Source organism: Vigna umbellata, chromosome 9, assembly GCF_029865625.1.
Source record: "Vigna umbellata cultivar VRB3 chromosome 9, Vumbellata_1.0, whole genome shotgun sequence".
Classification (NCBI taxonomy): Eukaryota; Viridiplantae; Streptophyta; class Magnoliopsida; order Fabales; family Fabaceae; genus Vigna; species Vigna umbellata.
This window is the reverse complement of record NC_142173.1, coordinates 52,439,551-52,511,639: the sequence shown is the minus strand read 5'-3', so window position 1 is coordinate 52,511,639 and position 72,089 is coordinate 52,439,551. Positions and strand designations below refer to the sequence as shown.

Below are 72,089 nucleotides of genomic sequence, written 5' to 3'. Positions count from 1 at the left end.
CATTTGGTTTTCTTTGTTTGTAGTTGTTTTCTCCATTTGTCCATGATGATCATTCGTGGTGTTATTCAGTGAAACTTAGTACATTATAAATATTTTTGATTGACTCATTGGGGAGGGGTATCAGAGACCGGAAAAGGATTAACACAACTATTGTAAGATTGCACAATTTATGTTTAAAAATAAATTGCTTATTGTCATTTAACCGTGTATTGTTTAACTTGTTATTGTATTTCTTATTTGGTAGGCTGAAAATCTTCAACGATTTTTTTGCATCTTGTACAATAGACCGAAAGGGAGTATTGGACCTTTGTCTGTTCAACAAGCAAATATTTCATCCCAACCAAAGTTGTAAGTTGTTATAACCATTATCTTTAAATATTTGGTGTTGTCATTAATGTAGGTTGTGAGAACTGTTATATGTTATGGTTGTATTGTTTCAGACATGATTGTGGAGTTATAATGTTAAAAGCAATGAAAATTTGCGATGGAGAGGACAAATACAACGGAAAAAGCATGCCTCAATATACGAATGTAAGTATCATTATGATTGTTAGAAATATTTGATGATTGTGTTAATTTCTAAAGTGAAAAATGTTGGTTTCAGGAGGAGTTGCTTGGAATTAAAAATAAATATGTATGTGAATGAATCCTCAACAACGAGAAAATTAGAAGAATGGAAGCGCTGGAGGAATATGGAATGTTGTAGGATTGTTTCCATTTGTAGAAATTTTGTTTGTATTTAGAGGAAGATGATTTTTTTCCAATAATATTGTTATATGTACAGATTGTAACAAACAATGTTTATATATGTACATATTGTTATTGCAATAAGATGATAGCTTTCATGATTACTTGATGTGAAATGTATTTTTTTTTACGTTGTGTGTGTTTTGATGACAAAGGAACGCGCAATATTAATAAGTCTTTTAAATTAAGTCAATGGTTTACCAAGTTAAGTGAACTCGTGAAACTTGTGGAGGAAGAAACACAGAAGTAATCGATTACAAGTGCCTGGTAAACGATTACACGAGTAAAATGTGTGTTGTGTACACCCACTTACACTGCAGAAGCCAACTATGGTAACTTGGGTGACCATGATCAAATTTTGTTAATTTCTTACATAAATCCAGTGGTTTTGACTTGATTTTGTTGTTTAAGTGTGAGTAGATGCTAGAAAGTCATGTTTGGGAACCCCATGATGGATGAAAAGAACAATGTTTATGAGATGAGCAACTTAGGTGAAGTTTTGAGACTTGTGCAGGGAAAACACATTGGTAATCGTTTACAACTGGCTGGTAAACGATTACGCAAACAAAATCTTGATTTTGTACAGAATCTTGAACAGCAGTAGCCAGCTGTGGTAACCTAGGTGATCGTTTACCACAGCTGGCTCCTGTAGTTCAAGATTCTATACAAAATCAAGATTATGTTCGCGTAATCGTTTACCAGGAAGTTGTAAACGATTACCAAGGTGCTTTTCCTTTCACAAGTGTGAGGACTTCACCTAAGTTTCTCATCTCACAAACAATGTTCCTTTCCTCCATCAAGGGGTCACCAAACATGACTTCTCAGCCTCTACTCACACTTAAACACCAAAATCAAGTCAAGACCACTGGACTTATGTAACAAAGTTACAAATTTTGACAATGGTCACCCAGGTTATCACAGCTGGCTCCTGCAGTTCAAGATTCCTTACAAAATCAAGATTATGTTCGCGTAATCGTTTACCAGGCAGTTGTAAATGATTACCAGTGTGTTTTCCCTGCACAAGTCTCAGAAATTCATTACAAACGCGAGTTATTGCGGACATGTAAAGTAATATTAATCATTTAAGAAAGTTGATTGAAGAGAAAAATGAAGATAAGGGTCTAGAGTTTGGGGAGGCATCATATTGGAGAAGTGAAGATCGTTGTCAAAGTACGTCGGTTGAACATCAGCAACAAAAAATGAAGGTTGTTGTCTTCCTTGCCTCCCATAACCAACCATCGTAGTCAAATCTCTTAACTCCTTATTCATTTCAATCATTCTCCTTTAGTTGCTTTTATTATCTTCATCAGAAGTTCTTCCCAATCTCATCTGCACCATGTTGTGGTATTGCCCCTTCATCCAAATTAAGGGTTGCACGAATCATTGGGTTCCCACGGTCCTCCTCGCACATAAATCACTCCCAACATATCTATCAACATCCAAATATAATAAGTAATCAATCAAAAACAATAAACAAAAGCATGTCAAACTATTGAAGTAATTGTACACACACGTATGAACTAACTTACATCCTTTTTCGGAAACAACTCTTCTATTTTCTTTGACCTCAACTTAAGCGATGACCAATTTATTATTCTGGGGAACACAATTTCATGTTCAACATCCACTAAACCCAAACGTTCAACGACCCAAAGCTACAAAACACAAATAACCCAAAATAAAGAACAAATAATTATCAATTTCTAAACAAAAAAGTCAAATAAAATATATTTCTTACCTACAACACTGCAACATTGCCACTAATCCCTACAAAGTCCTTTATGTCACGCTCCCTTATCATCATTGAACCCTTTGTTAAACTATTAATCACTTATGTATGCACAACTTTTGCCCAATCATATTGATACAAACTATCAATGTTATCTAATACTCTAAATGGCATGTTACTAACTACCTTTGATTTTCTAGGAAAGTAAAAAACAATAAAACAAAGTAAAATATAAAAATGACATACACAATCCACATCCGACTCATTATTTCATATTAACTATTTTATCCTATTTACAACTTCTTTTGGACTAAATGATTTTGAAGAAAATTGCTCACAAATGACACCATTAACATTATCATCAAAATTCACATCTAATCCCCCAACTCCAAGGCCTAGACCCATGCAAACATCTATAACTGTAAAAGGTACCATTTTTTGTTTCAAAATGAAGCATTTATTGCGGCTAACCCACCGGTCACCATTTCCTATAACAAAGGAGTGCATAAGTCAATCGGCTTGTTCATATAAACACACCACTTGAATGGAGTTTGACCAATACGTGTCTGATCAATTTCTCTTAGTATAGTATTAATCTGGACTATGGCTTTGGTCTCACACCACACCTGCAATCGAAACTACATATTAATTTCAACAAAAACAACCATTAACCAACATTATTTAAACGAACATTTACATTTTCAATAAATCACATTTACTTACATTGGTACGACTTTCTTCAAAACTGCAATCCGTCACTGTAAAACGAAACATCAAGAATACTTAACTCAAAATAACTCAACTATAACCACTAATCCAAAAATTTGAAACTTTGAACCAAAGAAGCCACCCAAAAAAAAAAAGCGACCCAAAATTCACAATTGATGGTTATAAACGAGTGATTCCATTAAGACCAACTAAGCTCTCGTAATGAAACAATGATAAAAGTTTCTCACGGTTGCTGCAATACAAATAAATCAGAATAACAACCATACAACACAATATTCACTAAATGGTACAAAAATTAAAAAACAACTTATACACATCGAACCAAGGGAAATGAGTCACAAAACGAAGGGCACAACGGTGGAACGACAAACGTTTCGGTGGCCTGGGCTCCTTCAAAACGGCAGAATAGCGCCGAAAAGTGCTCCGATGAATAGTGAACAACGACGGCTCAAAAGAACGGTGAACGGTGGCGACTCCGATGAACGGTAAAACACGGGGGGCTCTGATGAACGCTGGAAAGTCACTCAACCTCTTCACGGCACGCTTCTCCTGAGTCCTTCTCTCTAGGGTTTTCTCAATCCTAAATGTAACTTCTGATTTTGAATTCCAAAAGTGAAACCCGCCACTTCAAACCCCTCTAGCACATCATTTACACGTCATTTTTCTTTTCTTTTTTAATTGACAAATCAGTCACAACATGACACGTGGCGGTGTCAAAAGTTTGTCATTTTTGGGTATCAAAGTATCATTATCCTATTTTAAAACCTTGATCAAGTCTTAAATAGCTCTGCCGAAGCAACTAACATGTCAACAATAATTCTTTCACTTTTAGTTTATAGTAACGAGTAAACTCTTACATTCCACCACACAAGGATAATGAATTACACTTGTACCACTCACATACTACATGTTGGCACGTCGTTAAAATGTTACGTGTAATTTATAAAACATTTACTAATTTAAAATATAAATTTTTTTATATTATCACAAAATGTTAAACTTATAATAATTTTATTTAATTATTGTATTGAAATTAAAATCATACTAAACTAACATTATTCTAATTGCACAACTTAAAATATTGTTTGAAAATTATAAACTAAAATAAATTATTGTGTCAAATATAGTTTGAAAATCTTTTTAAGATTTTTCTATGTGCCTCCTCGCTCTAGACATCGTTAACATCATTTGTAATATCATATGCTTCTATATCATAATACAAGTTATACGATTATCACATAAAAACAAACAAATAAGTGAGCTAACCAAAAAACAATACAAAATAATAAACCATAATCATACTCACCTACGCTACTCAAAACATCAATTCCAACCCAAGAAGTCAACCACATTTGCATTACATGAAAACACATTACCATTAGGTAATACCAAGCACTACCTCATTTGCATTACGAGCAAAACATCATTCCCTTCCCCGCTACCTCACACAAGTGAGAAGGTGCAGCACTCGAACCTTTCATTTTCCCCGACTCTCACAGCCTCAAGCAAAAAGCAACATAACAAGGCTTTACAATTATAGAAAGAAAACATAACAATCAAACGTGTCTTCCAGCTTCACACTGAATAGACAATCACCTCACCCCGAAAATAGTTCAACCAACAACAAACAACATAGTCATGGTCAAATAGAACTCATCAATCAATCACACAGCTCGGTAACAAAACAAACAACATGGCCAACATCACATACCACTCAACAAACATCATGAATAGCTCAACCAAGGTAAAAAACCTCAAGGTCGACTTCCAAAACACATAGGCCGAGGGAATGAACATCATAGTTTTAACGCAATAGCATGGCTAAAGGAAAAATTAATGCAATTTTAGTGAAAATAGCACGATTTCCAATGAAAAACAGTATAGTTCGACGAACACAATATAATTAGTTAATTAACAAACTTGGTTCATGAATAGTTACCATGTATCAAACAAATAGAAGCTCGACATATACCTGGACACCTCGTCATAAACCAAAACAAGCCAATTTGGAAGAAAAGAACAACACACTCAACAAACTAGAATAATTAATGTGTAATAGGAAGAAAACAATATACCATACAAAATTCTCAGTCTTGTAAGAACATTTTGACGCCCATCATTGGACCGAGAAGACTTTTAATCCTAATGATGATCATAAGGAACATGATGAGTAATGGAGTAGTAGTTGAAGAAATAGATGAGTAGTTAGATCCCATGGTAGTGGTTCAAGAACTTAGGAGAGAATTGGAAACTTTAAAAACAAAAAGTGTTAAAGATTTGAATGCCCCCAAGGCTAAGAATTCTCAGATGAGGCAACGAGTAAACAACCCAAGGCAGTAATTGCCCAAAATCATACAACAGGGGCCCGACGAAGCCCCGACGATGAAGACAAGAGAGCGAACGACCTAAGAAAGTAGTTGTGGGGCCACTCGAGAATATTTACCTTCTGTGTTGACACTAGCTAACTTGTCTCAGTCTCGACACTTATTAACTAAAGGGATCATGGAAACTCCCCTACCATACAATTGGAGAATGTCGTCTTTTAAAAAATGTGATGAGTCCACTGACATAAATGAGCACATTAGCACCTTTGTACTCTGTACATGACACCATCAAGTATTCCCCACATCCCTCAAAGGAATAACACTTGTTTGGTTCACACAGTTGCTGCCCAAATCAATCAATTGCTTTGTTATGATCATCTCGAAGTTTAGGGCATAATTTGTCACAAGTAGACCCTATCACTTGCCATCCATCACACTTGTTTACATATATCAAGGTAAAGATGAGTCTCTAAGAACATTCATGGATTACTTTAGCAAAGTGCCTTAGAGATCTAAAACCTAAACCTCGAGGTGGCCATGCACTATATGGTAATCGTGTTAAAGCTAAACCTATTTTTAGATAACTTATGCAAAAAGCTGACATTGAACCTTCAAAAACAAGTAAGGTAAGAGGAAGTGACTAACAAAAAGAAAATTGAAAATAGGGGAACATGGAAACTACAATTTGACTCCTGATCGTCCAAGGATCTGACAAGAGGACCTCAGTTCACAAATTACACCTCATTTAACATAATTTGTTTGTGCGTTCTAGATGAAACACTTAGCATTGAACTTCTACCTACCCGTAGTTTTCTGTAGTTTATTATTCTAAGTTGCTTTTATAAAAAAACTAAATTGTTTGATCTTTAATAATAATCTTTGTGTGATTACATAATAAATTGATAAAGTAGTGTTTTTGTTATTATTATGATTTATCTTGATTATAAAATTGATCAAACTTAAAATATAATTGTTAAGTAATATTACTACAAAATTTAGTGTTAGAATTTTAACATGTTAGATTTTATATTTTAGTCCGTTAAAATATTTGATTCAAAAATAATATATTGTTATTTTTAGAGTGCGACAAAAAAAAATTGAAAATCCTAATTATGGATACATTAATAGGAATAAAAATGTTGTATATAATGATATTAATAAAATGTTCAACTAGTTTTTCAACTAGTTTTTTCTTCACTATAGTTCAAAAATCAATTTTCCCAAAACTAAATTCTAAATTAAAAAAATTGATTATAGGTAATTTTTCAATTCATGTATACATTTAAGTGGAAAAAAAACATCAAGTTATAAACTTTACCTTAATAAAAAGTGAAAGAGAATCCCATCAAGAAATCAGTATTATCAGTGAAATATCATTAATCAATTTTATCGATTGTTCAATCCACAATTAATCCAAATAGATGAAACCATACTATTTCATATATTAAGCTGTTGTGTAATGTAATCAAAACGCAGTATTAGATGCAATAAATTTTGTCAATTGCCTCTTTAACACTTAAAAACCATTGTCACAAACTTTAGTAAGGTAGTGGTTATCCAGAATCAAAGTCAAGAAATGAATAAATTAAAATCTGCAATATATCCTGAAACCAATTTCCTGCCCTTACCTTGCATGGTGATCTCAATTTTATCAGTACTTTTGGCCCTCCATCGTTCTTAATTAACAGTAACAGGAGAATAGCACTTTATGATGAAGCAGAAGAACTCTACTAAGCCTCTCCAATTCAAGTTACCAGTTTCACAAGTAGCAGCTATAAGTGAAATGTTTGATTAATTACAATCCAAAGCCGAAAGACGTTTACAATTTAGCCACGAGGCACAAGACTTTTTCTTAAGAAGACGAGGAGAAGGTGTCAATGATGGTTGTGTGAAGTGGGTCACTCAAGTGGGTAGCCCAGTTGTTGAGTGGGCCCTTGCCAGTGGCAGCAGCTTGGACTGCAAAGCCCAAGAAGCCCACCATGGCAAGACGTGCGTGCTTGATCTCTGCCAATTGAAGAGTGGCTTTCTTCTCTGGGTCTGAGGCCAAACCAAGAGGGTCGAAGTAGCTCCCACCTGGGTACAGTCTCTTTTCTGGGTCAAGCTCTGCATTCCTCTGGAACTCTATGTACCCAATTACCAGAACCTCGATCCAAATCAATGTGGTGATTGAGAACGGAAGTGGTTGCCCAAGGTATGATGATCCTTCTACTAGCTCCACCTTAAAACCAAACCATGAAGAACTGTCTTTCATTTTTCTCGTTCAGAAACTAAAAATAACACCAAAACCATGCACAAACATTCCAAATTGTTGAATATCATTCTCTCATCTTACTTTTTATCATCATTCTTTGTAAGCAAGTAAACAAAATTATCATAATGAATTTCTATTACTTCTCTCTTGTCACGAAACATTACATTAATTACAGCAAAACCTCTATCAACACTTTAATGTCAATCGATTTTCAAGAACTCGTTTTCTACTGATCGAAATTCATGCTTAATTCTTAATCTAGAAAATTCACACGAATTACAATGAATAACAAATGTTTTAGATCTAAATATGATAAGGTTCTGTGATTTATGCGACCAACATCATAAGAGTAATGTGCGTAATATCATGCTCCGGATAAACTTGTCTGGATATAGTTTTAAGTAAAATACAAGTCATGTAAATTAAAATTAACTTGGGGAAATCCTTTTATATTTATATATAGATTAATTTTAATTTACAAAGAAATTCAATATACTTCTTAAAAATATTATGAAAACACTTGCCATAACTTTTGCTTCTAAAAATAAGAAATAAAAAATTAAAATGAGTTTTCTCGTAAATTATTTTACTAATTCTGTATTCGTATTTGTATACTTTTATGGTTAATTTTTTATGAATTAATTTTAGCAAGATCATTTAATTTCTCTGTTTCTATTTTTTATTTTCATACTCAAGGTGCTTGTGAAGAATTTTCTAGCAAAGATCCACTAGAAGTGCATAAGGAAATGATTGATACGTGGTGAAGAAGCAACAGCAGAGAATCGTACCTTGCCGGCGTCCTGCCACGTGACACCGGTGAGCCACTCGACGGAGAGGGCTCCGAGCGTGGCGAGCATGGCCCAGCGTCCATGGATGAGCTCGCACTCGCGGAACCTCTGGAGGCCGAAGACCTCGCTGTAGGGCTGGAACGGCGTCGACTTCACGTCCGCTGCTTCTGTCCTGGTTCCGATGATGATCCCGGCCTCGTTCTTGGCCAGGTTCTGGTCCAGCGAGTCCAGTTCAAACTGCAAATACTCCGCGGGCTTCCCGAGCCCGAACGGGTCGAACCCGTAGTCACCGACAAGGCTCCCGTCCAGCCACTCCGGTGCCTTCGCGCCGGGGTACCACAACGGCCTGTCCGTGCCTGGACCCTTCGACACCTTCTTGGGCGCGGCCTTCTTCTTCGACCCGAACCCGAATCGTGCCTGGATCCGCCCTGACCCGGAATGCGCGTCCAGGAGGCGCGTCCCCATGAATGAGGACGTTGCCGCTGCCGTAGCCGTTGCGGTGGCCATGAGTTTGTGCTAACGTGCGCGGTGGTGAGAAGTTGTGGTGCTTGGTAGAGTTAGTGGTTGGTGTGAGAGAGAGGGATGGGAGATATATTTGATGAGAGGTGGGAGATTGGATAATCCGCGAGTGGGGATTTTGAAGCGTTGGATCCTGGAGAGTATCCATCTAACGGAGGAGATTAGGGTTGCACTTATCGTAATGTTTATCTGCAGGTGCTGACGTGGACTCTGTTTGTGGACCCGCTAAGGTTCCTGATTGTGATCGCTGTACGTGGAAATTTGTGGTGCTGGTTCGATGCTGGGTGGCTCCGATTGTGGATTTGGACAAAAAATCTAATGCCTTTTTTCCGTTTTTTCCAGGGTTTATTCTCAGTTAATCTATTTGGTGTTTCGAAAATTAAAGGGTTAAATATGTATTTAGTCCCTAAACTATTGACCGTTTCTGGTTTTCGTCCCTCTTCCAAAGTAAGGTACAATTTAGTCTTCGATCTTTAAAAAACGTTCGTTTTAGTCGAAAAAACGAACGTTTTGAGGACTAAAACGAGACTAAAAACAAAATTTTGAGGACTAAAACGAATGTTTTTCTAAAGAATGAGGACCAAATTGTACCTTACTTTGGAAGAGGGACGAAAACCAGAAACGGCCAATAGTTTAGAGACTAAAAACATATTTAACCCAAAATTAAAAGAAAAAATGTACCTTTACAGTGCTTGATATTTTTTTAACATATGCACAGATCTAATCATTATTTTTAATAATTTTTTAACTTATTATTTTATTGATACGTATACTTTAAATAGATTAATCACAAATTGTTATATAAATAATTATAAAAAAATTGTAAAAAAAATTGTTAAAAAAATATTTTCTCTTGTAAGACTATCTTACAAGATAGCTAGCTGTAGTGTAATATTTTCTCGTAAATGTTCCCCTGAAGTCTCAAAGTGATCACTTGTGAGGTGATTTGGCAATGGTGTTGGTGGAGGCGCAAGGGTGAATGATAATGGTTGTCTCCAAACATACTTTTGGTTCATCTACTTAACCATTATCTTATCTGTTTTCTCAGTTTTTTTCATCAGACTCATTGATCATGTCAACAATAACAAAAGGCTTAATTACCTACTTAGTCTCCATGTTAAGAGGTGAATTGCTGTTTAGTACCCGGTTTTAAAAGTGTAGACATTAGGTCCCAAAGTTGTGAAAATTGTATCAATTGAGTCCCTTCCGTTAAGTGGATAATAACGGAGTTAACTTTCGTCTCACGTGGCAAAGAATCTGCGTTTTTTATTCTCTCTCTTCTGCTTTTTCTGAAATCTCTCCAACTTTTTCTCTCTTCTTCTCTGTCTCTGCATCATGCATCTCTCTCTCTATATTCTTACGTTTAAACTCTTTTTAATAAATTCTACGATATTATTGCAGCATTAATAACTTTAATTCATGCATTTAACCATGCGGGTCTACCTTCATTCATTGAAAACAGCAGAAAACAAAGTAGAAAAAAACAGACCACAGAATCATCTTCATCATTCAACTCTTCCAACAACCTATTTTTCATCATTTAGTTTTCTTCAACAACTCATTTTTCATCATTCAATTAACCTATATAAACATTTTAAAAAAACATCAATTGATAAAAAATAATTACATCAATTTTGATATGAATTTTATATACTAAAAACTATTAATAAATAAACTAGTTTCTATTCATTATTCACCTTAAAATTATTTTTAGTCATCACGAAACAGAAAACCAACCCATATTATCCCTCTTCCACTACGACCCAACACATTGAACATTACAGAGGAGCCACAGAGCAATTATAAACAGGGAGCAAGATAGGGAGAAGAGGGAGTCGCAGTGGTCGCAACGTCGGCGAATGGCGGTGGCATCCCGAGCTGAAGGCGTTGGGGGAAGTAGAAACCCTTGTTCGTTGGCGAAGGGAGATGAATGGCGCAGCTGTTGTGCTGGTGACCAGGCGTGGAGAGAACCCTAGCGTTGGTCTCGTGCATGATTGTGTCGCCAGCGCTGGTTGCAAGCGTGATTAAAGAAGGCACTTGGAGACGATGAAGATGAGGATGGTGCCACACAATTTAACAACGAAGAATGCATGAAATGGTTAAACGGTAAACCAAAAGAATCTGTTGTTTATGTTTGTTTTGGGTCTATGGCAGTACTGGAGGAAGAGCAAATAAAGGAAATAGCTTATGGTTTGAGGGACAGTGAAAGTTACTTTGTGTGGACGATGAGGGCCTCGGTAGAAAATAAGCTGCCAAAAGATTTTGAAAAGAGGTCAGAGAAGGATTTTGAAAAGAGGTCAGAAAAGTTGGAGAGATTTCAGGAAAAGGCAGAAGAGAGAGAATAAAAAACGCATATTCCTTTGCCACGTGAGATGAAAGTTAACTCCGTTATTATCCACTTAACGGAAGGGACTCAATTGATACAATTTTCACAACTTTGGGACCTAATGTCTACACTTTTAAAACCGGGTACTAAACAACAATTCACCTCTTAACATGGGGACTAAGTAGGTAATTAAGCCATAACAAAATTAGACTTGAGTGTGATTTTAATAATAAATTCAAAAAATAAATGTTTTTATTGTTAAATTTAGAGATAAATTAGAATTCAATCATATATCAAACTTTGATATAGTCAAATAGTTGGATCCGATATGACTTGTACTTCAAATAATAATCTAAAATACTGTTTAATATGTAAAATAAAATTATTATAATAATGGTATTTATTCATTTTTAAGATTTGAGAATAAAAATGTTGATATATAAACGAATTTTAATTTTTTTTTTAAGTTTAGATTCTAAAAATATATTTAATAATAAATTTAAACATTTAAGTTTTTATGTAAATTTTACAGTAGATCATAATTTAAATAGATTTTCAAAAAATAACAAATTAACTTCTGGGGAATTTAACAAAAGAAACACGGATATAGAACACAAATAAAGATTAGAAAAATAAAAAATAAAAGATGGATTCACAAATATTCATATAATTTCTTTTATAATAATTTTTAAAAGTTAATATCGAAATTTAAACAATTAAATAGTTCAATTAATTAATTTAATCAAACAAATATTATTTAACTAGAAATGTATAAAAAAATCATCTAAATTTAATTTAATCAAATTATCCAATCAAAATTCATTCTATCCACAATTTAATTTCTAAACTCTGAATGTAATTTAATATCATAAAGTGCAAATTCTAAATTAGAGAAAAGAAATATAAATTTTATAATATTAAGTTATCGGTACAAAACTAATTTAAATTACATTGCCTTAATTTTATAAATTGTTGTTATGATTATTTTATTGGTAGTTTACCTCATACGCGTTTGTGTTTGTGAATGAAATTATCGATAATGATGATCGTATAGTATCTTATACGTGAGCAGATAATGTTATAGATGTTTCAAGCGTGGAGTAGTTGACTCGAGAGAGAGGATGTTGACTCGAGAGAGAAGATATGAAATAACTTTTGGATTCATTTAAAGCTATTTTTGTTTTACAAGTTAAGACAATATAACTAAACTATTTTCTTCCTTATTTTAATACTTGAAATAATGTAATTGGATAAAGTTTTCTTTAAATAGGTTTTCGCACTAGGATAAATCTTGAATTTTACCAACTTATAATAACCCATAATATATCAGAAATCGGGATGTTACAAAACTTAATTTATTACTATTGAAAGGAAATGAATAAAAAAGTGAAAATAAAGAATATGTAAATTGCATTCATTATACAATAAATTTATAAATGTGAGTATAAAATGTGTCATCAATATCCTCTTGGTTGTTGTTGGCTTTCTTCAAACCTTATTTGATATTGAGATTGATTCTTTCTATGGTTGAAAATTAAGAAATAGATGTAGGATCTCTTCGGTCTAAACTTGTATAAATCTTTTGTGTAATTCTTTCTCTTACTGTATCTCTCTAATTATGTTATTTCCATCAATTTAACTACATTTTGGCTTTTAAAATTGAAAGTGTTATAAAAAATTTCAAGAAAGAGATTTTTTTTCAGAAAAGGTTTTAAAACTAATTCACCCCTCTTGATTTAACAAGTGATCTATTTTTTTTCTTTCACACAAGAGCAAGGAAAACACAACCAAAAGGAAACATGGTCTCAATTTTGATCCAACTAGAGAATTTCTTTTATTTGGATTTTGGAGTTTAAATTTTTGCTTAATGAATATTTAAATTCTTGGTGAGTAATACAAGGTAATTAGGTTAAATTTCCATTTAATTTTAGAAGCATTTGAATTAAACATAGATTTAAGTTAGGTGACACTTTTGGCTCTAAAATAACCACTTATTTTTGTTATAATAAACTCTGAATGATATTGAATGAAAGTTTAAATTCTAGAGCATTTTCTAAAGTTTTTTTTTGATAAAAAGAGAGTTTACTTTGCTTGGATCCTATCTTATTTCATATAAAATGATGACTCATTTCAACACTTATCTTATATTCAAGTAAAGAAAAGCCTTAAGCACCTATTGGCTACCTTAGGTTCCCATTAGACATGGTTGAATTTATAACTAGTCAAAGATCAATCATAATCCAACCAATAACCCCAATTTTAGAACTTCTTACACTTGTAGCACGCCCATTGACATTCCCTTTTTAATCTTCTTTAAGCTTTCACCATTTAACATCCAAAAGAGCCATTGTTTGTTCTTTTTCATACTTTCTTGTTTTACATTTAAATTTGTTAAGTCCAAAAATGTCTTGCTCATTAGTCTTTAGATATATTTTCTTATAACCATTCCATTTTCTACTCCAACTTAGAGGAGACACCTAAGGAAGTGTAGGATAATGATAATAAAAGATAGTTGTTTTCAACGTGTTATTTAAAATGTACATTATAGTGTTTGTAATAACTTCGTTAGTTTAATAATAACGTTTATTGCGGAAAGTTCTTGTATGAAGAAATAAAAACACAACTGCAGGTTATATAAGAGAAGCATTTAGACAAGAGAGAAATAACAAATGCACATATATTTTTATATTGGTTCACTCTATCTGAGCTAGGTCCAGTCTTCTCCGAAGAGGGTTTCACTATCATCTTCAACAAGATTACAACTAAGTATTCGCACCACTCTTGGTCTTCTCAATCAGTGAATAACCTCCTGTTATCCTAGACTGGATGAGTATTCTCACCACTTCTAGTTTTCTCAATCAACGAATAACCTCCTATTGTCCTATATTAGACGAGTATTCGCACCACTCTTGACACTAAGCAACCTTGCCTAGATTTTGTTAACCCAACCGAGTTCAACAAGTGTTTTAATTATCTTTAGAATTACAATCAATGATAGCTTACAAGTCGTTCAAACTATTACTCTCGTAGAGAGGATGCCATTACAATACAAAGCAACCTAAACACTCGTAGGTGTTTCTCTCTTTTCTTTTTCTCTTTTTCTTACAATTAGTAAGCAAGTATTACAATGAAGCTCAAGAGTATTGTTTTTCTTCTTTTCTCTTCTTTTCTTTTTCTGCGAAGATATTATCTTTTTCTAAGCTTTTTCTGTGCTTTTCTTTTGAACGCTTCTCAGAGGATGAATATTTTCATTGTATGTTATCCTCTTGATTCTTCATATGAATGATCTTATATTTAAAGGCTATTGGATAAGTGTCCATTAGACTAAGCTTTTGGCCTTGATTCTTGTGTATTCTCTTTCTTTGTGTACAACAGTTGTTGCTTAAAGTCAACTTATCAAACTAGGCATGTTTTTTCAATACTTTGCTTGAGGTAGGTTGTACTTTCTTTTAGACACCACTTCAAGTTAAGAACATTCTGTGAATATCTCTTTTGTTTCTAACGTTCACTTATGATATTTTAATTTGAAGCTTGTGGATGCGTGTAAAATAGGTTATCTACAAATAATAAAGTAGATTGTGCATGCAGCAAATATGTATTTTCTCTTATCACTTTTGTTGTTTTTGAACGTTGAGTATTTAATGTCATTAAATGCTTGCTCAAAACAACAAAGCATTTTTCAATTTTCTACCGTTAAGGTAGCGTTAACAATTTAGCTTTTCTTCTAAAGATACAAAGCTTTGAGTAAAAACTTCATTGTTGGAAGAAGTAATAGTTTAGTTCATGGTATCGTTTAGACTAATGTAAACGCTTTTTGTGATTTTACCTTTTTAGAGCAACAATGTTTAACATTGTTTGTGTTTTCTTTGGTGTTTTAAGTTTTAGTCTTTTAGAGTGTTTTTGTCAACGACATTGTCTTAACATTGTTTTATTTTTCCAAGAGTTAAACTGAATACCCCTTGGCTATAGTAAGATTTACACGTTCAACCTCAACTCTTTTAGATGATTTGACTTAACAGTCGTTTAACATAGCGTTTAGGTGTTTTGACTTAGTTGTTTTTTCGTTTCCTAAAATCCTAAGTGTTTTCTTTTGTTGGGGATTTTGAACTAAAGTCTTATGTTCCTTTCTATGGTATTTTCTAGATTATTATTTCGTTTAATATTATTTGGTTAAATTTCAAAACATGAGAGCGTTTAGACGTATAAACGATTTTGTCTTAACATAATTTTCTTCAAATTTTTATGTAATGTGTTTAGATAAGGTAATTTAATAAAGTAATTCATTTATTTGATGATTTTAAAGTTTTTAAGTGTAAAATAGGTTGTTTAAATGAAGAAATTAAAAGAAATTTGGATTACTTCTTCGAAATAAAAAATTTGAAAATAAGATATTTTAATTAATCAGTCCAATCAAAATATTTAGAAAATGGAGAGAATTCAATTACAGACTATTTAAATATTATGTATTTCAATTTTTTAGAATTGTAGAAAAATTCATAAGATGGTATGCATGCACACAATGTATTAAGTTAACATTGTTAACAAAAAATAATTATAAATTTATATTGAATAGTAGAAAATCTTTCCAATTTTTTTCAAAACCAATTCAAGCATCTCTTGGTTTAGCCAAACCATCAATTATTTTCTAACATACTTAATGTATCTTATATCAAGCATTAACTTTGGCGGTTAGTGCTAATTAGACAAAGCTTTGCAAAAACTTTTAGAAAAGAAAAATTCTAAAATGGAGTTCAATCCCTTTTTTGACTTTGTTTCCTTGAGTGCTAGTGATTAGTCTCTTTATTCTAAGAGTATGACTTAATCTTTAAGTAGTATTGATTTTAATTGATTTCTCTCCTATTAATTTTATTTATGTGAAACATGTAACAATCATTTTACATATTCATAAATTCTTATGATGGAAAGAGATAAATTTAGTTGTTGAATCAATTGAGAAAGAAACTTAGGTTTTAAATTATGAGAGTAATTTAATTCTTCAAGGAATCAATAAATTAACAAAGAACTTAATGAATTTGACTAATCATAACTACTCCAATCCTTAAAATAAATTCAATTAGATAATATTCGAATAAAGAACCATAGTGCTATCTTAGATTAATTTACCTTGAAAGAGAACCTAAAGAACAATTAGATAAAGAGATTAAGTCAATATAAGGTTTTGTGCCAAAACTCAATCTTAAAATTAAAAGTATTGTTATATCGATTTATCCAAATGATATTGTTTCTTATTTTATTTCTTAATTTTTCTTATTAAATTCTTTGTTTCACTATCTATATTAGGAATGACAAGATTGACCAGCTCGACCTGTTTTGACTCATCCTCCTAGTCCACTAAATTTGGCCAATTTGGGCTAACCTGACTTCACAAAACAAGTTGAAAAGTTGAAATTGACAAGTTGGCTCATCAATTTATTTTTTATTATTTTTCATATGTTAAAACTTTGTCTCCAAAACCCCATTACCAAAGCATTGAAGTGAGAAAAAAAGCACAAGAAACTTCCATAATTTGAAATGCAAAACCATAATTCAAAAAACTCTCATTCCCAATTGAATTTAACTACAACTCATTCAAATTGAAATCAAATTTGAAATGTAGAACCATAATTTGACCTAACGACAACTCAATTAGGAATTATTGAAATCAAATGAGACTATTCAATAATCTTCCATAATTCTCAAACTCCCCAATTTCTAACCCTAATTCCTAAATTACAACCAACATAAGAAGGATTTAGTGACAAATTTGTTGAAGACAAAGACAAGATGCTAAGGAGAATTTTCGTTGTGCGCCTCGTCTCCTAATCTCCTTCTTCCTCACGTTGAGTGATGTATGACATTACATGTCTCCTCTCTCGATCTCACGTGGTGTGGTGGTCGCTACTGGTGGCCTTTTTGTGTGGTGGTGGTCATTGCTCACAACGTTTTTGTGCGGTGGTGATGGCTCACGATGTTTCGTACAATGACGGTGTGTTTCATGCGGCGGTTGTGGTAATGTGGTGTGAGTGACTCCATGAGTGTGTGTGTGGTGGTGGTGGGCTTTGTTTTGATTTGTTTTTTCACATATAATAATATGTTTATAATATTGTCTATGAGATGAGATGAGAGAGCACAACACACACTACACACAAAAAAACATCAACATACCTTTTTTTTTTCTTTAAAGTAAGTTGCAGGTAGTCTGTCTTAACTTGTGGGTTAGTCCTCTAGATTGATGAGTTGGGCAGACTAAATTGCTTTTGACTAATGAGTTGAAGTCTTTTCTTCGACTCATCTTTTTTAGCGAACAGGAAGGCTTACTCATCCAGTCTAACACATTTTTCATCCATAATCTATACATTCAATTTAATTTTTATTTTTTTTAATTCATATTAAATTATGATATTAACAAAGTTAAGTTAAACATATGATCTTGTCAATTTGATGACAACAGTGCACTCTCGATTTTCACATATCAAAAGACTTCTTAATCAAGTAGAAACTCATACTAAAATTATATAGATACTAAATTTATACTTATGAGAATCAAATTGAATTTTATCGTAATATTCTCGTACAGAAACTTATTAAATTGGTTTGGACATCCCTCCCATGTTTGCACCATTCAATAAGTTTTAATAAGTTATATCATTCCAAGAATCAAAACTTCTGTCCACTCTCTATGAATTATTCCTCCAAAAACCTTTCAAACCAAAAACTCACTTAAAATATAGGGTTCTATTTTTTCTTTTTATTCTTTTGTTTCTTGAAACTTGAGGGTAATATTCATCCTTCCTTGCAAACCTTAGAAAGCCTCCATCACTTGTGAAAAATCATATCCAAAAACTGATAATAACCAAATAAACTTTAAGATTGTTTTATTTTAAAATAATTGTCCATGACTTCGCTTACATTTAACTTATTAAAATAATATAGCACAAAAAAAAAATTCAACTATCTTGATTATAAATGGATCAATACATGAATCTCTAAATTGTTGAAAAGGTGAAATAATTAAGTAGAGGATCTCAACTGGTACTCTATATAAATTAACATGTCTTGGACACATTGTGAGATTTTTTCATCAAATCAAAAAATGTCTAAGTTGCTTAGAAGTAATCATCTTTTAGTATTGGAAAATGATACTTGAACAACTATTTTTGACAACATTTAGACACGCGCACACGTGTCAAAATCTGAGTGGTCCAGTTGGAAAAATTAAATGAAAATGGACCACTCAGATTTTGACACGTGTGCGCGTGTCTAAATGTTGTCAAAAATGGTTGTTCAAGTGTCATTTTCCTTTAGTATTTTAGTGGTTTGATATCTTTCTCTAATATGACATCAGCATAATATGTGCTTTCTACATATTATGGTTGAATTTCTTGAAAAAGGATATGCCTGATATAACTCATTAGTTATAATTGTAAATTTGTTTGAATAGTGATTTATCTCTATTATATTCTTTGGATATTCAATCACCAATTATTAACTAAAAAACCAGATATTTGGCTTATCCATGACAAACATTTTACTTAATCAAGTAATATAATATGTTAGAAAACATTTTTTTTTAATTTTCAAGTAAATATTCAATTAGGAGTTGCAAAACATTTACTCATATTGTGGTAAAATTACATCTAACTAAGAGAACTTCACATTTATTTAATCTTTTCAATATTTTTATTCTCTAACCTAATCCAAATAATATTATTTCTTACTTATTTTTACTCTCTTTCTCTTTATTTTTTTCATTTCTCATTCTCTCACTTTTCATCTCCTCTCATCCAAACATAGACATAATTAAAATGTCCATACAGAGATACTTACTTACATGCACAAATTTGCATGCATATGTACTATTTCTTTAATTCAAATATCTAAAGAATCATAAATTACTATATCAACACTTAGGAGAAATATAGAATAAGTATAATAGAAATGTTCAATAACAATAATAACAAATAAAATAAAATAGATTATAAATAATAATTAAATAGTTTATAGTGATATTCCTTCTAATACTATTTTTAATTTAATCTATAAATGATTTGAATAAAATTAGTTTGTATTTGTTTAAATTAATTTATAACGATTTAAAACAATTTGAACAATTTATATTTATTGATTGCTGATAATAAAATGGTTGAGAGGCTTGGTTCAAAATATTTTCAACTTTGTAAAAATATTATTACTGATATTTGATTTGTGTTATTTTAAGTGGCTAGTATAATAAATATTAGTTTTTGTTAACTCTGTATTAGCACAATTTCTTCTAATGGTGACATTATTGTAATATTTAAGAAATATTATGAAAATAATATTTTAATTGAATTTTATTTACACATTACTTAACATAAGAATGAAAATTCAAGAACTTCGTCCAAGTAAAACAAAATCAAAAGGCAAAACCTTATAATTGAAATCATGAAGAAATCAGCTATATATACAATATTATACAAAGTAGTGAATTAAATAATATAACTATTTACCCTCCAAAACTTTAAATTGTGTGAAAAACAAACAAAAATTTGGCTGAAGTCTTCCAACACTTCACTATTGTGCTGAAATAAATAATAATTCATGCTATTTCATTTCTAAAAAGCAAAAAATGGAATAAATATATGTTATTTTACATCAAATCAACTTATAAAGTAAATTATTATAAATAAAATAATTTGGCAGCATTTTGAAATAAATTGAATTTATATCATAATGTGAAAAGTCACATTTGTCAGTAATAAAATTTTAAAATAGCCATAAATATGTACATTCTTTTATGATATAATATAAAATATTATGTTTTGATATTATAATATTTCAAAGAATTAAGATGTGATCTAATTTAATGAATTAAAAATGAAAGTAATCTAAATTAAATAGTTTTAGATTAGATAATTTTGGTTTGAAATCAATCTATTAAGTAATATATATATATATATATATATATATATATATATATATATATATATATATATATATATATAAAGTCAATTGAATATTTTTTGGTTCAAACATATTTGGTGTAATCTACATACTATCCCATGAAATATTATGGTTATCCAGCCCAAATTGAACACTTAGTGACTTTTTATAGCAAAATTTTGGTCAATTATGATATAAAATAATCAATAGTGAAGTTTACAAAATTATTTAATACATAATTATTGAAAAGCAATAACAATCATTAAATATTTAAAATAAGCATAATATCATTGTCGAATGGAAACCGGGTGTAGCCCGTGAAAGCCAATTCTCGGGTAGAGTCGTGTGGAGGCAAGACACCAAAGTCTCCAAAACTTAACAGGTTGATCCGGTTACTGTGATCAATACATTGGTACCCTCTTCTTTAGTTTCCAAGAGCCGCTATCTCTCTGCTTTTGCTAGTGGTACTGTCTTAGCTTTGATTCTCTTTTCTCTGTTTTGTTCTGTTTCGCTTGTAAGTTCCTCTGTTAGGCTTTCGCCCTTCTAAAGGTATTCCTCTCCTTCAATAAAACCTTCTTTTATTTTATTTAGGGTTGAATTTATCGGCTTCGATTTCTGGTTGGAAGATTTGCAAAGTTCAAACTTTGCATGCGGTTTTATTTTTTGTCTTTTTTTGTGGATTGTGATTTTGAAGAGTTTGAAAATAAAGGTTTAGTCAGGGGAGTATATTGCATGAAGAGTCAAAAGGGTATTCGCCGTTTTTAGGCTTTTCAATATTTTTTCTGTATGTAATTTTGTTTACTGTGTTCTCGAAGCATGCCAAGTGAAGGAAATCATGTACTATTATAATACATAACTTGAGGATCTTGCATGTGCTTCCATCTTGTTGATTGATATATCATTTTTTTTATGATTAACTCTGTCTGATCTCTGAAATTTATAGGAAAAGACAATTTCATGTGCATGTGTGATAATCTTTTTGTTGTTACAAAACACATGCATAAATTTCTCTAAGATGGACTACTAGGTAAATATGCATGTGTGGTTAACATCCTTTAACTCTATAGTTTGTGTGTGAATTGTGATCTTGCTACAAATATATGATTTTATGAGTTAACCCTATAGTGTGTTGGTGTGTGAAACTATGTTGTTGCTACAAAAACTCAAACACATGAATTTCTATATGGTGGAAACCTTGGTAGATATTTAACATTTTATAAGCATCATTTAATCCCATTATAGGGTTTATTTATTTACACTGATTTTTGTGGGGTCCTGTTTTATGTGTTGCTAATTTTGTTAATTATCTGCTTGAAGTTTTATCTGTCTCTTGTCCCTTCTTATTGGTAATTTTATCATTCCCTTGTTTGATTGCTGGAGATTTAGTGGTACAGGAACTTAAACAATGAAGAATGCCAAGGGCAAGGGGGCAGTGAAGGTCTCAAAAGAAGCACTGAAGCCTGTTGATGACCGGTTAGTTCTTGTATCATTACAGTGAAATTAGTTGAGGCATTCTGACTTTTCATATAACTATTTGTCTTCTTGTCCATCAGGGTGTTGACTTTCTGGGGCAATGATTTATATATAAACAGTTTATTAATGTCTGATTATGCATACTTGATGGTTCATCCAGCTGTGACAGGAATAGTGTAGTGATAGAACATATATCTCTGTTGTTTTCAGAAAGGTTGGAAAGAGGAAGGCTCCTAGTAAGCCTGACAAGGGCAGTGCACCAAAGGCAAAGAAGGAGAAGAAGGCCAAGAAAGACCCAAACAAGCCTAAAAGACCACCCAGTGCTTTCTTTGTGTTCCTGTATGTATCTGTCTTTACTCTTTCTTTTTTGTGTTACTTAGAAAAATATTCCAATCATTCCTGGTCTGTGATAGTGAGGAGTTCAGACAGACCTTTAAGGCTGAGAATCCAAATGTGAAGGCTGTATCTGCTGTAAGTAGCTTGTTAAATTGCTTCACGTTCAATTATGATATACCCTTTTTTTAATAAACATCTAAATTGTTTGCTGCACTCTTTCATTGAAGGTTGGGAAAGCTGGAGGAGAGAAATGGAAATCTTTATCCAGTGCTGTAAGCTGTTAAATTGTGATAAATAATGCACATTTTTTCACTTTTTTTTTATATTGATTTACGCATCTTTGTCGTGATTTTAGATGCATTCAGATACAAGTTTATGTTTAAGTAGATATAGTTCGTTATTTGTAAGCTAATGACGCTTGAATTGAATTCGAGTATATCAATTCACATGCACTAAATGAACTCATTCTATTGAAAAAGGGATTTATTTTTTTAAAATTGATGTTGACTCCTCTTTTTCGAATGAAAAGGAAAAAGCTCCATATGAAGCCAAGGCTGCAAAAAGGAAAGCTGAGTATGAAAAACTCATGAAAGCTTATGATAAAAAGCAGGTGAGTAACCTGTGCTAGTTGTTCTGTTTTGTGTCGTGTTTTGGTTGTCTTGCTTATATACTTTATTTTCTATAATGGTTACAGGCAAGCTCTGCAGATGATGATGAATCAGACAAGTCCAAATCTGAGGTGAACGATGAAGATGATGAAGCCAGTGCAGAGGTATATATTTTCTGTGTACTTTCTTGAACTGTGCATGATATGGAGGTTGCACATAATGAATGCTATCCATAATTTCTGCAAACGTTTTGTTCAAGATTTTAGTTCTAGAGGATGAACATGAGAGAAATAGAAAAAGGACTATGATATATTAACAATTTTTTTTAACAATTTTTTGACAATAAACTATGTGTCACTATTTTATTGGCTCGTATATTTGAAATAAACCAATCATGAGCTACTACGTAAGTGTTGTAAAAAAGTTGTCAAAAAAAAAGTTAAAAAAACATTTTTCATAGAAAAAAGTTTTGGTCAAGGAGTAAATGTAGTGAATTTAGCATGTATTTGCTTTCACGTTGCAACATTCATTTCTCTCTTCCCAAGAAACTAAATGTGACTGATAATAATCGGATTCATGATTAACGGAGTTTGAATGGTTTTGCAAACGCACTCTTAATTTAATTATTACCCAAGTTACTAACCCTTTTGACTTACCAAGAGAAGTTTGTAAAATATGGACTTCAAAGCGTGGATGGTACCTTCTGATTTACATACTGAGGTCTCTATAATGGTTTAGCTTCTCAATAAACTGAGATGAGGGGTTCCTTATTGTACAGGCGCACATAGCATAAATGCTAGTGCTGCCTTCTATGATTTGTATTGTTTTGACAGGCTTAAAACCATTCCTTCCTGTCTCTCTTTTTTGATCCAATTGTTTTCATATTTATACAGGACCATCAAGAGGAGGAAGAGGAGGAAGACGATGAAGATGAGGAAGACGAGGATGATGACTGAGATTGATGTTTAAAAACTTGGTTTATGATGTTTTGTTGGTGAGGGTGGCTATTATCTATTCTGACTGTGCATACTAGGCCACTTTTTTTATGTTTTGTGTTGGTAGAAAAGAATCTCTTCCTTTTGTTGGCTCCTTAAATTGCCTGCTACTTGAGCTTCCCTCACTTAGCTATCGTACCTAAATTGCTCTGTGCATTGTAGCCTTACATGGGTTGCTTTAAGTAATATTAATTTCTTTCTGATCAATGCATTGACATAATAAATTAGTATAAACTGAATCATCGTTTTTCTGATCAACCCTCATTACATACATGAGAAAGTTTTTGTCATTGTGATCTCATTCCGATTGTTCATCAGTGCTAGGAGCTAATGTCACTCAGAAATTGGAATGGCACGTGTATAATTTGATTGATTCGAGGTCATTTGCCGTGTTTTAGTAGTTTTTTCATGAAACATGGGGTGTGTGGAACTACAACATCACTCTCATTTAGTAAATGTTTTTACTATCTATTTTGGTTTCAATTCATTTAAAGTGTTTTTTATTTTAATTTTCATCACACAAACTGAATTTTAGTTGATATTTGATATTTGATTCATTAAGATCATATGATATATGATGTTTGTGATTTCATGTATACGTTTTAAAATAAAATATTTTTTTAAAATAAATATTATTTATATATCTTTAAATAATTATTATCAATAAAAACAGTTTTCAAAATTAAAATAAAATCGAGGATTTAAATAAAAATCCACTTAATTTAAATGACTAAAAATTTTAATTCAATATTTTTAACAGGAAACAAAATATAAAGAATAGCAATTAAACTAAACATGACGGTCCCCATTTCAAACGTCTTACTAAATATCCTTTAAAAGTCATTAAATTCTCCCTAAATTTTTTATTAAGTTTGAAAATAATCTTATATTCCAAATCAATGAAGCTACTATAATTTGTGTGGAAAGTTAGATTTGAGGCTTTTAGATTATACAGGAGGATTATCTTTGTTTAATTTTAAAACTAAAGGAACTAGATTTGTCATAAGTTAACTTGTGAAAGTAAAGTGTCCAAAAATACAGTTAATTCTTCATTTGAATAATGTCTAAGAATAAATGAAAGCACACATAAAATGAAAATTGTCTATTTAAATAGTTGTCCTTCGTCCACTCAATAATGCCGACCCTGCTAATGTCCAAACAACCCCTATTTTAGACTAATGGATGCCCAAGCAATAATTGTTGATTGAATTGGTTGTTATAATTTAATGAGGTTTGTGGTAGTGTTTGTGATGGTTTTAAATAAATTACTTTGCAATTGCGTAATGTTGCACATGACAATGCTTATCAAGAAGGTAGCAACAATTTTTCTAATAAACTATAGATGGTGGCATTAAGTATATCAAAGGACTACATTTCATCCTCGTACGTTTGTCTAATTAAATAGTAACACTTTAATCGTAGCGGATGAGTGTTCTTAACTACGCGTTTGCCGTTTGGTAAGGCTGAAAAAAAAAATTCAAATATGAAATTCAATTTATAATGTATATTATTTTAAGTCTATTTAAATATATTTATCTTAAATTTAAATTCATATATTTTTTATTTTAAGTTCAATCTATTTAGATTAAATAATTTGTTGAATTTTTGAAAATTCAAAATCAAGAACATTTAAGTCGATTTGAGATAATTGAGATCAAATCAAGCTTAGTTGGTTTAAGTTAAAAGTTGAACCGAGTGGGACCGAGTTAAAGATTTAGTTAAATTGATCCAAGACAAAAGTTGAACTAAATTGGTCCAAAATGTTGAGGTAAGTTAGTTTGGATTGAAAGTTGAGACGAGTCGACCTAAGACAAAGATTGTGTTAAATTTGCCCAAAAGGTTGAGGAGAGATAACCCAAGTCGAATGATCGTGGTTAGTCAACAAAGGACTAAGGGTTAAGCCAAGTCAGCCTGAGCCAAAGAATCGAGTGAGTCAATCAGGATTAAAGGTTGAGATGTGTTGGCCTAAGTCGAGGTGTGTCAGCCTAGGTTGAGACGTGTTGGTTCAAGTCGAAGGTCGAGGTTAAAGGTCGAAATGAATTAGCTTAGGCCGAAGGTCGAGGCTAGTTGAATCGGAAGGTCAAGACTAGTCAACTCTAGTTGAAAGTCTAAATGAGTCAACCAATACCAAAGGACGAGCCAAGTCATCTAGCCAGGTCCTAGTTGAGTTGAGATTACTCAAACCTAGGTCGAGCCAAGTTTATATGGGTGTAGGTTAAGTCAAGTCGGTTTAAGCGTAGGTTGACTCAAGTTAGCACTGGTTGAGGTTGAGGTGAGGTAGTCTAAACCCAAGTCGAACCAAGTGAACTGTGAGTTGCATTAGGTCTAGATCAAGTTGTGTCAGAATCAAGCCGAGTTCATCCAAGATAAAAGTTGAGTTGAGTTGGGTTGAATCCAGGTGGAGTTAAGTCGGCCAGGACCTAAAGCAAGTCAAGTCAAGTCCATGCCTAGTCATGTCATATGTCTAATAGATTAATTAGTTAGTATATTAACTTAATCTCACTAGATTTAATCTCATTGACAAAGTAGATTCAATCTAAATTTAATTAGATATACACTTGATTTTAAAAAAAATATAAATATAATTAATATAGTTAAAATGAATTTGAATTATAGATCCAATCTATTTTATTGAATCTAGATTAAATTTTAAAAGATATATTTCATGATCACTTTTTCCATATTTGCATATTTGTGAACGAGAGTTTGAAATGCTATAGAAATTATTTTTTAACTTGAATAATTCTGTAATGTTTATTCAAAATAAACCAAAGATTAAAATATCAAATTAATAATATAATTTATTTATTTTTATTTAAAAAGTTATTAAATATTTAAATTTTTTGTTAAATATGTAAAATGTAAAATTAAAGTAAGTTTTTAGTATGGCATAACATTCAATCACAACATAAAAGGAGAGTAAGCAAACAAACTAAAATGTTAAAAATTGTTTGAACAAAATATATTTGTTAGTAAGGATGACAACGAGTTAGATCAGGTATAGATAGTGTTTACTGGCTACTTGTATCGTCTAAAAATAATCATCTCATTATTAATTGGGTAAGCATGAAAAAAAATCCACCATTTCTTTTATTTTTGCGGGTACCTATGAATACATATATACATACACACACACACACACACACACACACATATATATATATATATATATATATATATATATATATATATATATATATATATATATATATATATATATAAATTCTAAATAAAATTATTTACAAACAAATCTTTAAAATATTAAATAAAATTTAATTTTGAAGTGTATTCAAATCAAATTATTTACTAAAATATTAATGTAACACAACTTGGAATGGGTTGTACCAAAATATAAATTTAAAAAAATTAATCTTTTTAGAAATAACTTTCATTTTATAAGTTTAAATAAAAAATAGAAATATATGAAGTCAAATTTTAAACCACTTGAATAATTAATATTTGTTTTATTAATAACTTTGTTTTTTTATCACTTGATTTAAAATAAAAAATATTAAAAGAAAATTCATTAATAATTGTTATATAATAAAAAATATAAAAATAATTACGAGTGGATAGCATCTCATAAGCAAACCAGTGATTAAATATTTGTATTATTATCTAAAAGTATTACTTAAGAATATTGATTTAGTATCCATCCAAGATTTTACTAGCAATATTATGAGTACAATTTTGTTTTCCGGTTAGGTATATCATTATAAATTAATAAAGGAAATGAAATTTTCACTTAATGGAGGTATTTAGCTCAATGTTGTTGAGAGATTTTCAAGTTATTAAAACATATGATAGGAAAAAAAAAATGTAAAATCACTAATGTAAGTTGTAAAAATATTATTCACCCCTCTACTGTTTTCTTGTGATTTCGAATAACCATTCAAGATGGCCATATTCTTACCACAATTCCTAACTAGCTTTAAATTTTTCAAGCATTGAAATAAAATTAAAAATAAAACATAATAAGATTGTAATAGAGAAAAATAGAACGAACAATACCTCCATAGAATCTAGGCTCTATTACTCCAAACAAGTAAGCGAAGAAACTCTCCTACCGGCGAAGCGTGAAGCAAACAAATTAAGAATCAATAGGCAACCATTGTAACGATAATAATTCAAAAAGTGAAAAGGTGTGGAGGATTTAGGGTTAGGAATACCGTCAAAATCTGTTTAACTTGAGATTCAACGATTTTTGAAAACTATTGAGGCCTTCAATGATTTTCGAATTTAACGGTTTTCGAAAACCGTCAAGACCTTTAACGGATTTCAAAATCCATCTAATCTCAGGCTTCCTTCACCATTTTCAAACTAATATACATTATATATATATATATATATATATATATATATATATATATATATATATATATATATATATATATATATATATATATATATATATATAAAGTGCATCCATGAAGAAATTGATAACAACCTCCTTATGCTAGGTTGAGTCAAAGCTAGAAGAAGTACATGAAGGGGTGTTTCCTTAGAGGATTGGTGCAGATATATGGTGGGGATAAGATCCAAGGTCACATAGTTAAGGTTGGACAAGGTGAAATGCTCACGGTTTTGGAGTATATGGTGATGGTGTGGTAATGTATGATGACTCCAAGAGAGGTGAGGTCAATATAATGAGGAAGGTGACTAGAGGGGCCTCTAGGGTTGCTCTAGCATTGATCTAGGAAGTGTATGACCTAAAATTGGCAGCATAACATTACATTAATCCAAGATGATTTACAAGGGTGGAGACACCTTTATATATAAGCCAAAGGTATCTCCTTCTAACCCTAAAAACATCTTTTGTAAACCTAAAAGAAAACCTAGCCACTATACATGGTGTTGGCCGAGAATTTCACACTAATAGGAGGGAGACATGTTTCAAAAATCCTCTCCAATGGTGGAGGGACATATAACCACTACCAAAAAGAAATTCTCTCCACTCCTAGAGTGTCATGTGGCCATTTCTAAAAGCAACTCTTCTCTAATGGAAGCATGACACATGACACACACTTTCACTTGGTTTGGATGTCTAACTTAAGGAAAACCCTACACTAATTAAGCCTTAATACAAGCCTAAAGAAAGCCTATACTATATGGTCGAATGTCCTTAAATCTTGTACTACTCCTTCATCTTCCATGATGGCCTAAGTGAAGCAAAGCTTTGTTTCTCCTTATAAAGATGGTTTTTCTTATATGAGCTTGACCATACTTCTAGTGATAGGATCCTTGGCTATGAGTTTTCCATCAGAAATGTAAACAAAAACCAACCTGCAGAGACAATAAAGAAGAAGAAGTGCGTGAAGAAGAATAAAAGGATGCACAAGAAAAAGTCTATGATGAAGAAGAATAACAAAGAGAGTGTAGAGGACCGACGACTAGGGTTTTAGTTCTTCATGGTGGGTGAGTGAATGAATTTATTAGGTGAGTGAAAAGGTTAAAAAATTTACCTAGGTTAAAATTTTTTTACCAAGGCCACTTGTGACATTTTTTAAAAATTTAGAGGTGCAAGAAGAACCTTGAAGATGTAGGGAGAACATAAGCCAATAAAGGAAATGACACACGTTGCCGAAGATTCTCTTGCTCCAAACAAAATACAAGGAACACATGGACCGAAAATAAAAGCCCAAACAAAATTGCTAAATACACAAAAAAAAAAGAATACTAAGTCTATACAAATCTTCTACTCTTATTTATATATTTAAAAACAAGAACATAAAATGGTCTGGCCATTGGCCCAAGCTATAGAGCCTTGGGTGATTTCCATCATAGTTCCTTTAGATTTCATGACATATAAGACCTAATATGCTCAAGAGAGAGGAAAGAAATAATTTTACCAAATTTCCACAATTTTAGGTATTTTTCCTTTTCTCCTTTTTCTCTTTGTTTTCATTTTATCTTTTCATATTTTTTTAGTGTTTTTCCATCGTGTTTTCTACTTTTGATTAATGAAAAATTAAATTTTTAAGGATGCATTCATGAAATCAAGAAAAAACAAACGGAATTGAGTTTTAAACCAATCATTTTTCGTTCCAAGTTTATTTTTATCTTCTTTAATTTCAACTATGGTCTTTGTGATATCAATTTTTCTGAAACTAGAATTCAAATTTGGAATCAATTGAATCTTGATTTAATATTTGAATATGAATCAGATTATATAGTATTAAGATTTAAATTATATAGACCAGTTTAGTTGAGTAATTGTATTAGTTAATTTTTCAAACTTGAATATGAATATTTAGAGAACTGTGATTTTCATATTGTTTGATCATCGAATCTATGGTTGATCCATTTTCCTTTTCTATAATTTTTGCATTTGATCTCTAAATTTCTTTTCCAATTTTTTGTTTTATGATTAAATATAATTTGACAAGTATCCTTTGATAATCAATCTAGGTTGTGCTTTATATTATAAAATTTAGAGCTTGGGTACCTTTGATTTCTTTTGACAATGAATATTAAAGAACCAAGATAAGTGTATTAAAGATTCAACACTTGAAAAAGCTCTCCAAGATAAGAACCCATTAGAAAGAGTTTTATGCTCTCAAAACGCTCAAAATTTTCACAAATATAATTTCATTTAAATTTAAGTGTCCTTTGTACAAAGAGGGCCCTTATTTATAGGATAGGAGTTTGAACACCACTTAACAAAAATAAAACAAAAAAGAATTTTGTCTTTCTCTTGGATGCTCCCTTTGGAGATTGACTTATGGAGAAAGTTACAATCTACAACCTTACACATGATGATTAGATAGTAAGAGGCAAGCATGCGTTTAACTATCTTAACCATGAGTTAGTTAATCACAAGTGTGCCATTCTATTTCTTTACTCTACAAGTGTTTTTAATTCCTAATTTTTTTTCCTTTAAGCTCTAATGTTTTTCCCTTGTATTTCTCTATTAGTCTTTTGTAGTGTCATTCTTCTTTGTTTACCATATTCCATTATGCTAATTATGTTCCTGATGTTCTCATCACTAATTGAGTTTCGAGCTTGTTTTGTTTTATGCATTTTTTCTAAAGTTAGTCCAATCTCCCAACGATTTGTGTTTTAATTAACAAATAGGTTATTACTTTAGTAAGTCTTCTTTGGAGAAGATTCATCAAGCATGTATACTTTCTTTAAACATATTGATAGTTAATTATATATGTTATTTACAAATCTTACTCATTCACTAGATGAATCATTCTTTGTTGAATGGTTCTAGTATTTTCTTGTTCTCTTCACTTAAATGTTGTGTTGACTTGACGAAATCTTATTTGTTAAGTAAAATAATGACATCTTTTCAATTCCTTACCCAATTTCATATCTAAATCCGCCTATAATAAAGAGCCAAAATCAAAGTCAGTAAAAATATAACAATTAAATTCTTTTTATGATTAAGTCCTTTTAACTTTTTTTTTTATCAAAACCAATCAAATATGAACAATTAAGCATAAAAAAAACCATAGTAAACAAGGTAAAATAGAATCATAAAAGTGTATATAAAATATGTTGATGAACTATGAATACCTAACAAATTTAGAGAAGTGATAATGAGACACCTATTATCTTTAACTTGAGCCTCCCCCTACTTTGTTAAAAGCCAATTAAAGGACGATTTCAAAGTTGTGTACAACACGATTTAAAAGCCAATGAAGGAGCATGTGAATAATGGACAAGTTAGGGTTAACCTCATATAGGCACGTTACATCATTACAGCACGCAACATTGGTGTTAACTTTTGTTAACTGATGACATAATAATACCAATTCTTTCTGCCTAGCAATAGGGGAGATGACCAAGTCTTTCTCAAGTGAATCCAATGAATGTTTAGTATTACTTGTATCTCTCTACCCTGCATTTTAAGCAAAATCAAATCTTCATGTAGAACATAGTATAAAATCTTCAATAATACTTTATCTGAGAGATTTTTTTCTTCAATGACTGCAATAGATAATGACACTGGTGCAGTGAACAATTTTTATAATAAGCTTGGGTCAACTATGTAAAATCCAATTATAATAAGCTTGTGCCAACTAAAATCCATCAACCCAATTATAATAAGCTTGCACAAATAAATATTTATCATCAGATATGACAGATATTCATCAATCATAACCATCAAACTATGTAAAATAAATAAATACTGTTTTCCAACATTGAAAAAAGGAAGAAGAAAAATAAATACTATGTAGACATCTATCTTCTAAGATCCAACAATTATCTCATCAAATTCAAGAAATAAAATTCAAAAAAAAAAAGAACAACCACAATTGTTCGGCTTGGTGAGTATTGATTGTCCTATTGAAAGATAGGAAGGTCACTCCGGATCAGTTGATAGTGACTTGTGGTGACTTGTGCAGGAACAAGGTTACTTAAGGAAGCCTCTTCTCCAGTCTCGTTTGACATTTTCAAAAAATAACTATGCCTGAAAAATTACATCATTACAACTGCTAAGAACTCAAAATTGTAAAATTAAAAAGCCAAAAACAACTTATATCTACCATCGAGTATCAGCTGTCAATTCAGGATGGAAAGCAGTCCCTAGTATGTTCCCTTGTCTCACAGCAACAATAACCTTACTTTCTTCCTCAGCATTCTCCTGTCATGTCCAAAACAACATGTAACCAGGTGTACTCAATAGGGGAAAAAGATGTTAGGCCCATTACTGATGAAGAGCCTCAAGGCCCAACACAGGATCAAGAAAACGTGGACAGAGGAGAATTACCCAAAAGAATCCGAAGGAAACCCACACACCTCAACGACTACGTGACTAATTGATGATTTGGCAGTGTTATGGTTCTAGAAGGATTTAGGATCATAACTAACTTTATTCCTTTTGTCATTTTTACTTTTTCGCGTAGCATGTATGCTGTTATATAGAGGTATACAAATGATTGGAAAGGCAGCGAATATACAAGAAATTCTGTTTCCCTCTAGAATTCTATTATTCTCTCTGTCTGAGCATTATTTTTCTTTCTTTTCTGTGGAGATATCTTACATTTTTGGTGCTCTCGTTGAGAGAACTCTCTTCCATGGCTTCCCACTCTGACGCCATTTCTCACCTTGACAAAAAATTGGAACAGATTCTCCTTTCTCAAGCCAATTTCTCTAATACCCTTCATGATATCGACGCCCGCACTTCCCTTCTCGAATCAAAAATTTCCTCATCCCCTTCGCACTCTTCCTCACTACCTCCACGACCTCTCAAGTTCGATCTTCCCTCATTCAACGGGGAGGATGCATTGGGGTGGATCTTCAAGATCACCCAGTTTTTTGATTACCACCAGACACCACCAGATCAAAGAACCCAAATAGCATCATTCTACCTTGAGGGCCCCGCCTTAGCTTGGTATCAATGGATGCACAACAACAGTCTCCTAACCTCGTGGGAAGCTTTCCTCAGAGCCTTGGAGTTACGTTTTGCACCTTCTAAGTTTGAGGACCCCATCGCTGCTCTTTGCAAGCTTTCACAGACGCAATCCCTTCAAGAATACATCTCTGAGTTTGAATCCCTATCTAATCGGATCTCTGGGTATCCCTCTAACTTCTACCTTAGCTGTTTTATTTCCGGCCTCAAACCTCACCTCCGACGTGAAGTTACTGCTCTCCAACCTTCCGATATGCCCCAAGCAGTGGCGTTTGCGAAACTCCACGATGACAAAAACAAATTATCATCACCACCCTTTTCCAAATTCTCCCGACCACCCCCAAATCACATCACACCTACCGCTGCCACTAACCCTGAACCACTTCCCCCTCTCCTTCCAACACCCTCATCCAAATTACCTATTCGGAGACTTACGGAGGCCGAAATGCAAGCCCGCAGAGAAAAAAATCTTTGCTACAATTGCGACGAGAAGTACACGCGAGGCCATCGCTGCAAATCCCAGTTTCTTCTCCTCATAGTGGCTGATGACGAGGAGTCCACCAATCCACTCACCGATGTGGCTGATCCTCCTAATGACACTCCTTTAGAAGCGGGTCTCATCAGTTTACACTCCTTCTCGGGTCAATGGAGCCCCAAGACGTTCCGAATCAGTGGATCCATAGGCGGATTTGAGGTTCAAATCATGGTGGACAGTGGGGCAACCCATAATTTTATCCAATCCAGAGTGGCCCGTTTTCTAAATCTTTCCCTAGAACCCACACCAAACCCTTTACGTGTGATGGTTGGTAATGGGGATTTTTTACCTTGCACATCTTTCTGCCCGCAGGCCCACGTTACTATTGCATCCCTTCTTTTTCCCATGGACCTATACCCTCTTGATCTTTCTGGGACAGATCTTATTCTGGGTGTCCAGTGGCTCTCACAGATCAGCCCCTTCATCATGGACTACAATGGGCCCTTCATGAAATTTATGTGGGAAAATAAAATGGTCGAGTTAAAAGGCGAACAAAGTCCAAACCCCTCACCCATCACCGCCCATCAACTCAGACGCCTCCAACAAACAAATCGCGTCGAAGCCTTATTCCAACTTACTTTAGAACCCTCACCTAAACCTGTCACCTCATCCTCTTCTTCCACCACTGCTTCATCAACCGCAGGACTACCAACATCCACCATTTCTCAACTTCAACAACTAATCCAACAATACTCAACCCTTTTCTCTACACTCACATCACTTCCCCCTTCTCGCCAAACTGACCACACCATCAACCTCCTTCCCAATACGCCACCTATTTCCGTTCGCCCATACCGTTACCCACACTTCCACAAGGAAGAAATCGAATCTCAGGTTCAGAAAATGTTGGCATCAGGGTTCATTACACCCAGTACTAGTCCCTTTTCATCACCGGTCCTTCTCGTTAAAAAAAGGATGGCACCTGGCGTTTCTGTGTTGATTACCAGGCTCTCAATGCTTTCACCGTCAAGGACAAATTTCCCATTCCCACAGTCGACGAATTACTGGACGAACTAGGACATGCGTCTTGGTTTTCCAAGTTGGATCTCTTCTCTGGGTTTCATCAAATTTTGATGCTTCCATCCGATGCAGCAAAAACAGCATTTAGAACTCACAATGGTCATTTCGAATTCAAGGTCATGCCCTTCGGTTTGTGTAATGCTCCTTCCACCTTCCAAGCTACCATGAACGACCTTTTTCGACCACATCTTCGACGCTTCATCATCGTCTTCTTCGATGATATACTCGTCTACAGCTCCACACTGGATGATCATGTTGCTCATCTCGAGACAGCCTTCAAACTTTTATTGGATCATTGTTTCCGCCTCAAGGGTTCTAAATGTTCAATCGGTCAACAGTCCATCCAATACTTGGGCCATGTGGTGTCCTCTACAGGGGTTTGTCCAGACCCTTCTAAAATAAAGGCAGTTATCGATTGGCCCATCCCATTGAATTTGAAGTCTATCCGTGGATTTCTTGGCCTTACGGGGTTTTATCGACGTTTTGTCAAAGGATATGCCTCTATTGCCTCTGCTCTCACGGATTTGTTGAAAAAGGATAATTTTATATGGTCAGAAGCTGCTACCGAGGCCTTTAACAACCTAAAGCAAGCTCTCACTAATGCTCCGGTGTTGGCTTTGCCTCGTTTCGACTTAGCCTTCGCTATACAAACAGATGCCTCTGGAACTGGAATGGGTGCAGTCCTCTCACAGCAAGGCCACCCTATTGCTTTTTTTAGCAAACAATTCTGTCCTAAATTGAGGAATTCTTCTACTTACATCAGGGAATTGTGTGCCATCACCTCCGCAATACAAAAATGGCATCAATACTTGTTGGGTCGTCATTTCATCATTTATACTGATCAACAATCCATCAGGGACTTGCTCTCCCAAGCGGTCCTCACTCCAGATCAACAATCATATTTGGCAAAGTTGCTTGGATATGATTTTGAAATTCACTATAAACCGGGCAAAACTAATACCGTTGCTGATGCACCCTCTAGAGTACCTCCAACTCCCTCTACTCATGCCCTTTCCCTGTTTATTATTTCCATCACACAATTGGATTTTTTACAAGATCTCAAGTCTTCTCTTAGTGCAGATAAAGATTTCTTAGATTTCAAAGGAAAGCTTCTGGCATCACCACTATCCTTCCCTGGGTATTCCTTGCACGATGATTTTATACTCTTCAAAGGGAAACTATGGTTGCCTCAATCTTGTAGTATGATTCCCTTGTTGTTACATGAATTTCATTCTACTCCTTTAGCAGGCCATCCAGGGATCACTCGCACACTATCCAAACTTCAAGCAAATTTTCACTGGGAACACATGAGGAAGGATGTGCAGACTTTTGTGAGCCAATGTATCACATGCCAGCAGACTAAGATACCCACACAACGTCCACCAGGGTTGCTACAACCAATTCCTCCACCTTCTCGTTGCTGGGAGGATTTATCCTTGGATTTTATTATTGGTCTGCCACCCTATCAAGGACAGAGTACCATCCTAGATGTTGTCGATCGCTTCTCTAAAGGAGCGCATTTCGGCACATTACCACGTTCATTCTCCGCTGCCAAAGTTGCTGAATTGTTTGTACACATGGTTGGCAAGTTACACGGTCTTCCTCGTAGCATGATCTCTGATTGCGACACCATTTTTTTGAGCCAATTCTGGAGGGAGTTATTTCGCCTTAGTGGGACCAAACTGAGAATGTCCACCGCTTACCACCCTCAAACTGACGGTCAAACCGAGGTTGCCAACAAAGTGTTGCAGCAGTATTTACGTTGCTTTGTGCACCATCGTCCTTCCTCTTGGGGCAAGTTCCTTCCTTGGGCAGAATGGTGTTTTAACACCACCAAAAACGCCTCAACCGGCTTTACCCCCTTTGAAGTCATGTTCGGTCATCCTCCCCCGAGCATCCCTCATCTATTGAACATTGACACTTCTAACGCAGCAGTTCAGTTTGAGATTTCATCTAGGGATGCCATTATCAAAAAATTGCATTCCAATCTAAAGAGGGCTCAAGAGGCTATGAAACGGTGGGCAGACTTGCATCGTCGGGATCTCCAATTTTCAATTGGGGATTGGGTTTACGTGCGCCTCCGTCCACGTCGACAACACTCAGTTACGGGTCCATACCTTGGTAAACTGCAGAAAAGGTTTTTTGGACCATTCAAAATTTTGGAGAAAATAGGTGAAGTGGCCTATAAACTGGACCTCCCTGCTTCAGCACAAATTCAAAATGTTTTCCATGTTAGCCTCCTCCGACCACATCATGGGCCAACTCCCTCACCACCGCCCCTGAACCTTCCTCCAGATATTGTGGACAACCAACCCATCCTTATCCCTGCAACTATTTTGGATTGGAAGATGTCCGAGGATCAAGACAACTCCCAACAATTGGTACTCATACACTGGCAGGGTTTACCTCTTGAAGAGGCTAGCTGGGAACTTTGGTCCCAAATCCAGGCTCAATTTCACCTTGAGGACAAGGTGCCTCTTCAAGAGGAAGGAGATGTTAGGCCCATTACTGATGAAGAGCCTCAAGGCCCAACACAGGATCAAGAAAACGTGGACAGAGGAGAATTACCCAAAAGAATCCGAAGGAAACCCACACACCTCAACGACTACGTGACTAATTGATGATTTGGCAGTGTTATGGTTCTAGAAGGATTTAGGATCATAACTAACTTTATTCCTTTTGTCATTTTTACTTTTTCGCGTAGCATGTATGCTGTTATATAGAGGTATACAAATGATTGGAAAGGCAGCGAATATACAAGAAATTCTGTTTCCCTCTAGAATTCTATTATTCTCTCTGTCTGAGCATTATTTTTCTTTCTTTTCTGTGGAGATATCTTACAAAAGACCAAGACATTAATAATAAGAAAGTTGATTAATTTCCCGAGCCAATTGGAAGGCATTGTTAGCATTAAACTTCTTTAAGGAAAATAAGAGCTGTTAGTTTATAGTATGAAAGATTGTTTGAGATTAGCAGAAATAACAATCTTGTCAAGCAAAGAGCTAGAGATTATGTCAATGTTAAATAAAATCATATTGTTAGACCATTTCTTTTTCAAATGCTTAGAGGTTTTGAAACCATAACATTACAAGATTGCTTCCTATATATCACCTGCATCAAGTATTAAGGCCTCTTAAGCAAACAAGTTAAACGTATGGTGGTCAAAATCAAATAGCCAGAGCAAAACTTCAGCAGTTATTGTATCACACCAATTGGCAGAGAAAAATTTCTATTTCATGATAGTTACACTTCAACCTCAAAATTAAATATTATAGTCATCTTACGAATGTTGCAAATGTCACTCAGCTAGCAGTTTATGATGACAATTTTTTTTAATGATAAAATATGGATCAGCAATAACATACAATGCTGAAAGGCACTGATGCATCTGCTATACATGTTACTATAGTACTAAATCTAATGATAAGGTATATGAGTAGTTCATTCAGGATAGGAAAATGAAACCAACATATTGGTTTGGAAATTAAGTATCTGATAAGGAACACTGTTATGAGCAGTTTTCGCTAAAGGAGACTGTTCCAATGAGAATAAGCATACAAATAGGTAAATGCAAAGAAGTCAGGATCGTTGGAAGTCTCATGTCGACTAGAGATAAGGCCAATTTCAATTATATAAGTGAGTGTAAACCTCATCTTACACGCCAGTTTTGTAGGGTTGAGTTAGGCTTAAAGTCAATTTCTTAAAATGATTAGAGCTATGGTTAGAACCTATCCTAACGATATTTGTTGTTTGTTGAACATACTATTCCACCCGCTATCGAGCCGTTATCCAACTACCCATTAATGTTTAGTCTCACGCTCAAAATGTATATACTTCGGCGTGAGGGGAATATGTTGGAAGTCCTACATCAACTAGAGATGAGGCAAATTTCAAGTATATAAGTGAGTGCAAACCTCACCTTCAAAACCGGTTTTTTGGAGTTAAGTTAGGCTTAAAATCCACTTCTTAAAAATGATCATCGAATAATAGTGTTCCAAATTCAAAAGAATTGAACATTTATATACCTATCACTTCTATCTATCAATGATTTCCTTTCATTTATCTACTCCTTTCTTCTTTTAGTTTACCCTTCAAAATCTTGGATTTGCTCACATGAGAGTTTAATCCCAAACTAAGCCACTGAACGAAAAGGAACTTAGAAACAACATGGTACAGGTTTGAATATGTTCCAGAGTCAAACCTCCCAAGCTTAAAATTCAACCATCCTCAAAATACCAGTTTCATAAACAGAATTATACACCTTATATCCCGCCAATAACATCACCAACAGAAGTCCTAAATATAAATTATCAACAATGTCTATTTGATCTTTACTAACTCTTGCATTTCTTTTGCCACTCTATTCATTATATACATGACCCTTTTAAATTCTAATGGATCTGGAATGAAAAACAACTAACAACCAAAAAGGATTGACAAATGCTCAATAACTAACCTTTTTTTCTTCGGTAGAAGTGTCAGAACTTAATAATTTATCAGAAGATACGGGATAATCAGCCAACACTAGAACTTCTGGCCCTGCTTCAAGAATTGCCGGTGCACGAATAAAAACTCCACGAAATGTTTCAGGACCACCTTCCTGGGAGGCAAGCTGTGGCACTGAAAGCTCTGCCTCAAAGCTTTGAATCTAAACAAACTTGTATGTTAATTTCATTTAGTTTTATGCATCACATAGCCATATTACATGGATCTTTAAAAATTATAATGGTAAAATTGCTAAATGTTTTAAAACAACAGAAGCTGTTTTTGCAAAACAAACTATTCCAAAAGTTCTGAACATTTGCAATAATTTAGATTTTGACACTTCAAGTTAATAAGAAACTTGACTCAAGAAGGAAATAGGAACAGGGAAGGAAGAGAGTTGTAACGCTTCACTAAGATATGTATTAGTGCCCTTATGGTTTAATCACTGACAATGACAATAGAGAACCGAAGAGTTCTCTGTTGGCACCATTAAGAAAAATCACATGTTCAATGTTATGCCATTTAAAGAATAACCCTATCCTTTTACTCCCACACACAAAAAGAGTGCTAAGTTGAAATTATCACGTCCAGCAATTGATATACGTTTTGTTTCATTGATATAATATATCTTAAAATGAATTGTTCTTGCATTACCTGGCTTCCAAAGAAATTTCTATGCACTGTACAATCAAGTCCCCCGACCAAATCTTGTCCACCACTCTTCTGTCCTGAAATTATGTTTGTCATTAGAATACTTTAAACAACTACCTATTTTTCATGTGAGAACAATAAATTAAAATTTAAGATACCTAGTCTTGTCTAAAATTCAACACAAGGGAAGAAAGGAGAAGACAGAAACTACACACCTATAGCTTTGTTTGCCAAGAATATAAGCCCTGCACAGGTTCCCCAAACAGGCTTTCCCAATTTTACAAACTCTCTCAAAGCAGGAAACTAAAAAAATAAAAACATCCAACATAAATCACCAACACCAGAATCACCACTTGCTTCCAAGAGCATAAAGTTTAAACAGTAGAGGGTATAAAGATCAGCACTATCTAAAATTCAGTCTTTCATAGTCACAAAAACATAAAATCTGGTTCTCTTTACATCATTCATCTTTGTCTATCACCTTTACCCATACCAAAGTTACAAAACTCTCAATAACCTTAAACACAGTACCAAATTCACTGCACCACGTGTCAGATACTAGATTCTCTTTTATAGCATGTCTTGCAATAATAATTAAAAATACATTAACCACATACCTACATGAACCGTGTTCATGTAACCGTACTAAATACCTGATAGCATGGACTCATGAAAACTATATAAAACAAAATTAAAAGGCAGAACGGAATACAATTCAAAAATCCTTAATTGTGTTGCAGTTTATCATCATCAAAAAGTTTTTATCACAGTTTTACAACATTAGGAATTCTTCTAAGACGCCAGCATAAGATCCTAAAACATAACTTTTATGCACCTGTAAGGACTGAAAATTATAGTTTTCTAAAGGATATTGATTCATGAATCGGTGAATTATATTTTGAATTGTGAATTGTAATTTTGTATCAGAATTCTCTTTTAAAAATTTAAGCCCACATGACTTTTTTATTTTTTTTTGGTAATAAGTAAAAAGGTAAAAGTATCATAATCGAGTGAATCGTATCGGTGATTCCAAATTACATAGATTCATTATCATAACAGAAGATACAAATTCATTTAAGGTTCATCTTGTGATACGAAAGAGTAGGTAGCCAAAATGTATCGAATGCAAGATTCGAATAACTCTTTTGTCGTGTAGAGAGTAAAAGATGACCACAAGTATAGGACCAAATGAACAGTTAGACCACCACATTACAACAGAAACATAAAAAATTGCCCATATAAATTCCATTTAAAACAAGAACAGATGCAGAGAAATACATAAAAAATTGCTATAGTTGTCCCCATTATTAGTTTTCATCCCTATACAAGAAAACCAAGTTTTAGCTATAGTTACAAAAACAGTTTTCTTGGAAGTTTTTCATCCCCACCAAAACGTTTTTAAACAGTTCTACATTAATACAAATTCTTCTATGACATGCACATCAGAGACCAAACTTAATTTTGTCCCATAAGAACTAAAGTCACAGTTTTTTGTGGTATAGAGACTAAAATTTACCTAAACCAAAGGCAAGAGTAGGAGCAAGCGAATAATTTAACCTAACAATTAAAAAGCGTTTAGAAAGAGACCAAGTTATGATACTCAGCGAGCTTAGCCATGGTGGTGCTTTCTCCACCGGGGATGATGAGGGATGAAACGGTGTGAAGCTGCTCCGGTTTTCGAATCTCCACACCTTTCACCCCTAACCTTCTAAGAGCTGCAACCACAAGAGAATGAAGATGAGACCAAAACTTTGAATAAATGGAAAATGAAAAATGAAAAGGAAGATGAACGTGCCAGCTATGTGCTCGTTGAATGATCCTTGTAGCGCGAGAACGCCAACGACGGCCATGTGCGGAGAGTGGAGAAACAAAGGTAGCAACGCTCGGAGGTAGACGAAAAGGTATTTAGATTCTTAGATTATAACGTTTTGTAGAAACATGTTTTGTTTTGTTTTGGTTTTGGTTTTAGTCCTGTCGTTTGGGGGTTAATGCACTGTGTTCACTACTTTCCCTGGCAACTTGTTCAGCTATGGCCCAATCTTAGGTTTAGTTAGCGCCGTGAAACTAAGCATCGTTGGAGCCTCTTATATCCTTTCTTTTCAAGAATAAATAAATAAAAAATGAGGGAGTGAGGAAATTCTAAAATTTGTATTGGCAATAGCAAAATAACATAAAAATAAGGAAAATATGGGTTGAATATCTTTTGCTTTTTTCCTCATGGTAAATTTTGGTTCTAGTTTGTTGAAAGAAAAAACGTCTTTGTTCTTGTGATTTTTTTTTTAAAATAATCGTAGTGGTATAATTTGTATTTAAATATGATATTTGTATATAATCGTTAACTATAAAAAAATTTTAACAAGAAAAAAATTTCAGGTGATTTATATTTTAAAGTTGTCCATATTATATTTCTAAAACGCAATTTATTATGTACTAGTAAAAAACATTTAAAAAAAAATTGTCGAACTATAAAGGAAAAAGTTTAATCATTTCGGAGGTTTTTATTTGTGCAAATTCGTGTTAATTAGGTTCACGTATTTTCAAAAAGCTCAATTGGGTCCCTTTTATGTAAAATTGAGTCAATTATGATCTTGCCGTTAATTGTTGTGAATGGTGTTAAATTTGTTGTATGGTGGCATGGTGAGCTCGCATTTAATAACCACCTAACATAGTAAGAGGTCATTACATCGATTTATTTTAAGTAAGAATGGAAAACAATTTGGATTTCATTAAATCCCTCAATCTAAAGCTCAAAATCCCTAATTGAAAAGGGTGCTTTAGGTGATCGAGCTTGTAGTTGTGCGACGCGGGTGGGTGTGGTGGTGATCGAGCTTGTACTTGTTCTTCTTTGAAGAGGATGTCTAAGGAGCATTCTTGCTGTTTGTCGACATGCGATGTCTGGCAAAAGGAAAACCCTATTGTTTGTTCATCGATTTGCCATTGTGGACAAAGATCTGTGGTGACAACTGCAAAAACTATGAAGAATCGAGGCAAGCAATTTTGGGGATGCTCCAAGTATAAGGTATGTTAGTTTCAACCTAATTAATTTGTGGTACTGTTTTTGAGAACATGACATCGTCGTTGATTGTTGTCTTTACATAATAGTGGTGAAGACACTGGTTGCAACTTCTTCAAATGGTGCACTGATGTTCGGTTTGACGAAAGGGGTAGCTACGTGAAGAGCGAAGGAAACAAAGAAGTGAAGAAATGGAGACTACTAGGAAAATGATAGTTAATTTATAGAAATTTGTGTTCATTGTTCAAAAGTGGATGAAGGTGTTGATATTGTTGGTTTTTGTTTTATGTGTAATAGAGATAATTTTAGTTTCAATGTTGATGAGAATTGGATGATTTGTTGTAACTTTGTTGTAGGTTTGTTCTATTTTAATCAAATGAAGACTTGTTTCGTAAGTGAAAAACTCAGGATTATGTGTTTATGACTAAGTAATTGAGTTGTGCTTATGGAATATGATATTTGTTTATGGCTAAGAATGGGATGATTGAAATTTCACTTTAATAAATTAGTTACATAATTAATGGAGTAATGCAATTTGAATACAGTCAACCTAACTTTAATCTAATATGTTGTAATGGTAATGTTGTTTGATGTTGATGAGGACCAAACCAAACTTTAATCTGACAATGAACCAAATATCTACTATTGTCACAATGAACTAAAGGCGGTGAGGATGAGGCTAATTATATATTAATTTGGAGGCAAGTAAGTCAGAAAAGAATATATAAAAATGGAAACATATAGAAATGACCATTTGGAGGAAATCCCTGGCTATTCATTAAGTTCATAACAAGAAGAAAATGCTATAGAGGCAAGTATTCATTAACACAATGGTCAAATTGATCCTTTTACATTTGGCATTCCAATATCAAACATTTGGAATTCATACATTCTGAAAGCAAAGATAACATTCCATAAACATTAATAAAGTGCTGAAATTGTTCAGATGAGTAAAAGGTTACAAAAATATTTGACAGACATTACAATTTTCCAATTTTGTCACAGAAACATTACAATTGTTCAAAGCAGTGAGATAAACATTACAATTCCCCTCCTATGCTTGACCCTCATTTAATGATGGCATGATCGGTTCATTTGCTAGGTTACTTTGTTGTGTTTAGTTAGGGTTCACAACACGTTATTAGGTTGATTTCTGGCAAGAAGTTATGGAATCCAATATTTAGTTAACTAGGACTCCTTATTAAGTCTAGTCTTGATTTTAGGACAAATGACCTCAGACAATGATTTACTTTTTGTTCTATTTGTTGTCCATCTCTTCATCAAGTAAAGTCGAATCTCCTCCAACATGCTTATGATTGGCTTAGACCTTGTATGCACCATAACACTGTTGAATGCCTCTGACATGTTGTTTAGCAATGTATCACATTTAGATGTGATGGCAAACCTTGATCATGACCAGTATCTACATTGCAACAGGTTATGAAATATTAGTATCAAAGTCTACCACTATTAAAGGTATGAATTGCATCAGACTATGGATGGCAATGGGTCGGGTCGGGCACGGATAGTGCCTACTCGCAACCCGACCTGCCGGATAAAACTGTCCCCGTTTAGAAAATACCCGCAGGTATTTTAAAACCTGCGGGTACTCGCAGGTATTTTAAAACATGCGGGTACCCGCAAAAAAATATTTTATACATTTTTAAAATAAAATTTAAATAAAATTACAATATATATATATATATATAATATAAATTAAAATTAAATATAAATTAAAATTTAATTTTAATTAAATTTAACCTAATAAAATATAATTTTATTTTATTTTTAATTAAATTTAATTAAAAATTTTATAAACTAATTTTTTTTATTATTTTTGCTGGTAACGGGTATCTGTAGGTTGGGTAGTATACTACCCGTACTCGACCCGTTTAGAAGCGAGTATTAAAATACCCGTTACCTATTACCTACGGGTATTAAATATCCGTGGATAGTAACTACCCGCTGCGGATACCCATGCCCGCAAATTTTTTGGTCATCCCTACATCAGACACAACATATAATGAAAAACAAACCTGTGAGAAATTTTGATTAAGTATTTAAAAGCCTCATTTGTTGACCTCTTTTATTTTTCTCATTTCGGTTTCCCATGTTTGTGGATGGGTTGTTGTAGCTACCTTCCACATCAACTACTTTAGCACCCATACATTTGACCCTAATTCTCTTATCATTTTTAAGATATCTTATATTTCTATCATTTTCTACTACTGCATACATTTTTATGGCATCCAAAAAATCTTGCTTGTAAGCAAAATAAGTGCCCAAATCCCACTTGTAATCCACAGTTGTTTTAGGCATACAAAATGTTACCAACTTGCCATAACTCTCTTCTTCATCATCATCTCCATCACTTTTTGCTCCACTAACTAATTGTTCGGACTCCCAATCATCATTGGACAGACCTCTATCATTTATGCCATCATCAAGATCACTATTGGACATCTGAGTCCATGATGGTCCACCATATTGCACATCAACTTCAATATCACCAAAGCAATTTCCAACTCCATGTCCTACCTCATCTTTTATATCATAGTCAACCAGGTGTTCTGTACAGTCATCATTAACATCAAGATTGCCATCAACATTGACATCCCCACCACTAGAACTCCAACTACGAACATCAGCACCATGTCCTTCACACTCACCCACATCATACTTTATTTCAATTTCACCTTGAACAACATCATCACCCTCACATCTTTCTTCTGAAACAGGAACACTTTCTTCACAGTCACCCTCCTCACCATGGCCATGGACTTCACCTCTCTCAACTTGCACATCATTCACCTCACCTATTATTTCAGTCTGTTGTTCACATTCACCATTACCTTGCTATTGACACTGACCATCACCTTCCTCTTCACAGTCACCATCAGCTTGCTCTTGACAGTCATCACCACCTATACTTATATTCTCACCACAAAGGCTTTAACCTATTATCTAAGATAGAACCCCCCTACAGAATACGACAAGTTCTTAAACCCATCATATCCATGTCCTTTTACTACACTGACTACAAGGAAGTAGCTCCACATGTCTGGGTCAAAAGACAAAGTTGTACTGTCCTCCTCATACTTAAGTGGCCCATCATTTAAGAACTGTCCTCCATGGTGGAAAACAACTTGAAACTGATCCTCCATGTACAATAGTATAACAATATTTATCCTATAAAATAATAACAGGGGCAACAACGACAAAAATTATACAAAATTAAAACCACGACAACGAAACATGGGGGCCAACGACAACAAAAGTTAAACAAAATTAAAAGCACAAGAAACAAACATGGGGGACCACATTGCAACAGCCATTTAAAGCACAACTTCAAAAACGCACTCTAACAACACGTTAAACATGGGGGACCAGATTACAATTAACAAGGAAACAAGAATGAGCATGCAACATTGTCGAAAAACCATAAAAGGATAAAATATACAAACAATTAAACCCAAAACGGATTTACTAACCTCAACACGTGATTCACCTCCAACAAACTTCGCGAAAGCCTTTCACGTGATTCACCACCAACAACTAGCTGATTCCATAGAAAAACCACTGATAGATGACGCCAATTTCCTAGAACGAAACTTTATCTAAACCTAATTTCTCACTAAAACCTAATGTTCCCCAATTGCGAAACCATAACAACGAACCCACGAACCCTATTTTCCCCAATTTTCCCTAATTTCGCACACACTCAATATCTAACCCCAAAATACCAAACTCAACCCTAATACCTTTTAATTTCATTTCCAGAAATCAATTTTGTGTTCTGTTTTTTATTAAATTTACCATATTTTAAACTTTTTTAAATTTAAAATCAAATAAATCCACGTAATGACATCTTAATGTGCCATGTGGTTATTAAATGCTACCTCACCATGCCATCAGACAATAAATTTAATGATGTCAACAACAATTAATGACAAGGTCATAATTGACTCAATTTTACATAAAAAGGGAGTCAATTGATTAAACCAAAAACTGGTTTCTTGAACAATTAGACGTTAATAATGCTTTTTTACATGGTGATCTGCATGAAGAAGTTTACATGCACTTACCCCTTGGTATGACAGCTTCTCATCCCAATAAAGTCTGTAAATTAAAAAAAAATCATTATATGGGTTGAAACAAGCTAGCCGACAATGGTATGCCAAGCTCACCACAACTTTATTAGCTTTTAAATTCACACAATCTTCAGCTGACCATTCTCTCTTCAAAAAGAAAACAGGGGCATCTTTTACTGCATTATTAATCTATGTTGATGACATAGTTCTTGCAGGCAATGATTCTAATGAAATTGAATCTATTAAGGCACACTTGGATCATGAATTTAGCATTAAAAATCTTGGGAAACTTCATTACTTTTTAGGTCTTGAAATATCCTGCTCTTCTACTGGGATTGTGGTTAATCAAAGAAAATATGCTCTTGAATTGCTGGAAGAGAATGGTATCCTTGCTGCCAAACCTATATCCACTCCTATGGAACCTTCTACCAAATTCAATAGCTCTTAGGCAATCCTTTATCTGATCCACAACCTTATCGCAGATTAGTTGGTCAGTTGATGTATCTTACAACCACCAGACCAGACTTAGCTTTTGTTACTCAACAACTGAGTCAATATGTTTCTCAGCCAATGGATACTCATCATAGTGCTGCCATGAGAGTTCTTCGCTACATTAAAGGTTCTCCTGCTAAAGGTCTTCACTTTCTTGCCAACTCATCTCTAATGCCTTCCAATTTTGCTGATTCTGATTGGGGTAGTTGTATTGAAACCCGAAAATTTGTTACTGGGTATTGTGTCTTTTTGGGCTCTTCCTTAATTTTTTGGAAAACTAAGAAGCAAACAATTGTATCTCGTTCTTCCTCTGAAGCTGAATATAGGGCTCTTGCATCTTTGAGTTGTGAACTGCAATGGCTTCATTTCTTGCTCACTGATTTGCAAGTTCCTCCCACTGCTCCTATTTCAGTTTTTTGTGATAATCAATCCGCTATATACCTGGCTCGCAATCCAACTTTTCATGAATGGACAAAGCATATAAAGATTGACTGTCATGTCATTCGCGAGAAAATTCAAAGTGGTCTTCTTCATTTGCTGCGCATTTCTTCTTATGCTCAATTGGCTGATATTAGAGCTGTCAAAACGGGTAACCCGGTCCGACCCAACCCGACCCACCACGGGTTGGTCACTTAGCGAGCCAACCCAACCCCGCTCATTTATTAGCGAGCCGAAAAAATTTGAACCCGACCCGATCCACCACGGGTTGGTGGATTAAACGGGTTGGCTCATTGGCTCACTTAATTAACTTCTTTTTCACTCTCTTCTTCCGAGATTCTTATAATAACATGTTACTTTGATCGATCAAATTGAAACAGTAATAATATGATCAATTAATATAAAAGAAAATGAAACAAAAGAAATATATTATTATAAATATTTTAAGCTATCAAGCATAAAATTTTTCCAATTTAGTTTAATGAGACATACGTAATTACATATAGCCGTTAACAAAAATATATAGCACAAGATAAAACTGTCATGCTTGTAGATAAGTCTAAAAACAAGATAAAACAAATGATATATTCTTGAATTATCCAATCTATAATATTATCCATCTATTAAATTGGAGTCCTGAATGAATAAATCCATAGGATTATGCTCTCTTGAAGCATCTTCTTCTTTATCTCCATCTACAATACAATAAAAAATAGTGTTAACTAATGATATTGAAACACAAAGTAATAAATAATTAAAGACATATGAGAATAACAATAATGTTACTTGTTAGTTCAAAACCATGCAACCAGTTTTGAGTTAAAATAAGTGCCTCAACATTCTCTGGAAGAATGGATGAACGATATTTGGTTAGCACACGAGAACCAAGACTAAAGGCAGACTCACTAGCAACTGTAGTGATTGGAATGCTAAGAACATCACAAGCCATCTTAGACAAGTTTGGATAACAATCTTGACGATCCCTCCAATAACTTAATACATCCAACTTATCAAAAAACTTTGGATCAAGATTTCCTTCATCTAAATAAAGATCTAATTCAAACCTTCCAGTGTCATTAACATGTTGGCTCAAATAATCAACATATTCCTAAGACATCATGAAACAAAGTTAATATGTCATTAGTCACAAGTAATAAATAAAATATACATAATAAAATAAAGCAAATATAAGAATTAAAGACTTACATCAAATACATCCATCACTGGCTCATCATTAGTAAAAGAAGGTTGTTGTGTTGGAGGAGCAACTTGAGAACTTGAAGTATTTGACTCATTTGAATTTAATTTGACATATTCTTCAAACAACTTATACATGTTATCCTTTAAAACATTAATTTTTTCTTCACAAGTAGAAGGATTAATCTTTCTATAACAAAATCAATAGCTTCAAACTTCATCCGTGGATCAAGAATAGCCCCAATAGCAAGAATGTCACAATATTGATCCCAATATTTACTAAACTTGTTCATCATACTCAATGACATATCTTTAATCGTCATATCATCACTTTTTATATTTTCTCGTAACAAACATTCAATTTTCCAAACTTGCATGAAGTAACGATTAGAAGTTGGATAAGAAGAACCTAAAATCAAATTAGTCATTACATAAAACGGCTTCAAGAACTCACACATTTTTCAGCCTTTTTCCACTCATCATTTGACGGACAATGAAAATAATTTCTGTCACGGATAGCCAAACTTCCAAAGGCGCGTCGATATCGAATTGCACTCTCAAGCATAAGATAGGTAGAATTCCATCTAGTAGGAACATCCATTTTCAAACCTACTTTGGTATCAATATCCCTCACTTGAATAACACATTCTTTAAATGCAATTTTCTTGCCTCTGATCCTCTCACATATTTTATGCTCTCTCTAATCTTTTGCAAAGCATCAGAAGCCACCTTTAATCCCTCTTGCACAATAATATTCAAGACATGTGCACTACACCTTATATGAAAGTAATCACCATTACATATCAAACTATTTTGCAATTTCAATTGCTCACTCAAAATTTTTTGCAACACCTCATTGGCACTAGCATTGTCGAGTGTAATAGAAAAAATCTTCCTATCTATTTCCCAATCAAGCAAGAGAGCAAATATTTTTTGTGCCAAATCATGACCTGTATTTGGAGGTTCCATTTTACAAAAAGGCAATAATCTTACTATTCAACCTCCAACTAGCATCAACAAAATAAGCAGTCAAACAAATAAACCCTTCTTGATTTATAGAAGTCCAACAATCAGATGTCAAACAAATTCTACTATGAGATTTACACATTGCAAGTTTAACCCTCTCTTTGTGTTCATGAAATTTCTTTGAAATATTAGACACAGCTGTATTCCTACTTGGAACTCTTACTGCTGGATTTAGTTATAGAAGTAATTCTTTAATCCATTTATATTCAACAAAATTATATGGAAGTCCATGTTGAATAATAGCCATTGAAATAAGGTCATCTACAACTTTTTGGTCAATTTATCTAGATCTTAATTTCCCAGCATGATCAATTATCATTTTCCCTATGTCATTGTCTTTTAATTTCTTTAGGACTGAACACTTTGTCAAATGACGCAACATTGTTGAGGTCCCTATTTTCATACCACCAGCAACATACTCTGTTCCACATGCGTTGCATTTTACCTTTTCTTTACCATCTTTAATACAAATTTTCGTAAAATGATCCCAAACTTTTGAAGTACTTAACCTAGGTCTCTTACTTTCTCTATCAAAATCTTTATCCTCATTCTCAATGTCTTCTATGTTAGGTGGCGAACCATCTTTCAAATGATCATGAACACTTTCATCATTTACTGTTTCAGATTTCATTTTGTTCTGTAATAATTATACAATATTATTAATATAATGATCACAACAAAAGATACACACAATATTTTTAAACAACAATTTATTCCACATTAAATTCAATGATCAAATAGGTAAAGAAACAAAAGGGTTTAAAAACCCTTAGTTTAGGGGTATGCGAGTTTGGAATGAGAAAAGGAAAAGAAATATTCATGTGGAGCCAATAATGATTCTTTGGTAGTTGATTAGATGTGTGGGGACAAAAGGGTTTTATTGTTTCATTTTTATGCATGATGGAGGGGTCTTACGTAACAAATGGTAGGGAGGATATTTCATTCAAAGAATGAAACCAAATAAAAAATGAAATCGTGACCTTCTAGACTTAGGACTGGACTGCTATGACCGTAGGGTTATCATTGCTCCAAAATCAAAATATCTCAAGCACTAAGCTCCTGGAATCAATGCACAGTTCATTCTCAAAATAAAGCACCCCTCACATTACATTTTATTATGGCAAAAACATGACCAAACGAAATTTGAAAGCTATAAAAATATAAACCGTTTCTTACCTGAGATATTTGAGAGGACAACAAGGGTTTCACGATGGGGAAGGAGAGAGTCTGCTGCAAGGCTCTGCTAAGACGAATTTTTTGCTGCACTAAGGGGAAAGACTGCGTCGAGTGAAGGGAGCGTAAGGGTAGGGGAACTTAAGGTTTTATTTGCAGAGGAGAACTTGTGAAAAGACTATATATTACTAAGTAAAAGTTATACATCTTGAATAATTAATTTAATTAATTTAATTTTAATAAAAAAATAGAATTTAAATAATTAATTTAATTAATTTGATTTAATTAAAAAAAAATAGGTGGATTGGTGAGCCAACCCGACCCACCACGGGTTCAACCCATGTGAGCCGGGTTGTTAGTGAGCCGGGTCAAAATTGGCTTGCATAAAAAATTCGACATGTTTTTCCAGCCCAACCCGGCTCAAACCCGTGGTGAGCCGGGTTGGCTCACGGGTTTCAACCCATTTTGACGGCTCTAGCTGATATGTTCACTAAGGCTCTTCATCCCAAAGTTTTCACACAATGCATATCCAATCTTGGACTATTCGATGTTCATAGTCCCGCTTGAGGGAGGGTATTACCAAATAATTAATCATGTTTATTACAATTTGTTATGTTTTTGTCTTTTTCCTCCATGTGAACAGTTTTGCACACTTTTTCTTTCCTGAACAGTTTCGTACAGTTTGTTATAACACCCGTCTAGTTTGTTACACATAGATGATTTTCTTCATCCTTACATATACGGGGCTTTGCCTTTCCTGTAATGAGAATGATGGAATCAATGAAAGATTCATTCTGAGAACAGCCACTTCCAATTCCAGTGCAGATTTGGGAAGACTTAGCCATAGATTTTATCACAGACCTTCCACTCTCTAAAGGCTTTACAGTAATACTGGTGGTGGTTGACATGCTATCGAAGTATGCTCACTTCTTCACTATGAAAAAGGATTATTCTAGCAAGCAAGTGGCAGAGGGGTTCGTTAAGAATATAGTTAAATTGTATGAGTTCCCTAAATTATTGTGTCAGATAGAGACAACGTTTTCACCAATCAATTTTTGGCAGCACATGTTCAAACTCAGTGGAACCACCATTAAACTAACCACTCCATATCACCCTTAGACGGATGGCTAATTTGAGACTCTATATAGATGTGTATCTTAGATGCTTAACTTATGACTCTCCTAAGAAATGGGCAACATTATTACCATGGCAGAATTTTGGACACCCTTTAAAGCAGTTTATGAAAGAGATCCACCTAAGCGTACCCGGTATATGATTTACCAAACAGATCTTGTGTCAATCCAAGAACGATTGCTCACCAGGGACATCGCATTTAACAATCTAAAACATAATTTACTTAAAGCACAAGGCCACATGAAGAAATATGTAGATCAAAAGAAGAGACAACTAGATTTCAAGATTGGTGACACGATTTTAGTCAAGTTGCAACCTTATAGACAACCCTCACTAGCTTTGAGAAAAGATTACAAACTCAGTCTAAGGTACTATGAACCCTTTCCCATCATTGAAAGAATTGGCTTGGTTTCTTATAAACTAACTCCAAGGTGAAGGATTTCCATTGGCTAGGGGAACAATATATCAGGCACTTAGGGAGAGAGAAAAAGGACGTTGTTGTAAATCTTCTCTTCTCTGCCAATTCTGTTTCCTTTCTGTCCTCGCGATTCTGTTATTTTGCTGTATTGTTTTTTTTGCTGTAAGCTTGATTCTCAAACTTTCCAACTCTTCTTAATGAATATATCATGATGAGGTATTTCATTATACATTAAATTGCCAATTCTCTTTTGGTGAAATTGGAACACATCACATGGCTGTGGTGAACTAACTCTGATGAACAAACTTAGATGAACAAGCAATCCTTTAATTTAATTTTCAATGGATAATAAGTTATTATTTCACTATGAAGTCAACATGTATTTACATTTGGAATCATTCCTGAACAAACTGACGATCAAATGCAGAATGGAATTTGAAGTAAAAATTATCTATGACTAAAGGAAAATCAGAAGTGCTGAGAATAACACATCAGTACGGGTTCTGGCTCCATGAGAGGCAATTTATCAATGTACATCAGCAACCTAATTAAATTCTTCAGCTGCTCACGCAGATTCAAAGTAATCGGGTAAAAACCATTAGCGCTGAGGATAAGACATTAGCGAAGGATCTGACACAATCAGAGGCAACTTGTCAACATATGCAAATAGTCTTTTTAGATTTTCCTTGTTGATTGAAGCCAAGTCATTTATTTCATTGCTGTTCAAGTAGATCCAAAGGTCACCAGAATTTACTCTTTGAAGACTATCCCGACAGAAAGGGCAAGATTGAGATCTTGAATGCCTAAAAAGTAACAAAAACTTAATCTTTGAAATGTAAGCAATGTCAGCAAGCAGCACGGTCAAAGAGTTAATCGCATTTCAAAAAGATCATTTAGAATGACTTAAGCGTTATATTTCTTATCACTTAAAAAATCTTATTAGGATGAATCTATTCATACCACCAATAGAATAGACGATAAATCTTTTCTACTTCTTCACTGATGCTAGATCATTTATTTATATTGTTTCTATACTAAGCCAAATATATATAGAATCAGTCCAGTTCTGTTGTACCCTACAACTACATGTTCTTGGTATCAATCAATATCTATTAAATTGCAATTCAAGATGTTTAAGACCATAAACTGTCGTAATTTTTTTTATTACTATTTACCATTAGAACTTTAAATATATACTACTATTATTTGCCTTCCAAAGAAAAATGACTCAAGTTTGCGAAAGGTTTGGGAAAAAAATGTGGGAACCATATCATAATGTAACAGAAATTACAATGTGCTCACCAGTCCCTGAAGCATTTCATACACAAAGTGTGGTTGCAATTGGGCAAGACAACCTTGTTGTTCATCTCCATGCAAATACCGCATTCTTCTTCTCTCTCAATATCAATTTCAGATAGTTTTCCTTTTCTTACTATATCTTTGTGCATGTACTTTTTAGCAAATAAATCTTTCTGTTTTCTTTCTTCTACATCAGTGACTCCTCTGTGGAGTTGAAGTAAAGAGGGAAAGATCACACCTGTTGTTAAAGAGTATAAGTAAAAACAATTATATCTGGAGTTTGAGCCACTTTTCTAGAGGAAAACAAAACCATCCAAGTGTTTCTTAAAGATATGACATGATTTCAAATTTGACTTTTCTTTTCAGGTTAAAAAGGAGTTTTACTTCCTGGTGAGGGGAAGGGATGACAAAAAGCAGTCAATATTGAATTCAATCCCAAGAACAGACATTGTGTCCATAAGCTAAAGCTAAACCTTAAGGGGACTTTGTGCAACATAGGCTAAAGCTGTCTGACCAACATTCACTTACCATAGAAATCCTTCAGACTGGTTTTTCTCTCATAAATGGACATGGTTGTCTTCCCATCCTCATATACCTGGGACAATTTCATCACTTTATTACATGCTTCAACAAAAATGGAAGCATTTGTCAAGACTATCATATTTGATTGTGGATTACAAGTTTATTTGAGAAGCATGAGGGGTAGGAATTTTACCTTGTATATGAGAACTCTAAGCAATCCCAAGGCTCCAGCAAGATGACAGTCAGTCCACTGAACCAGAAAAAGAAAGAATTGAGCAGCTGGACTATAAGACAATCTCATCTGTAAGCAGGCTCCATCACTTTCTCTTGGATAATCAGAAGCACTGTGCAGAAACAAGGTTGCACAATGAATAGGTTAAAAACAAATACGTAAAAAATCTATGTTCTAGGAAAAGAGAAATATTATTGAAAAGAGAACATTAACATCTAACACCCCCAATTCATGCCCGAACTTCACACTCAAAACGTATCTCGTTTTGATGAGTCACATGAACAAGTTTCACACATTAGTATTCCTAACAGAAATTGATGTCTTCAACAAGAAAATAGAACTATAATTGAAGTTACAATTGAAAACAGCAACTTAGAGAGCCTATACAAAAGCATACGTAACAGCGTAAGTTCATTTGTTTAGAAAAAGTGAAAGGTAATGTACACTTGAATTTTGTATAGAAAGTAACAACTGGAAAACAATAAAATAATGGAGATGCACTTGAAATCTTAATGGGGGCAATTTATCCTTGAATTTTTGCCGAAAGCACCTACCCCATGCTTAGCAAAAACTTCGGGGCCATGTTTGGAAAGACTAGTTTAGAAACTATGTTTTAAGTTTTTGGCTTATAAGCTAGCTAACAGCTGATCGGTTATAAATTTTGAATTGATAAATATAAAATGACATTATAAATAAATTTTTATTTTTAGAAAAATGTATATTATGATGCAATTGTAATTTTAGACTTGCAAAAATAATTAATTTTTTATTAAACTTTTCAGTATTTTTATTTCGGTTTTTAAAAATTATATATATTTTCCCAATGTGGAGAATCATTTTATTCAAACTAATTGGTATAATAAGTATTAGCTAATTTTTTTTATTTAAAAAAATTATTTTAAGTTGAACTACATAAAAATTGAAAAAAATACTACATCAAGTATTAAGCATACAATATTTTAAACTTGACAACATCCTATTAATATACACGACAATTCCTAAACGATAGAAAAATATATTGAAATATAAAATATAGTAATAAAAAATTTAAATAAATTACAAACTGCTAAGTTATAAATTATAAACTCTTAAGATAAAATACATTAAAATGTTTTACCAAATATTTTTTAATTACTTAAACTAGTTTATAAGCTATTTGGATAATATCTTACTTTACCTTAACACACAATTTCACCATTAAAGAAAAAAAAAATTGAAATGACATATAACACTTAAATGGACGTTCGTTGCCAGTTTTGAATCTCAAAAATGACAAAAGCAGAACATACTTGATAAAGGAGTTGAAATAAATAAAGATATATAAAGCCAACCAAAGGAGCCTCCTTAATACTTTTTATATACACTATTCAATCATTTCCAAACTTTCCTTTCTTCACCCATAGTAGACTCAGTGTGAATTCTTTACAGAATGAACTTTCAAAATTAGTTTAGCATTTGGTTGAAATTTAATTTAAATAATAAAAAACATAAAAGAGTCAATTTAGTCCCGAAATTGCATCTCCGCGTTGTATTAGTTGGTAAAATTGTTAAGAATTTAAACAACAAAACTGAACATCTTATAAAAAAAATTCATAAATTCATTGTTTAACACAGATTTTGATATAGATTAACCTCATTAACGTTGTGTTTATCTGTTAATTCTTTATTAAGAATTTAAGTCACAGTTAGAACACTCTATTGTTTTATTGTTTTAAAATTTTGAGTATTGTTTTATTATTTTAAAATTTGAGTTGAAGACCATGTAATTCTTCATCTAAATTGTTGTATGCATAACTATCCCTTCTAAAAAGTCACCAAAAACCAATATACTAACGCTAAAAAACCTCTAATATTATTTAGAGTTGGTTTTGTTTAAATATCTCACATTAACTTTTCCTTTTCTATTTTGTTTAAATATCTTAAAAAATGAATTAATTTCAAGAACTTAAATGACATTCTAAACAATTAGCCATCTATCTGATCTGTTTTTTTTTTTTTTCTAATTTCAAGCATTAAATTCATAATTTACTAAGGAGATACGTAAATGACACGCACACTCGCTATTTTTCAAATTAGAACAAACCAGAGTCCATACCTACACACCAACAAATTATCTAAAAAAAACTAAAAACAGAAGAAAAAAATATGCACAAATTCCATATCTCACATCCAATTATTCGCAGGTTCACTTCTATTTGTTTTCAATTGGGACGTTATCCCCTAATATTTCCTAAAATAGCTCTAATTTAAGAGAAAGCTAGAATTACCAACTCAACGGTCCCTAATTTCTGAAACTAATCAAACACCGAAACAGTTCAATTTCAGAAACAAAAACAAAATCAAAACTATTAGTAAATATTATTGCAGAGAGTGAAGGATGAAGTGAATTACAGAGTATTGGCAAAGAGAATGTCGGCTTCAAGAGCTTTGAGGGAATCCTTGAAGGACTTTCGCATCTCTGATACGCTATCACTGTTCCCTCTTCTTCTCCTCCTTTCTCACGAGAGAGCAATTAACTCATTCAATGAGAAATAGGACGTGACGACGAAACACGTCCTCAAAAACTTGAACCCGTTCCTCTTAAAAAAGAAGGTGGTAGAAGAAATTAACGGAAGCGAATTTAAGAGGAAGAGAGGGCGGAGCGAGCGAAAGAGGAAAAAGGTTCGAGGGTTTTGGCTTGAAGCACACGTAATCCGTTTATATATATCTCATCTTCACCATTATTTTATTATTATCTGTGATCACCAAATTAAAAATCCTAGATTTCAAGAGGATATGATTAGAGTTCTAATCAAGTTGAATTTTAAGCACGCTATTAATACAGATTATTTCATATTTGTTATGTGCAAAGTTTTTCTTATTTGTTTTACTTATAATTATTATTTATAAAAAATATTAGATTACTCTTAACTTTGTATAAAATAAAATATTGACTGGAAAATTAAACTCAACAAATTTACTTATAAAAAAAATAAAGCGTGAACCGAATGTATTAAGGTATTTATCTTAGAATTAAAAAACTTTTTTTCTTGCAACAAGAGTCTGAAATTAGTAGTTTTTCTTAAATAAAAAAAGTACAAAGATTTATGTTAGAATTAAACATTTTTTTTCTTCCAAGACGAGTCTGAAATTAGTAGTTTTTCTTTAATATTTTTAAATTTAACGTTTAATAAAACGTGGTCATATACTAATTTTAATAGTGTGAGATGTATATTTAAAAATATTATATATATATATATATATATATATATATATATATATATATATATATATATTTAAAATAGGTGTTTCAATTCTAAGTTCATCGTTAAAAACATTTCGAAAAATAAAAGTATTTAAACTCTCGACTTCGTAAAACTATTGAGTATAATAGTTTATTATAATTGTCTTCATTTTCAATCAAATGCAATTATCCTTGAATATAAAAAGGTATTGATCTCAAATTCATGTGAATACAAAAATAATTCATAATTTACTTAAAAAGTATTAAAATGTTAATTTGACACGCATTAAATTTTTCTTTGAGCTGCGTAATCAAATGAATAAAGGAAAAAATTAAATAAAATTACAAATGATTAAAAAAATTAGGGAACAGGAACTTTAGGAAAATAATTTTAAAATCAATGATTTTTTAGAATATAAAAGAAAAATATTCGAACTAAGCCTAGTTTAATCTGTGATACATTGATAATTTGGGAATAAAAGATAATGTGAAATGTTTGAAAAATTGAGTTAAATATTTGGATAGTAGATTTGATAGGAAATTACGGAAGTGACACTATGGTTGACGTGGTGGGTATTTAAGGAAGAAATAAATGCGTCGCTGACATAGTGTTCAGTATAGCTTGCATATGGTTCTCTTTCTATTCCTCCCTCTGTGAAAAAGTAGTTTGTTATGATAAAGAGCAAGCACGAAGTGGGCCCATGTTCTTCACTGACATAGTTACTAGATTGAATAATCGATTAAAAATAAAACAGGAAAAATGAAAATAATAAAAGCATAGTCCAGGTGGTATATGATTTCAATACACCTGTCATATTCTAGACGGTTTTAATATATAATGACAAATTAGTTTTAATATTTATCAATTATTATAATTTGATTTTGTATTATTTATAAATTAAAATCATATATATTTATATTCTAGATATTATTAAATATAGAATATTTTTTAGTTAAAATTGAACTAAATGAAGATTATAATAAAGATATTCACGTGTGATAAATGATAGTCATTTATTATGAGATGAGATGGAAAGTTTTATTGTGAAGTAATATATATATACATACATATATATATATATATATATATATATATATATATATATATAAAATTTTACTCTGTAATCCACCTTTTTAATTTTGATATCGAAAGAGTTTTACATTTCAGGAGTTTTAAATTTCACCACATTTGATGATTTAGATATAGACGCTTCACTAAGTGATTAATAATTGAATAGTTTATATTAGACTCTTCTTAGGTTGTGTGTCTTTTTTATGGATGATTATAATAATACTATTAATACTTATTTGTGAGGATGGATGTACAAATGTGTAATCCCTAAATCCTAAATATTAATTCGTTTAGTTTTTGTGATTTGTAATGATTTGAAAGAAGGGATTTGTTGGATTATGGTTTTATCCATAAGTGTATTACATAAGAGATACGTGAGAAATGTATCATAGAGAATTTAGTAAAAAATAAAACTAACCTTGTCTTCAATTTGATAGTATTTCATGTGAGAGGCTTTAAAATCAATTACGGAAAAAAGAGAATTAATTCTTGCCTATGTTAAAAAAAACGATTTTGGGTGATTGTGATGTTTATGGAATTGATTATAAGATGTTTTGATGGGTTAGAAATTGATTTTGCATTTATTTGTGTTAGTTTTAAAATCGATTCTAGGTGATTCAAATATGCTGAAATCGATTATGGTGAGGGACAAATCGGTTATGTGTTTGTTATTAGAGGTTGGAATTGATTCTCAAAAAATTTGTTGAAAGTGAAATTGATTCCATGATCTTTTAAATAATTTGAAATTGGTTCCAGTATGTGTGTGGGTACATGAGAATGGAATGAGTGAGAAAGAAGGAAACTAGTTTGGCTCTTCTTCTTGAGTGCTTTTGTTGGTGTTAGTCCCAAGCAGGTTGTCTTCTCCACTCTCCTTCATTAGATGCTACTCAATTCCTCAAATTCCAACTCTTGGAACATCAAGGGGCGTTATAGTAATTTGCATCCCACACACCTCAATCTCAAGAATATGAGAGAAAGGAGAAAGAGATGGAACAAAAACTAAGGAAGAAAAAAGGTGTTGTATGTTTTTATGTGTTGTCTATGAAATAATATAATACTGATATTATTATAATTCCATTATTTACTAATTTAATTTTGTTGAAGGTATCAAATTACATAGTAATTATAATTTGGATAGATTAAATTTATTTAGAGAAAAATTCTAACTTCATAACGTTATTTCAATTACAACTTTAAATAAACCAAGATTAATAATATTAATAGTAATTGTTTCGTTTATGATGACAAATCTCATAGTCATGGTCAAACACTTTCAAGAATAGTGGAAGTCATCTTTGAAGATGTTGCGGACTACCTTTGGAGCCATCACGGAGCATAGTTTGAAGAGTAGTATAGGTTGTTTAGGCCATTGTATTCAACCATATAATTTAGGTTTGTTTAAGGCTTGTATTAAAGCCTAATTAGTATAGGATTTTTCCTTAAGCTAGACATCCAAATCATTTGGAAAGTATGCGTCATGTGTCATGTGTCATGTGTCATGCTTCCATTGAAAATGATTTAACTTTAGTAGTGGCTACATGACACTCTAAGAATGAAGATGATTGTCTTTATGAGTGGCCACATGTTCTCCCCTCATTAGAGAGGATTTGTGGACACTTTTCCACTCCTTATAAGGCCTTATTTTCGACCAATGAGTGCAAAGGTGGGAAATCATGCTCTTAGGGTTTTTAGGAGACGCCCTTGCCTATACATAGAGATGTCTCCTCTCTTGTAATCATCTTGGAAGTTTATTAAGGTTATGCTGCTCAAATTTGGCCATACATTTCCTAGATCAAGACCAGAGCAACCCTAGAGGTCCCTCTAGTCACCTTCCTCCTTAAGTTGGCCTCACCTTTCTTGGAACCACCAAACACTACACCACCACCACCATATCTCTTAGAGGTCGTGAGCTTCTACACCATCCACATCTTAGCTCATAATCTTTGAACCATTTACCACCACATTTCTGCACATCCATGCTAGGAAACACCCCTCCATGTACATCTTTTAACTTAGGCCCAACTTAGCATAAAAAGGTTGTCATCATGTGGTATCAAGAGCCTTGGTTCTTCAAGAGCTATGTTTCCTTGGTTCCCCTATCTATATTTATTGTTTTTAAGTATTTTTGTTGTTCTTTCTTTTCATAGTTTTGTTAACATTTTTGTTGTTTTTATGGTTCTACTTTACTCTACTCTTTGAACTATTCATCTTTTCCACTAGGTTTTACATGTGTTTTTGTGGTTTGATGTACCTTTTCGGTTTTTGAGTCATTCTCCACTGTTTCATTTGGTTATATGTGTGTGTTTGGTGTCATTTTAATTTTTGAATCCATTCATGTTGTCTAGAGTTATGTTTAGTCCTTTACATGTCTTTTTCTCCAAGTGTAACCTTGAAAAAAATCAACAAAAATACATGTTTGACTATTTTTCAAAACCGAATCATTTGAGTACCTTTGAGTGCTTTATCTTTGCATATTTTAGTTCATACTTGTTAGTTCATCAACAAGTTCATAGAGTTAACTTTCATACATATCATTTTTAGTTTCTTATACCATATTATGATTATAGTAAGATTTTTCTACCATTTCGTATGTGTGACCTTATAAACTTCTAAAAGCACATTTGAAATCAGATTTGTGGTGTGTAGTATTTTCTTTTATGTTTTTGAAAATTTCAAGAAAATGAAAAGACAAAAGAGAAAAAAGAAAAGTAGACAAAGGTACAAAAAGCAAAAGTAAAAAACATTTCTTTAGGGATTTTTTGTTTTTGTGATCATTTCAGAGCATTTCTTTAGGGATTTCTTTTTTTGTGCTTAACCTTTATTCTGAGCCATTTAATTACTTGTTTGTCTCCTTATTAATCATGGTTTTGTCACCTCAATGTTCCAATTGAAATAATCTTGTTAATTTTGACTTTTTCTTGCTTTTATCCTTGGCAATCTTGTGATTTTGGTGGTGTTGACCTCTCATGGTGTAGGTTTTTATCCTTGAGGCAACCCAACATCTTGGAGGTAGCATCTTAGGTGAAGAAGGCCTTGTGGAGAGCTCGAAATCTTGGTTGAAAAAAAGAAGACAAGAGAGTATACACTTGGTGAGGAAGAGATATTTGATTGTATTTTGTTTGCATTGTAAAATTGTCTTTGCTTTCTATTTTGGTTTGTATATTTCAGTTTGTTAAGGTTTGTCCTAACAATAACATTGAACACTTATTCTTTAAACGTTATTTATAATTTGTGGGTAAGAGGGAACCAAAGTTCCTTCTAATTCATCATTAGGCTCCATGGTGTAAATTTAATTGCTTTCCTTAATTATGGTAACTGAGTATGTGTCTACTTTTATTTCAATTTTAGTTCCTTTTGAGAATTATGGTGTAAAAGTACTAAGGTAAAATTTGGCTAGGAAAGGCTTGGTTATTAAGCAATCATTTGTGGTTCACCTCCCTTTCTTAGAAGTGAACTTTGACATCTTTTACTTCCTTAAGTCTCCTAGGGAACTTCTCTTGAAATTCTAAGTATTTATTTGTGCATTGCATATTTTAAAAAACTTTTAGAATGTCTAAATCGACTCATATGAAATTGGTAGTGACTATAGTGAAGAGGTCAAACCCACTTTGAAAAACTTGGCCAAAGAACTAAAGTCATTAAAAATTTGGCAAAAGCAAGTGTTTATTTTGAAAGAAAAAGAAAAGATGAAAAGAGAATAATATCTTGCTAAATTGTAGGAGGAACTTAGAGTTGTCAATGCTAAATAAGAAAGAGCACAAGAAGAAATAAGAAAGAGTAGAAGTAGAAGTCGCACTAGGAGGAGTTCAAGGACTCAACTTAAATTACACATACTCTCTCACACCGTGAGGTAGATAGTAGGATTCTTAACCAATACTATCAACCTCGACCAAATAGGATGAGAAGAGAGTTTGAAAGAGAGAACCCTCCTAGAGAGATTAGAGTGGATTTTCCTCATTTCCATATAAAGGAAGATGTAAAGGCATATCTAGATTGAGAGATGAAGGTAGAACAACTTTTTGAATGTCACCAAGTTAGTGAACAAAGATTTTGTAGTCTTAGCAATAAATGTGTATTAAATGCAACCAACCTACCACAATACCTCAATCTGTATTTATAGATGTTGAGATTGTTGATAGGGGGAGCACTGGTTTAGCTGCACCCACAATCTCAGTAATATCTGAGTTTTTTATGATGACAACGCATAATTAATAACACATGTGTATTATGTGTTACATGTTCTATGCTTACATGTTATATGCAGATATGAGAACATAATTGTGTTGTTACTATGTTGTTCATTACATTTCACTTTGTTATATATGTGAATTTGAAAATAAGAGTGATTTATTATTCTCAATCATGAAAAATACATTCTCATATCCTTTATTTGTAATAATATAATTCTCCTAAAAAGGGAAATAGGGAAATTAGGAAAACAAAATAAAATAAAAGATTATATATCTATTTCCTCTAATTAGGAAGATTCTAAAGATATTTTCTCAAATTACAACACTCCCCCTCAAGTTGGTAAATGAATATCAATAATTCCCAACTTGCCTACAAGATCTTGAAATCTACTCGGAAGAAGCCCTTTTGTAAAAATATCTACTATTTGAAGTTCTGTAGGAACATGAGTTGTAATCACAAATCCTCTATCAAGATTATCTTTGATGAAATGTTTGTCAATTTCAATGTGTTTAGTTTTGTCATGTTGTATTGGATTATGGGTTATGCTCATAGCAGACTTATTGTCACAGTGTAGTTGCACCGGGTTCTCCACTTTGACTTTAAGATTATCCAAAATGATTTTCATTCAGAGTCCTTCACACATTCCTTGAGCAAAGTCGAAATTCAGCTTCTGCACTAGAACGAGATACTCTATCTTGTTTTTTGCTTCTCCCTGTTACTAGACCATCTCCAAGAAATACACAATACCTAGAAGTAGATTTTCTGTCAGTAATAGAACTTGCATAGTCAGCATCAGTATATATCTTCATAGTCAATGTGTCTTCCCTTTTGAATAATAACCCCTTTCCTGGACTTGACTTCAAGTATTGGAGAATTTTGTCAACTGCTTGCATGTGTCTCTCTCTCGGATCATGCATAAATTGGCTCACTACACTCACAGCATAAGCAATGTATGGTCTTGTGTGTGATAGATAAATCAATTTTCCTACCAATCTCTGATATTGGGCCTTCTCTATAGGAGCACTTTCTTCACTTCTAATTAGGGGAATTCTGTGATTCTGTTCTATACAAACTGTTGATGTTCTACATCCCAGCTTTATTGTTTCTTTGAGGAGATCAAGTACATATTTCCTTTGGGAGATGAAAATTCCGTTCTTGGAGTAGACAACCTCTATTCCAAGAAAATATTTGAGTTTTCCTAGGTCTTTCATTTCAAACTGAGCTGCCAATTTATCTTTTAATGCCAATTTTTATATTTCATCATCTCCTGCAATAATCATATCATCCACATAAACAAGTAATAGAATGAGTTTACCTGTAGAAGAGTGCTTTATGAATAGAGTATGATCTCCTTGACTTTGTCTGTATCCCAAGGAAACCATTGCTTTTGTAAATCTTCCAAACCATGCCCTAGGGGATTGCTTAAGACCATACAATGCTTTCTTTAGGAGGCATACCTTGTTTCTTTCATTTTTCACTTCAAAACTTGGGGGAATTTCCATGTACACTTCCTCATCTAGATTTCCATGAAGAAAGACATTCTTCACATCTAGCTGGTGTAAGTCCCATCCAAAATGGGCAGCCAAAGAGAGAATAACTCGAACTGTATTCATCTTTGCCACTGGGGCAAATGTCTCCTCATAGTCAATCCCATATGTTTGGGTATATCCTTTTGCCACCAATCTAGCTTTATATCTTTCTATTGTCTCATCTGCCTTATGTTTCACTGTGAATATCCATCTATACCCTACTGCCTTCTTATCTCTTGGCTTATCAACAATCTCCCAAGTTGAATTTCTTTCTAATGCACTCATCTCTTCTTTCATGGCTTGATTCCAATGTTCAATTTTCATGGCCTCCTGGATTGAGGTAGGAATTTCTGTGGCATCAATGGCAGTAATAAAAGTTCTATGCTTATCAAAGAGATTGTTAGTGCAAACATACTGAGAAATAGGATATTTAGCACATGATCTTCTTCCCTTTCTCAATGGAATGGGTAAATCCTCAGTAATACTTACCTCCTCCTCATTGATATCTTCAAGGATCCTCACCTTCGGATTAGACAATTTTTCTTGCTCAAGAGTCGAAGTGGGTTGTTTTCTTCTTTCATATTTTTTTGCCCAAAAATTTGTCTTCTTCCTCTTCTTCCTTACTGTGGACTATGGTAGCTTCATTGCTCAGGTCTTGGGCATCCTGCAAAGACACACATGGTAATGACAAGAAGGAGAGTTTGAAGCATGTTTCCTTGGTATGTCCAGATCTTTTACAGTATGAACAATAGTCCCCATGAGTACCTTTTTCAAATGTCTTTCCCCCAGCATTTGTTCCCTTGTGGACTCTCTTTCCAGTTGTCATGGCATAGCCTGTGTTGGAGATCCCTCCATTTAGCATGACAGTTCTCCGAGTTTCTTCTCCTCTTACCATAAAAAAACTTCTGACAGGGATGCTAATTTTTCTCTTCCAAAAATCTAAACCCGAATTGGGTCGTACTCATGATTCAGGCCCTGTAGAAATTTAAAGATTATTCCCCTTTCAATGAATTCAGCAAGAGCGGCGACATCTGTTTTACACATCTTTATTGTTTGGTTCTGATCGAATTTCATCCAAAGACCACTCAGGATTCCGTGATATTCTGATACGGAAAGGGAGCCCTATTTGTATTAAATATCATGTTCTTAATGTCATAGTAAGCAGCAAGATCCTTTTTTAAAGAAAAAAAGAATGAAACATATAATTTCTCCTTATGTCAGGAATCATGGATTGCCGCATCCAAGTCATAATTAATGAATCTTTATTGTCCCAAATTGAGAAATAAGTGTCGTCTGTTCCTAGTCCTCCTCCATCTATGTGATCAAGTTTTGAACGACCCTTGAGAACCCTTCGAATAAATTGGCTCCATTGTAAGTAATTCGGACCATCCAACCGATCGGTACCTCCTATATATGGTAGGTCATTAGGTACCCCCAAAGGAATCCTTTTTACTTCAGACATCCCATAGAACGAAACTAGGAGTGTCCGATGACCTTTTTCGAGATGACGTCAGCGTGTGGGTCACACCGTGAAGAGGAGCAAAATCTTCAATCTCAGATCTGCTCAAATATAGGCCAAACGCGTCGTCACCGACCTCAGGAACAAACTCAGGAGGCTCCGGCGACCCTGTCTGTGGGTCTCACCGGAGATGGGCGCGTGGGCTACACGCGCCGGTGACAGTGGAGGTGCGTAGTGGCGCGTGACGGCTCCTCTCTCGGAGCGACTTTCGGCATTGTGATCGCTGGTGTTGGGCGCACCTTTCTGCCCTATCAACGACCCCAACCAGCAACGACGACAACGACGGTGGTCGGACAACGGCGGCGGTACGACTATTGCAGCGGAACAAGGCCCCAAGATCGGGAGCTCTGACACCAAGTTGAAAATAAGAGTGATTTATTATTCTCAATCATGAAAAATACATTCTCATATCCTCTACTTGTAATAATCTAATTCTTCTAAAAAGGGAAATAGGGAAACTAGAAAAACAAAATAAAATAAAAGATTATATATCTATTTCCTCTAATTAGGAATATTCTAAAGATATTTTCTCTAATTACAACATGTGATTTTATACATGAATGCATGTCACATGTTTTTGGATGAGAAAAACCTTAAGCACTAATGTTGAATTTTAATTGTGTAGCAAAACAACAGGTTTAAGTCGATTACATTATGGGATGAATCGATTAAAACTCGTGTCTTTGCACAAACTTTTTTCAAGTGTGCTGTGAGAGTTTTTCAAAGAGAAAAGTTTTCAAAACTTGGCTTAACATTGTTGCATAATCGATTGCATGCAATTTGTATTCGATTAAGTTTGTTCATGTTTTGAAATCTGTTAATGCTTGATATAACTGTCACAACGACTATATTTTTAATTGTGTTGACCAAGCATTAAATGTTATTCGACTGCATTAATTGTGAATTCAATTAATTGTTTTGACTGCTACTAACTGTTATAACTGAATTGGTGTATTCGACTGCATTAGTAGCGTTAGCCTATTTACGGTCCTATTGGTATGAGAAATTGAGTCATTCTATTTTAATAATAGATTTCAGAATGGGCTTCGGATTAGCGTCAGCCTAATTACGATCCTATTGGTAATGATCATGTTTTAGCTTAAGTTAATCATCATTAATCCTAATTGTCGTTTAAGGTTGATTATTCGGTTCGTGTTATCCAATCAATCGGTCTAAGGGGTGTTACCAACTGGTTGGGTCGTTTGATCCTAGGTTAACTGGAGGACCACACGTTACAACAACAAGAATAATACTATAATTCATATTAATAAATCCAATATTAATATAATAAATAATAAATAATACTTATAAATCCAATACTTATAAATTCTAATTTTATTTTCCAATTTCTATTTTTTTATCATAAATAACAAATTCAATTTTTTTAATAGGATTTATTACACCCATGACATCATTCTCAAACTCTCACAAACATTTTCTTCAAATCCTTTCATCCATCCACTCAAATCTTTTAATTCAAAGAACACCACCACAACCACTCTCTATCTCTTCAAATTCATTTACTCACTTTTTCTCAAATCTTTTCCTCAATCCAAACACTACCTTAATATTGAGTTATTACTTCAATAAAAGTAATGTTGTAAAGGAAAATAAAGCAGCAGTGTGTTAAAACATAAACAGAAGACTATTCTTTCAAAACCACCCCTACTTGTAGGAGCGTTTTCCAAAAATGTCGAAAATGTATACAATTGCATTTATTATTTCTAACTTCTAGTCTTAGTTATTTTGTTTTGTTTATGCATTAAAAATCCCCTAAATCATTCCTAAGTTGACCCATGTACTGCATTAGTTGTGGGGGAAGTTAAGTACTACTATTTATCATGGTTGTTGTGTGAAAAGAGAAGAAAAATTAATGTTACATGAAACAAATGTTTCTCAATGATCAAGCTTAATAAATGATAAAAAATAATAGATGTTCAAAGTTGGTTCAAAGCTACTCAACAACCAGAAAAGGGATTGCAAATGCTACTTTATTCAAGCACCTACTTAGAGACATACTTTAGAGAAGAAGACAAGGAGACAAGTGATTGCCTACAAGTGTTGAAACTCTACAAAATTTTATTTATGCGTAAAAGCTTTGTATGAATACTTTATTTTTGTTCAATATCTTTAGCAAACTAGTAGGCAATGCTTAACATTGTAAACATCAAAAGACACAACCACCCTCTAATGAATGAAACTTATGGTTTGTGAATAACATAAACATTTTCTTTGTCTTAAGTCTAGAATGGTTTGTTGTTGAAAAACTACTTTGTGGGTTAGCCAAGAGTAACTACGTTCCGAAATAATACTTGGTAGTGTTAGCCATGAGTGACTAAGTGTCAAACAATACTCGCTAGGTTAGACAAGTTACTATGTGATAACACATATTTTGTACACATATTTATATCTTTATTATACTGTTCCTGTGGGGATTCTAAGTGTGAGTCCAAGTCCCACATTGGATAGAAATGAGAAAGTATAGCACTATATAAAGGTGAAAGACCCATTAACCCATTGTCTTAAGGTTTTGGTTAGAGAGTGATGTTAATCCCTTATGTGGTTGGGCTCAGATCTCATTGGTATTTGTGTCTCCCCGGTGAACCTCTTCCTCGATAGACCCAACAATGGTATCAGAGTCGATGGTTCGTCTTGGTGACCACCTCAAGCGAGTACAATGGTCCCTATATCGAAAGTCTTCTTGGCGAAGGGTTCCAAGTAAGCGTGTTTCGTTAAGATGAACAGCGGTACGAAGGGGTACTCGTGGTTGTGGTTGGTTGGGAATGCTTCCGTTGGAGGGTGAGTGTACCCATGTGAAATGACTCACCCTTGAGGGGGAGATTGTTGGGATTCCATGTATGAGTCGAAGTCCCACATTGGATAGAAATGAGAAAGTATAGCACTATGTAAAGGTGTAAGACCCATTAATACATTACCTTAAGGTTTTGGGTAGAGAGTGGTGTCGATCTCTTATGTGGTTGGACTTTGTGTCTCTCCGGTGAACTTCCTCCTCGATAGACCCAACAATTGTACTTTCCATTTGCTTTATTTTGATTTTTAGTTAATTTTATCTCATTAATAATACATTGAGTTCCTTAGTAATAAATGCTTTAATTTTGTATTTTTAGCTAATTTGACCTTTAACCATTATTTTAGTTTTAAGCTTTTTTTAGATATTATTTTTTACTTATTCCAATTTTATTGGATTCTAAATTTTTAGTGTTTCAAAATAGACAAATGGATTATTGGATTTGGACTCCTTTGTCAAGTTTTTATAATTTTTTGAAGTTAAGGCAAATTTGTTGTAAATGGACCCTCCATAATTTGCATGTTTTAAATTGGGTTTCTAGATCTAATTCAGTCCATGATTCTTTAGAGTTTGTAACATTAGAGTTTAAGTTTAGAGCCTATTTTAAGAGTTTATTTTGCTCAACATAAGAGTTTGTAACATTAGATTTTCCCTTTCTCTTAGTCATTTTTTTATATTCATTTTACATATTATTGTAGCATTTTTATTATTCATTAATGGAGAACCAAACTCCTAAGGATTCTTATATGGACCATTTGTCAATTGGAGTTTGTTCTTCTCTTTAATTTTAGTTTTGTTTTTTGTAATATCCATTAATTATGTTTTTAAATTCAGAATTTGAATTGGGAATTGATTGAATCTTAATTTGATAATTAAATACAATTTTGATTGAATGACGTTAAAGTTTAATTGGTATAAATCGGTTTAGTGGATTGGTTAAATCCATTAATGATTGAAACTTGGGTATAATCTTTAGAGAATTATGATTTTTGAATTTTTTGATTGATTGAATTTGTGGATTGATTTGTCTTAATTATTATTTATTTCAACTTTGTATTTGTTATTCAATTACGTTTATAGGTTTTTAATCCTAAAACCCCTAATCTTATTCTTTTATTAAGAAAATGTTAAAGATATAATACAATTCAATATCTGTCCTTAGGCAATCAACCTAGGTTGTGCTTTATACTACATATTTATATAATTACATAACTTTTAGAATCCTAGTATCTTTACGACAATAAAATATCACTACGTTTTAAAATAATACACATAGGTCAATGAGAAGTGGCCACAAACTAGAATAATACTCATTTCTACTTTATAATAGTAGTCTGCCTAGTGGAACTTGACAAGCTAATCAAGAATTGGACTTAATATACGTTATTAGATGAACTAGTATAAAAATACTAAGTAATTATTTATTTCTTAATCTTTTACATGCTTAGTTTGCATAAACTAAAAAATAGCCTCTATGAAAATGAATTTCAAATGCTCTCTTATAGATCATACAAACTATTACTTGACTACTTGTATCAAACAATATTTTGCAAAAAATTAAAAGGATTTTGAAAGACAATGCAACTTTCTCTTCTTGTGTTTTTTCTATTGTCTATATCTAGTATTAGAAGACCTTGACCTTTAAAGGTTGAGCATTTGACAACATTTGAAGGAAAAGATCTCATATGGTAGGAATGAAATCAAATAAATTGATCACATAAATACGTTTTTCTTTCTCGACTTCTAGCCTTCTAAGAGAAGACTTTCCATATAAAGAAATCATAAGGAAATGTATGTCAAGCTCACACACTATTGACAATGATAAATCATTACATGTGGGATATAAAAATTTTATACCTAAAAGAAGATTGGGAAAAAGACTTCAATCAAATTGCAATTGAACAATATATCCTCTCAAAAAATGAGTATAAAAAAGTGTGCATATCGAAAACAAACAAGATGATATAGGACTCCTTAATTATTAATTAGGAGTAAAATGAAAATGTATAACTTAGAAAAGCACCCATAAGACACTACAAGTTTTTCACCGTAAAAGATGATGAAAATGTATATGATATATTTGAAAGAATGGATATTCTAAAGCTTTCTAACAAAGCTTCTCCAAAACCCAAATCAATTTAAACATGTCCAAAGTATTAATTATTATATTTTACAACAAATTATAAAGTAATTTATTTTAAGACATCTACATTTTCCACATCCATGTATATATATAATTACATGATTCATATTCTCATGTAGAAATTGTTTTCTACTCATTATACCTCTATACACACGTCTAATTTATTTTATTTTTTGGATATAATAAATACATATAAATTAAGAAATTTAAAATATTTAAAAATCTACCTCTTTGTCGACTTCATCAAGCAAGTCTTGATGAAAATATGCTAACAAGAATTAGAATAATAAAATAGAAAAACAATCCTATACTTTTTTCATTTTTAATCTAACATTTTTTAAAATAGAAAAAATACTACACTAATAAAATAAGTAAATAAATAAATATAATCGAATAATTATATTATCTTATTACATTCCTCAACACTAAAGTTGGTCAAAGTGATAATAAAAATTAACATTAAATATATAAGTTACAATTAAGGGAGGGGATTTGAATTGTTTTATTCATCTCTCTGCATTTATCTATTAGTAGATTAACTTATCATCATTCCGTGAACAATTATTAATCCTAAACATCACATTCTTTCTTAATTCTGATTAGAGAAACCTTTGGGCACTATGTGTGCAAGTGTGGTGGCTCATTTTTTCAATCAGTAATAATTTCTTAATCCACATGTGTCAAAATGATTGACCATTAAAACTTTTAAATTTAATAACCAATAGTAATCTACTACTATAAAATTTGGCACTAAAGTAAAGTCAATAGT

At 33.1% G+C, this 72,089-nt stretch overlaps 4 protein-coding genes across 6 annotated transcripts; 1 reads left to right on the top strand and 3 right to left on the bottom strand.

Moving 5' to 3' along the window:
- Positions 1-7,106: 7,106 nt before the first annotated feature.
- On the bottom strand, positions 7,107-9,150 carry LOC124838583 (chlorophyll a-b binding protein CP29.1, chloroplastic-like). The gene is made up of 2 exons (XM_047314226.2): positions 8,569-9,150; positions 7,107-7,747 (listed from the first exon to the last, which is right to left on the bottom strand). The coding sequence occupies exons 1-2, from the start codon at positions 9,073-9,075 to the stop codon at positions 7,382-7,384; spliced, it is 873 nt and encodes a 290-aa protein (XP_047170182.1). The 5' UTR covers positions 9,076-9,150; the 3' UTR covers positions 7,107-7,381.
- An 11,580-nt stretch (positions 9,151-20,730) lies between these two features.
- Positions 20,731-23,954, top strand: HMGB1 (high mobility group B1). Of its 2 annotated transcripts, none has more exons than XM_047314221.2 (8): positions 20,731-20,884; positions 21,730-21,808; positions 22,019-22,147; positions 22,222-22,279; positions 22,372-22,416; positions 22,674-22,754; positions 22,839-22,916; positions 23,646-23,954. In XM_047314221.2, the coding sequence occupies exons 2-8, from the start codon at positions 21,741-21,743 to the stop codon at positions 23,706-23,708; spliced, it is 522 nt and encodes a 173-aa protein (XP_047170177.1). In that variant the 5' UTR covers positions 20,731-20,884; positions 21,730-21,740; the 3' UTR covers positions 23,709-23,954. The 2 variants fall into 2 exon arrangements, with proteins under 2 accessions (XP_047170177.1, XP_047170175.1); XM_047314219.2 differs by having other exon boundaries at positions 21,722-21,808.
- Positions 23,955-31,207: 7,253 nt separating this feature from the next.
- Positions 31,208-41,826, bottom strand: PDX2 (pyridoxine biosynthesis 2). 2 transcript variants are annotated; one of them, XM_047314216.2, is made up of 7 exons: positions 41,595-41,809; positions 41,387-41,514; positions 40,015-40,102; positions 39,803-39,876; positions 39,120-39,311; positions 32,243-32,340; positions 31,843-32,166 (listed from the first exon to the last, which is right to left on the bottom strand). In XM_047314216.2, the coding sequence occupies exons 1-7, from the start codon at positions 41,647-41,649 to the stop codon at positions 32,040-32,042; spliced, it is 762 nt and encodes a 253-aa protein (XP_047170172.1). In that variant the 5' UTR covers positions 41,650-41,809; the 3' UTR covers positions 31,843-32,039. The 2 variants fall into 2 exon arrangements, with proteins under 2 accessions (XP_087954106.1, XP_047170172.1); XM_088097980.1 differs by lacking the exons at positions 31,843-32,166; positions 32,243-32,340 and adding an exon at positions 31,208-31,593 and having other exon boundaries at positions 41,595-41,826.
- Positions 41,827-53,092: 11,266 nt separating this feature from the next.
- Positions 53,093-57,520, bottom strand: LOC124840114 (E3 ubiquitin-protein ligase AIRP2-like). The gene is made up of 5 exons (XM_047316112.2): positions 57,226-57,520; positions 54,796-54,946; positions 54,609-54,675; positions 54,084-54,318; positions 53,093-53,584 (listed from the first exon to the last, which is right to left on the bottom strand). The coding sequence occupies exons 1-5, from the start codon at positions 57,288-57,290 to the stop codon at positions 53,380-53,382; spliced, it is 723 nt and encodes a 240-aa protein (XP_047172068.1). The 5' UTR covers positions 57,291-57,520; the 3' UTR covers positions 53,093-53,379.
- Positions 57,521-72,089: the final 14,569 nt, after the last annotated feature.

What these genes read in the sequence shown, in the direction of transcription:
- HMGB1 (XM_047314221.2), top strand. Translation starts at nt 21,741, where the DNA reads ATGAAGAATGCCAAGGGCAAGGGGGCAGTGAAGGTCTCAAAAGAAGCA. An exon ending in CTGAAGCCTGTTGATGACCG is followed by an intron (nt 21,809 to 22,018) that starts GTTAGTTCTTGT and finishes TGTTGTTTTCAG; the next exon opens with AAAGGTTGGAAAGAGGAAGG. An exon ending in AAGCTTATGATAAAAAGCAG is followed by an intron (nt 22,755 to 22,838) that starts GTGAGTAACCTG and finishes TAATGGTTACAG; the next exon opens with GCAAGCTCTGCAGATGATGA.
- LOC124840114 (XM_047316112.2), bottom strand. Translation starts at nt 57,290, where the DNA reads ATGCGAAAGTCCTTCAAGGATTCCCTCAAAGCTCTTGAAGCCGACATT. An exon ending in TTAGAGTTCTCATATACAAG is followed by an intron (nt 54,676 to 54,795) that starts GTAAAATTCCTA and finishes AAATTGTCCCAG; the next exon opens with GTATATGAGGATGGGAAGAC. An exon ending in ATGAAATGCTTCAGGGACTG is followed by an intron (nt 53,585 to 54,083) that starts GTGAGCACATTG and finishes GTTACTTTTTAG; the next exon opens with GCATTCAAGATCTCAATCTT.
- PDX2 (XM_047314216.2), bottom strand. Translation starts at nt 41,649, where the DNA reads ATGGCCGTCGTTGGCGTTCTCGCGCTACAAGGATCATTCAACGAGCAC. An exon ending in ATTCAACGAGCACATAGCTG is followed by an intron (nt 41,515 to 41,594) that starts GCACGTTCATCT and finishes TTGTGGTTGCAG; the next exon opens with CTCTTAGAAGGTTAGGGGTG. An exon ending in CTTCTACCGAAGAAAAAAAG is followed by an intron (nt 32,341 to 39,119) that starts GTTAGTTATTGA and finishes TGGACATGACAG; the next exon opens with GAGAATGCTGAGGAAGAAAG.
- LOC124838583 (XM_047314226.2), bottom strand. Translation starts at nt 9,075, where the DNA reads ATGGCCACCGCAACGGCTACGGCAGCGGCAACGTCCTCATTCATGGGG. An exon ending in CGTGGCAGGACGCCGGCAAG is followed by an intron (nt 7,748 to 8,568) that starts GTACGATTCTCT and finishes TTTGGTTTTAAG; the next exon opens with GTGGAGCTAGTAGAAGGATC.